We start from the raw sequence: 70,513 nt of genomic DNA, 5'->3' as shown, positions 1-70,513 counted from the left end.
TGGGCAGGCAGTGTTTAAGAGCAAGTATTCCCAGCCTGGCAGAGTTAATTATGTTCATCAGGAAGAGAGAAGAGAACGGAACAAGGCGCTCTGGTTATCTACTGGTCTTTAATCAAATTGAGAAACAAGGAAATCCATCACCCAGAAGCTAAGGGAGTTGGAGAGCTTGGCTTCCGCTGGCTGCGGAGTCCTGTAATGGGTTGGGCGCTGTCCAAGGTGCTGACATCTTCACTTAATGCTCTGAATTGCTGGGAGGAGCTGGGAGGAACACACTTTGACAGAGGGCTGGCTTGTAGGAGGTGGCCCAGATTAGAGCGAGTAAGGGTCTGGACATATTGGAAAGAGGTTTGAATTCCTACTCTGCCTGCCAAACCTTCCTCTTTCCATTCATTTAGGAAAATTATCCCTTCTTATGGCCAGAGTCCTGAGCTGGGATTGAAGGAATAGAAAAAGAGGAGAGAACTCTACACCCTTTGCTTTCAAGGAGACAGCACCCAATATGAGGATAGAAGCTTAGTCCTTGGCCTTGGGGACCTCCCCATTTTAAAGGGAGATATGGCATCTGCTTTTATAAAATCTTCAGTGAAGATGAACTTGCTTTTGAGAATGTATTCATCTGGTAGAGGAACATCATTCTACCTTTAACTCTACTTCAAGTGTGGTACAAAGGAGTCATGGCTCATGTCTACGTGGAGCCATCAGTCTGATGGGGAAGACATGGTCTTTCTCTAGAAAACCCTCAGTCTAGTTGAAGAAGACATACTCTTGATTTAGGGGGAAACCTCAATTATGATCAAGGAGACAGGAAGGACAGATATAACTTAACATGTGCAAAATAGCCAAACAAAGAGCTCATATCTTCACACATGTAATTGCAGTTATTGGTGCTAGATATTTAGGATCAATCAGGACATCTTCCTGGTAGAGGTGAAACTGAGTTGAGCTTAAAGAAAAGGAAGGGACTTGGGTCCTTAGATCTTAGGCCCCCTGGAAATCATGACCATACCTTGTCATTCCCTTATATCCCCTTTATAATAAGCACAAGCTGGGCATAGAGAAGGTTCTTCTTTAATGAACAATTACCAGCAGATAGAGAGACAGCAGAGTGGGAATGGAGTAGGGATCAGGGGGGAGGGTTGGTTGGAAGGGAGAGCCTGAGGCTGGTGGGGGCATGGGAGTGGAGTGGTGAGAGGGACAGAAGGAGTAGCCATGGGCATGTGCAGGTCACTGAAGCACAGCATTTAGAGCAACTCCCTCATGTTTCTGGAGTCGGTGAGAGGCACTTTATTGAATCTTAGATTGTTAAAGCTAGAGACTATTAAATTACAAAATCATAGACTGTTCAGCCTCTAGAGCCACACAATCATGGAAAGTTGGAGTATTAAAATCATAGCATCTTAACAGCAGAATCACAGTGTGTTGAAATTATAGAACTGTAGAATCTTAGAGCCAAAACGCCAAAAATTCATATTAGAGAATCTAAAAATCCAAGACATCTCAGTGACAAAGGGGAAAAGAAACACTTTTATGGACTTCCTCTGTATCACTTATGGTGCTGGGAGTATTCTAGTATGCTATCCCATCTGATTCCTATTACAAGTTTTAAGCCATTCAGTCCCACCACCTATTCAGTGCAGCCCTTCTGGCAAAGGTTTATCAAGCACAGGCTTCCACAAGCTTTACAGGGGAGTAACTACCTCACCTCTGTGCATAACTCTACCCCCTGCTGAATAACAGCTGGAGAGTTCTAACTTATGTAAGTTATACTCTGTCTCCTTGTTCTGTCCTGACATTGGTCCAGTTCATGTCCTTTGAGCTACACAGAATAAGTTTAATTTCCCATTCACATGACAGCCTTTCAGATGACTAAAGGCATTCCTTATTTCTTTCTTCTTTAGGATAAGCTGGTTTGTTCATCATGTAGCTAGAAATGGGACAGCAAATCATAGAATATTTGAGCTGGAAAGGCTCTTAAGGTCATGTTGTCCAGAGACTGCCTGGCAAGGCAGTACAGCGTTATGGTCAGAAGTCTGGGCTTTAGAGAGAGACAAACTTGTATCCAGAGATACAGCACTAACTTACTATGTAACCTTTGGCAAATTACCTAATATTTCTGTACCCCTCAGCTTCTTTATCCATAAAACAAAGAGAATAATAACATTGACATAGCAGAGTTGATGTGAGGGTTGAATGAGATAATGCAAGGGAAGCTCTTAGCAGAGTGTTTGGCACACAGTAAGCAGTCATTAAATATTAGCTATAATTATTAGAGGCCCAAAAGGGCAGGGACTTGCTCAAGATCACAGAGCAACCCAGAGGCAGAGCTGGAGTTAGACCAAGGACTCCTAACTCCCAGGCCAGGGCTCTTTCTTGTTCCACATTTCCACTCTACCTTCCTCAGGAAAGGGGAATAACCCCAGAGGGAACTGGAATACTTTGCTCACTGAATGAGTTAGAATGCAAGTAAGGGAAAACCTGGTTTAGAGTGACTTAAGCCTTTTATTTCTTTAAGAAGGGGGCCAGAGGAAGGTTAGTCTGGTGATTCTACATGTTTCTGATGACCCAGACTGTTCCCATCCTAAGCCTTGAGGGAGACCCCCCTCATGATTTCGAAATGGCTGATGTGACACTGAGCACCACATCTTCCCACACAGGAAGAAAGGGCATGGGAGCAAAAAGGGTCTCCTCCTCTCATGCCTCTCTTATCCAGGAGGGGAGCTTTCCAAGCAGACCATCCCCTTATATGTCATTAACCAAAATGAGGTCACATGTCCACTCTGAGACCACTCACTAGCAAAGGAGAAAGCATTTCCATGAACGGCTTGGATCATCCCTGTTGCTGGGCATCTTGCTACTGAAATAAGGAAGAGGGGATTGGCTGTGGGAAGGCAACCAATTGTGCCTGCCATACTTACCCTCTGCTTTCTCTCTAGATTGGCCTCCTGCTATTTCTCCATCATCTGCCAGGAAGTCTTCCCTGATTCATACCCCTTTGTCCAGCACACCCTCTTCTATCATGTAATTGAGCAGTGCTCAATTCAAGTCAGTCTACTTTGACAAGGTCTCTCATCTTTTTGTGTCCAAATCTTATCTTCTCAATCTATCAGCACTGGAAAACTAATACCAGCTACTACTGCATAAGTACCTAATTTGTGCCAGGTACTGCCCTAGCCACTTGTGTAGCCAGCTTCCAAATGGCTCCAATGATCCATATCTGGTATTCACACCCTTTTGTATTCCCCTCCCATGTCTTACCAAGAAGGTTAGTCTGTATGGTCAATAGAATACATCAAAGGTTATGGTATGTCATTTCACTTCATCTGGGTAACACACATTCCCTTTCTTGAGTCATTTTATTCTAGGAGAAGTTAGCTACCTTGTCCGGAGCAGCCTTATGGACAGACTTGCATAGAAAGAAACCAAAACTTTTGTCCATGGTTTGAGAATAAGCTTGGAAAAGGGTCCTTCTGCCCTGGTCGAGCCTTCTGATGACTGCAGCCCTGACTGACACTCAACTGCAACCTTCTGAGAGATCCTGAGCCAGGATCTCCTAGTCAATCCACTTCTGGGCTCTAGGTCCCCATAAACTGTGTGAGATAATAAAAAAAATTATTGTTTTAAGCTGCTAAGTTTTGGGGTAATTTGTTACTCAGCAATAATTGACTACTTACTCTGGTGCCACATTATCACATTAAATCCTCATGACAACTTGGAAAGGTGGAGTTTGTTTCTTCCATTTTTCAGATGAGAAAACTGAGGCTGAGATGAGTGTAGTGGATTCCCACACCTAGAGAGTGGCTGGGCTGGGGTTTGCCCCATGTCTATCAGATTCCAAAGCAGAGGGGAGCTGGTTCTGTTTTTCAGCTATGGTGTCTCCAGTTCCAGGGTGAAGGTTGAGGAATTGAGGAAAGGAAGGGGTGGTCTCTTTGTCTGAGGTGTTTTCTCTCCCATTTTCTATGTCAGTCACACTACTGTAGCAGCTATGACATCTATTATTTATAAATGATTCAGTGACAAGTTTATTAGGAAAAGCACCAGAGTTTCCAGTGACCTTAGACAAGGTCTTGCACTTTTTTAGTCCTCAGTTTCCTTTTTTTTAAAATCATTGTTCAAATACAGTTTTCTCCTTTTTACTCCCAATCCAGTCCCCCCTCCCACCCCTCCCCACTTCCCTCTCATTACCACCCTCCCCTTAGTTTATGACCATGTGTCCTTTAAGTTTGTTCCTGTGAACCCTTCCCACTGTCCCCTTAAATTCCCTGTGCTCTCTTCTGTGGGCACTATCAGCCTGGCCTCTATTTCAGTGTCTTTGGTTATATTCTGCTTGTTTCTTTGTTTTGTTATTTAGGTTCCTGTTAAAGGTGAGATCATATGGTATTTGTCTTTCACTGCCTGGCTTGTTTTGCTTAGCATAGTGTTTTCCAGCCCCATCCACGCTGTTGCAAAGGGTAGGAGCTCCTTCTTTCTTTCTGCTGCATAGAATTCCATTGTGTAAATGTACCATAGTTTTTTGATCCATTCATTTACTGATGGGCATCTTGGTTGCTTCCAGTATCTAGCTATTGTAAATTGTGCTGCTCTGAACATTGGGATGCATAGGTTCTTTTGAATTGGTGTTTTAGTATTCTTAGGATAGAGTCCCAGCAGTGGAATTGCAGGGTCAAAAGGCAGATCCATTTTTAATTTTCTGAGGAAGTTCCATACTGCTTTCCATAGTGGTTGCACCAGTCTGCAGTCCCACCAGCAGTGCACTAGGGATCCCTTTTCTCCACAACCTCTCCAACACTTGTTGTTTGTTGCTTTGTTTATGATGGCCATTCTGTCTGGTGTGAAGTGGTATCTCATTGTGGTTTTAATTTGCATCTCTCTGATAGCTAGCGATATTGAACATCGTTTCATGTGTCTTTGGATTTTCTGTATGTCCTCCTTGGAGAAGTGTCTGTTCAAGTCCTTTGCCCACTTTTTAATTGGATTCCTTGTCTTCTTAGAGTGCAATCTTGTAAGTTCTTTATATATTTTGGAGATTAAACCCTTGTCTGAGGTATCATTGGCAAATATGTTTTCCCATACAGTTGGTTCTCTTTTAATTTTGATACTGTTTTCTTTAGCTGTGCAGAAGCTTTTAATTTTGATGAGGTCCCATTTGTTTATTCTTTCCTTTATGTCCCTTGCTCTAGGGGACACGTCAGTAAAAAAGTTTATTCGTGAAATATCTGAGATTTTCCTACCTACGTTCTCCTCTAGGACTTTAATGGTGTCACGTTTTATATTTAAGTCTTTTATCCACCTTGAATTTATTTTTGTATATGGTTTAAGTTGGTGCTCAAGTTTCATTTTTTTGCACGTGGCTGTCTAGTTCTCCCAACACCATTTGTTGAAGAGGCTATTTTTACTCCATTTTATATTGCTGCCTCCTTTGTCAAATATTAATTGACTGTAGAGACTTGGGCTTATTTCTGGGCTCTCTGTTCTGTTCCATTGGTCTATGTGCCTGTTTTTATGCCAGTACCAGGCTGTTTTGATTACAGTGGCCTTGTAGTATAGTTTAGTGTTGGGTATTGTGATCCCTCCTACTTTACTCTTCTTTCTCAAAATTGCAGCAGCTATTTGGGGTCGTTTATAGTTCCATATAAATGTTTGAAGTGTTTGTTCTATGTCTGTGAAATATGCCATTGGTACTTTAATAGGAATTGCATTGAATGTGTAAATTGCTTTGGGTAGTATGGACATTTTGATGATATTAATTCTTCCAATCCATGAACACGGTATATGTTTCCATTTGTTTGTGTCTTCCTTGATTTCTTTCTTCAGTGTTGTGTAGTTTTCTGAATACAGGTCTTTTACCTCTTTAGTTAGGTTTATTCCTAGATATTTTATTTTTCTTTTTGCTATTTCAAGTGGGATTTTTTCCTTGATCTCTGTTTCTGCTGTTTCATTGTTGGTGTACAGAAATGCCTTTGATTTCTGGATATTGACTTTGTATCCCACTGTTTTGCCAAATTCATTTATTAGGTCAAGCAGTTTTTTGGTAGGATCTATAGGATTTTCTATGTATACTATCATGTCATCTGCAAACAGTGACAGTTTTGTTTCCTCCTTTCTGATTTGTATGCCTTTTATTTTTTTTTTTTCGTCTGATTTCTGTGGCTAAAACTTCTAGTATTATATTGAATAGAAGTGGTGAAAGTGGACAGCCTTGTCTTGTTCCTGATCTTAGTGGAAAAGATTTTAATTTTTGCCCATTGAGTATGATGTTGGCTGTAGGTCTCTCATATATGGCCTTTATTATGTTGAGGAATGCTCCCTCTATTCCCACTTTGCCGAGTGTTTTTATCATGAATGGGTGCTGTACCTTATCAAATGCTTTTTCTGCATCAATTGATATGATCATGTGGTTTTTGTCTTTGCTTTTGTTTATGTGATGTATTACATTTACTGACTTGCGAATATCGAACCATCCTTGCATCCCTGGAATGAATCCCACTTGGTCATGATGTAGGCCTCAGTTTCTTGATGTACTACATGGGCATAATAACCCCTGTTCCACATTCCTCACCAGGAAGCCATGAGCACCAAGTACAAAGGGACTTTGTAAAATGTCAAGTGTTGTAATCCCAGAAAGGTTTGCCTTGAGTAAAGAGCACCCCTCCCCCATCACCCCCACAGTCCACAGAGAGGTAGCCTTGCACAGCCACCTTTGAGCAAGTGGCCAGGGCTCCCTCTTCTCTCCCACCTGAGCCCAGGCTCAGAGGATTGAGAAGACTGAGAGAAATTGAGGGCTCCAACCCACTTCTTCAACCTCATCCCTCACCATGACCTCCCTCTCAAGCCACACCACTGCCCTACTGAGCTAGTGGAAATTCCCCAAGCCTGCCAGGAGCTTTCTGCATGCTGAGCCTTTATCTGTGCGGTTTCTTCTCCCCGGACACCATTCCCGACGTGTCCACCTGGTGTGCCACTACTCATCTTTCAAGACTCAGATGTTCCCACTTCCAGGATACTGCTCTTGACCTGGTTCAAAGTGTCCTGCTCCTCCTCTGGATTAGTGGACCAGGCTCCTGCCTGAGCGCTTGGCCTCCAGCTTCTCTTTTCCACTTGAAGACCTATGGTGCAGCCTTTCTAAAACACAAATCTTGTCATTGTCACTCCCTGCTTAAAATAACCAGCCAGTGAACGACCCATCAATCAATGCTTTAAGAGCTCTTCCTTGCTCTCAGGAAGACATCCAAAGCCTTCAGCTGGAGCTCAAGGCTTGCTCCCTGCTGGTATCTCCAAACTCAGCTCTCTTCTCTCCTGATAGCCCAGCACAGGTGGTACGCCCCAGCCACAGTGCTCTTGTTCCATAGCTCAGACCCACTCACTCTCTCATGCCTTCCTATCTGCTGGTCCTATTTTCATATCCATTCCCATCTTCCCCACCTGGTGACTTCCTGCCTAAGCTTGAAGGCCAACTCTGATTTAACCTCTTCTGGGAAGCCTTCCCTGGTGGCCCCAGGAAGAGTATGTGGCTTCTGCCTCCCTCTCCTATATGACTGCTCAAGCTTTTGTAACTGTTTGTCAGCTTGCCTGCGCATACTGGGAGTTCCGTTATCTGACACATGGTCGTGTCCCCTGCAGGGTCAGCACAGGTGCTTGGAGCAGCCATATAGGACTTTTGGTTGAATGAATGAATGAATGAATGAATGGTGAATGAATTCATCTTTGAGCCAACATTCCATGGCCAGCCTCAGACTGCTGTTTCCTAGGGGAAGCCCATTTTATAGCAAAAGAGGAAGCAGAAGGAAGGGACTGCTCTGGATGGGAGAAAGAAAACCATTAAAAATGTGAATCTGGTTGAGAAAAGCTGTCCCAGGAAGACCGGGATGGCTGAGCCCTGGTGGACAATGGAAGACAGATTAGGGGATAAGGAGAGCTGCAGCCAGGGCAAGGCAAAGGGAGTGTGTCCTCCTCGGTGGTACCTCCTCCCTCTGTCTTCACCACTTTCCCTATCCCCATGTTCTATGCACACCTGACATTCTCTCAGGGATCTGGGACAGAGAAAGGAACTTCAAGTGTTGATCATCAGGCGCACTGCCTGTGAGTGAGTCTGTGGCATGATTTGGCCTTCACAGCTTGTGGGAGTCAGGAAATAGGAGTGACCAACCCCACTTTCCAGGTGAAGGAACTGAGATGCCAACACCATGAGCAAGTGACAGATTCAAGATTTGAATTAAAATCTAACCGGCCCTGAAACTCTCTTCTTTTCCCTCCACTCTACTAGAGTCTGGAGTCAGGCTTCAGATGGTTCCCAACCTCTGAAATCAGAAGCACAATTGTGTGTGTGTGTGTGTCCATTTTTTATGTAGAGTCCTTATCTTTTATCCCCTAAGGTGATTTTCACCCACCCCCTGCCTATACCATGGTACCTCCCTGGAGGTGGTGGCCTTTGAGCTGGGTATAGAAGGTTGGGGTGCAGTGGGGTGGGATGAAGAAGGCCACTGGGTAGAGAAGAGCACGTGTAGGGCATGTTAGGGGAAGGAATTCAACAGCTCTGAAGAATGCCGAGGGTACCATGGTTCTTGTTCCTCATCTATTTGTGCCCCAGTCATGGCTCCTGGCTCCCAGCTCCTAAGAGGCATCTACCTGCCCTGCAACTTGCCAGCATGAGTCTACAGGCCAGAGGCACTCCAGACCAAGCATCCAGATATTTGTTCCGGTCACAGTCCTGTCTTCTGCTGGATCTTATCACCATGCGTGGAATCTAGTAGGGAGATGTCACAGCTTCTCTTTCCAGCGTCTGAGTACAGGGTGGGAAGACAGCACACAGGCACAATTGCCTGTGGCTCCACATTGGCCAGAGGCCAACATCAGGGAAGAGGACTGCTTCCTGGGCCCTTCCACCCCTTCCGCCCTTCCCTGCTCCACTCCTGGCTCACAGCTCCGTGTCTCTACTGCCCTGGGGTCTCCCTGCCCTGACCAGCCTGAGAGGTTTTAAGCACAAGGACCTAATCTTCTCCTTCAAATCTCAGCTCAACCAGGAGGTGGAATCAGCATGAAGCCGACTGAGCATCCGGGCCTCTGTATGTGGTTCTGTTGTCCTGTTCCTGGGAAACTCGCAAAGGTAAGATCTTTAACCACATGCTGGTTCTTGTCACTCCAACTTCCCTCGTGTCCCAACTTCCCTTTATGTGAGGGGGTTGGAGGGGCCCTCGGCACATCTGGGGTCTGGCTAAGGGGGATGAGTTGAGTTGGGGGTCAGTTTAATTTGGGTTAATTCAGACATGTTTATGTGGTTCTCAGTCACTTCTGCATGGAGATCAGTCCTGCTAGCCACCTCTATGTTCAGAATGGCTTTTAGGAATTTTCCTATCCACTGTCCAACTCACTCAGAATTGTGACTTTAAGGTGTCCTATCCAGTGGTCATCTCATGACATGAATGTGTTTTATGTCAGCTGGCCCTGGAAGCATATGGACAATGGAGGAGAAACAAGAGAAACAGGCTTGAAATGTACAGAAACAGAAGCCAGTCTGTGGGAAATCCTTCCAACTGTCAGGGGGAAATGTACTCTAGAGGTGCACACAGCAGTTGGTATAAACTGGTATTTTTCTAAATTGTGTGACATAGTTGTTCTGACTTCTTTTCTCATCCTAGGTAAACAGTCACTTCCTTACCTCATTCTGTGTTCTTTTTCTTAGAGGGCTCTCCAAATTGTATAAGCTTCAGTTCCCAGAAAATCTGGACCTAACCCTGGTGATGCCTTTATTTCCCATGTGATCCTGGGCAAGTTACTTAGCCTATCTGAACCATTTCCTCTTTGGTGAAACCTAAATGAGTTTGGGCAGGTGAGGACTCAGAAAGCCTCACGCCCTTGTTCCAGTTCTGAAACCATCGCTGGAGGAAGTAGCCCAGCCTCATGAAGATGAGGCCAGAACACACGGGTAGGGGAGGATGTAATACACGAGAAATAATGGTGAGCAGCGAATCCAGTAAACCTTAAATCCAAATAATTGGAAATAATGTGGTTGTTGCAAATTCTAATGCAGTCTGTAAGAAAGGATTTTTGTAATAGGAGAGACATTATTGCAAGAACAAATTTAATAACAAGCTGTATCTATAATTCCAGATTATTTCTGCCAAACCTGGGAAACAGGGAAGGAGAAGGAATATAAACATACAAAGTCCTTCATCTTGATGAGGATTTGAAATTCTTGGCGTTGATAAATACAGGCTCAGATATTTGTTAAACATGGAAAGTATCAAAAATAGTGGAATGAAGCAGGAATTAGAATGTCTGCACGTCCCTCCTCTTTCACATGAGGCAGACTCAAGGCCTGCTGCTGGGCATGCACAGGGGTCCCAGCCGCTTGTGCCCCCTGTGCTCTCAGCTCCCTCCTGGCTGTTAGCACATGGCTGGACACAGGGCTTGGGGAGTGGCTGCTGATGGCTCCGTGCCTCCTGCCTCCTGCCTCTGGAGCAGCAGGTCCCAGCCAGGTCAGAGAGCTGAGGGCAACAGACTGGCTGGGGGCAGATCAGGGAGGTGACCAGGCCCGGCCAGAAAGTCAGATGAGGCCTGACATGAACAGGCCCACCCTGCTCAGACCCAAACATTCCATAAACCGACACATTCCACAGAGCTGGGCGTGACTGCTCCCAGCATTACAGGCCAGGCAGGCCAAAGAGCAGGTCCTTATACCAACCCGGGCATCACAGAGAAGCAGATGTTACCCCCAAAACTTGGGTATCACAGAACGAGATGTTACCTACATAGCCCCAGGTGACCCAGATTGAAGCACCCAGGAGGAAACGGTGAAATTAGGATTCTAGTTACGAAAGTCACAGTGACTTATGTGGGGGTCATGGTCAAATGTGTGAAGTCTTGGCAATGCATAGAGTACCAGTGAGTGTGTGCAGGGTGCGTTTGGTCTTTAAAGTCAGAAAACGCCCATGTGAGGGGCCTGGGTGCCTCCCTCCACCAGAGTCCCTCACCCAGACTGTGGCTCCCTGAGGGCAAGGTTTGGGACTTCCTGAGTCCAGAAAGCAAGTGTCCCCACTGAGCTGAGACCTCGTGGGGCCCTCACACCAGATTTCCTACAGGCCCTGCCCCACCCAGATGTCCTGAGTGTGATGCCACCTCCATCCCCAGTGGATCTCCCCTCGGAGCTCAGGTCTCTGCCTCCAGGGGGCGCCAAATGGACACTTCTTGACAAAGGCTGTTCAGCCCCAGTTCAGGCTGACTGGGGCTGGGGAGGAGACGCTAGTGCTTTGTGACTGCACAGATGGCCACAGCTGAAGGGGCCCAAAAGCTGGTTAAGTCCATGTCCACCTGGCAGAGGTGGTGGCTGAGGCTCAGAGAGGATGCTCCAGGCAAGTGGCAGAGCAGGGCTGGGATCTGGTATGCAGGGCAACCTAGCTTACTGGTGTCCACTTTGCTACCCTAAAGCCCCAGGAGGAAAGATACGCATTCCCTCTGCACAGGAAGGCCTGGTTTCAGGTCAGGAGGGGAGACCCTCTTGCTTCAGAAGTGGTCAACACAGCAAAGCCCCAAGTAACTCCTTGGTGCAGATGAGCAAACAGAGACCCAGAGAGGGTCAGCCACTTGCCTGAAGTCACACAGCAAGTTAGTGGAGGAGTCAGAATTGAAAAACAAGGCTCCTGACAATTGATCTCAAGGCTAAGGGCCCAGAGGAGGTACTTGCTGTGGCTGCCTCTCTTGGCCAGGGCGGGACCCTGGGACAGCTCACACTCTGAATTCTTCGAGCTTCTTCTCTGGTCCCGACAGGAACAATTGCTGCGGTGGGTCAGGGTGTGCCACCACCTTGGCCCCCTCTTCTTTGTCCTGCTGCCTTAGGATGGCCAAAATCAAGGCAAAACAAACCAGGGAGCCCGTCTTGAAGAAGAACTGGAGTCCAATAAACCTGGGAAAGAGCAAGGGACACTTGGGCTCAAGACCTGCCCAGCTAGGGCTTGGATGTCTTCGGGCTGGGGGCAGAATGGGGTCAGCAATCACCCCCCATGTCAGGTCAGAGACACTGAGGCCCTGAGAGGAGGAGAGGCCTCCAGCCCAGGGCAGCGGACTCTACGTCACGATAGCCTGGGTTGGGGAGGTGAGGGAGCCCCTGGAGTTGGGCCAAGGTGGCCCTTCCCTGGAAGAGGGGGTACACTGTGCAGGAGGAGCCCTGGGTGAGCAGCAGGAGCCTGGGCACCCTCCCTGTCCCATGCCTGGCAGCCTTGTGGCCGGGGCCAGCCCTGCCTCTCTCCAGGTCCCCTGAGGGCTCAGGGGGCCTACGACTGCAGCGTTGGATTGCATGCCCTCTGCCAAAGGAAAAAGAGGGTTCATTCTCCCCTGTTTGTCCCACTCAGGGATTTTCAACCAGTGTGCTGCAAGAATTTTCAAAACAGTTGGGGACACTGACTTTTTTTTCCTTAGATTGTCAGCTAAAAAAGTGACCATAGCCATCACAATAGCCATCTGATGTGAATGAATCACAGCTATAACTTTTTTTTTGTCAGGTTGGCAAAAAATCTATTTTTGGTGTGCTGCAAAATTTTAGTAATTTGTTTATGTACCATGAGATGAAGAAGGTTGAAAATCGCTGGTCTGACTCACCAAGTTTCCCATCTAACTGCCCCTGGCCTCTAGGATGTCCCTGGACAGTCCTGGCCCACAGGGACCATGCCCCACCCAGAGCTGCATGCGACCAGCTCCATGCTTCCAGCCTCGCTAGCAAGCACCCCAAACCTCTCAATCCATCCCAGGGCCAGCAGCCTCCCTGCCTGCAGGCTTCTGTGGGCTTCCCACTGTATAGGTGGGAAGACGGAGCCCCGAAAAGGCAGGTCTCACAAAGAGGGAGAAAGAGCTGGTCCTGGACCCCAGGCCTCCAGTGCTGCAGATGGGGCCTTCTTCCCACCCCACCCCAATTTCCTGTCTCTCTCGCTGCCGGGCTGCTCCCCTGGTTCTTCCCACATGCGGCCGTGATGATGCAGTTCCTGCACGGACTGCCGTCAGACAGCTTGGGTTCGAGGCCCAGCTTCTCCGGTCATTAGCTGTGTCTTTGGGCCACGTTAACTCCTAATCTTCCATCAGCTCAGCACTGGATACAGTGCTTGTCACCAGCAGAACTTCCTCCCCCAGCTGGTGTCCTGCCCGGGACCCCTCCAGTACTTCCAGCACTCTTCCCACAGCCCCCTGGCAGCCCCTGCCCCAGGTCTCACCGGTTCCGGAGCAGGTCATGGTCATAGTAGCGGCAGACGGCCCGACGGCCGCAGCTCCGGACCCAGTGCAGGCAGGTGGTGTCGATGGCGCTGCCATGGATCACAGGGCTGGGCATCCAGGCTGGAGGAGGACAGGCTCAGGACACAGAGGGTCTGGCATTCCCGCACCCCACCCCCTCACTACCTGGCATACACAACCCCTAGGGGGGCTCCGGGCCACTGGAGAATTCTTGGCCCATGTCTTTGGCCCTCAAGCCCAACTCTCATCTTGCTGCCTCCCTGGGGGCTGTCTAGCTGCTCACACACCCATCTCCAGTACCTGGGCCCGACCTGCCTCCCTATGGCCCTGTGAACCCCAAGGTCAGGACCTGGGTCCCACTCATCCCAGTGCCCCCAGGCCCGGCGCATAGTGGGGTCTGGACCGGTGGTCCCAAGAGGGCTCCTTACCCAAAACTCTCAGGAGCATGAACTGGATTCCCACGGCCAAAGTCTTGTCTTCTTTCTTCACTCCCCTAATAAGCAGGAACATGGGTGACACGAGAATCCAGAGGGCTCCAGCCCTCACAGGACTCCCACCATCCCCTTCTCTCTCAGCACCCACCAGCCTTCCCCTGGCCTCAAGCTCCTTGAGCAGGATGGGGCCAGGCCTCAGGCTCCACACTCCATTTCCGATCAACCTGCAGAGCCGGGTCCCCACGTACCGGGCACAGCCACTGACGGTCAGGGCCGTGTGCTGATCTCCCTGTGCTGGTCACAGATGCCTCCCCTCCCTCCCCACGCCCCGGCTCCACCAGCGTCCCCCCTTCCCCCTACACTTGACAGAGCCTGGAGCTGGACACCAGACAGGCCTCATCCACTGTGATGCCACAGCTCCGGGGGCCCTGACAACCACTGGCTCCTCTCCTAGGTGAGACCGGCTGCTGGCATTAGTGGAGCACTGACTACGGGCTCAGTCATTCTCTGCTGCAGCCCCCCTGGCCCCCATGAAGTAGGTGTATCATCAGCCCCATTTTACCAATTAGGAGGCTGACAGATTTTTGGACTGGTGAAGTGACTTGGCCGAGATCCCACAACTGATGGCCGTCAGGAGCTAGAGTTCGTGCAGCATATTGCCTGCCCTCGCTCCTCTTAAGCAGGCTGCCTGCGGGGCACCTGCTGACCCTACTTCCTCTCTGCGGCCAGACTACTGTATGGGTCTACTTGTCTTCTAGTGTTTGTAAGGGACTCCTTCCCCATTCTAATTTTCTAGAAACCATGAAATAAACCAATCCAAGCATAATGAAAAATTGGAATTATCCCTTCTATGAGGTCCCCTTATTCAGCCCCCACCCTGAGAGCTGCTGACTTTGGCCTCAGATGACAATTTGTCAGTCCCAGCAGGCACCCTCAGGACAATAGCCAGAAAGATCTTGGCTACTGCTCAGCCAAGAGGCAGTGCTCAGCATGGCTGGGTCCACAGTGGGCACTTAATAAGTGCTTGTTGGCTACAAGTGGCATTCACGTCGTGAACAATACCGATAGGATTTGGTTTTCTGAACGAACCTCTCCCGGCCTGCCCAGACCGATAGGGTGGGGGCTGGGAGTCACGTGACCCTGTGTCAGGGAGGCAAGGGCAGGGCCTTAGGTGTGGCTCCCCTCCCCTGGGACCAGTAAGGGTCTGGGCTCTGGGCCCCAGCACCAGTATGCTCCCCTTGCTACCCAACACTTGCTACGTGACCTGGGGTTAGCTCCTGAATTGCTCTGAGCTTCAGTTTTCGTATCTGTAAAGTGGGAAAAAACTTCATCTCCACAGCTTGTCATGAGGACGAGGCAGGACAGTGGGAGTCTGGGCTGTTGTGGGAGCCCACCCGCAACCCTCCTTCTTCAAAGCCCTCCCTCAGGATTCCTTGCCCTGCCTGCAGTTAAGGACCTCTTGGTGTCCACCAGCTCTGGTCCACCCCTGCACTCACCTTAGGATGAGCATGAAGGAGGGCGTGTGGGTGATGCAGGCCAGGGCTGCACTCAGGCTGACCAGGAGCATGAAGGGCAGCACCAGGTGGCTGCAGGCTGAGTCGCAGGAGCCTGCGGACACAGTGCCGTGCCCCACCATGCAGCTGCAGTTGGTGTAGAGAACCTGGGGTGGAAGAGGGGAAAAGAGCCCTCAGGAACCTCCAGGGGCAAGCAGCTAGCCAAGGGCCCAATGTGCCAGGAGGCTGGTGAGAGACCCAAGGGCACCAGCCGGCTGAGTCAGAGCTGACAGGGGTATTTCTGACCCCTGGCTGAGCCAGGGTGGCTGAGCAGCCAGGCAGGTGCCCAGACTCAGGCCGTCTGCACCCAAATGGGTTGGGCCTGTGCTGTGGCTGTGGGGAGAGGGGGAAGTGGCAAGGAGGGAAGGGGGGGTGCCTAGAGGAGCACCACCCCCAACACTGCACACATACACACTCACACCTTTACACACACGGTCACACACACCTTCACACATACACAGTCACACACATATACACGTACACATTTGTACATACACCACACACATACACGGTCAACAGTCACAAAAACATATTTACATATATATGCGCATGCATTTACATGTACATGCTCACAGATACCACACTGATGCACTCACACATACACATTTACACATGCATGCTCACATAGACACTGTATACACATATACATTGACATACACATTCATACACCATAGGCACACATACACACACCGTACAGAGTGAGCAAAGGTGTGTTTACAGTTGTTGGTATGGAGTATGATTATTGATAAATAAAAATACAAGAACAGACTGTTTTGTATACTCACAACTCTAAACCTACCTTTGCCCTACCCAGTGTATACATACACACACACAAACACACCAGACACACTACACACTCGCACGCAAACACACCCACACACAACACATACACCACACACACACACACACACACACACACAAACTCATTCTTTTACCGGGTGATGTCAGATGTTCCAAATTCCTGACCATGTGTGCAAGGAATCAAAACAAGAAAGAGTTTTGGAAAAGGAACTCAGATTTTTTCAGCTGTGTTCCCCACTTCCCACTTCACCGAGGCCTTGCAGTATGTCGGGCTCCACAGTGGACCCTCAAGGAGAGACGAAGCCCAGGAGGCAGAGATGCAGCCCGCACTGCGGGAGACCTGGTTCGGCAGGTGAGGGCCAAGGAAGGCTTTACTGGAGGGGGCTGTTGGACTTGTGTCTCAAGGAAGGACAGTTTGCCCAGAGGAAGAGTAGGATGAGCACAGGGAGAGACAGGTGCAAAATCACTGAGGAATGAGGAATGAAAGACCCATCGACTCTCCCCTTCTGCCCAGAGGCGGAGTGCAGGAGCTCGCAGCAGAGGGCAGCGGGGCAGGGCTCAAGGGCGCGCTGGGGTGACATCGTGAGAGAGGAGCCTGGACTGCTGTCACCAGAGACACAGCAGACCAGGTGCCCTGCCAATTATCCTGCTGGCAAGGACCTAACATCCTGGACGAGGTACTGGATGTATGGCCCTGAGTGCACCCGCAAGCTGGCAAGCAGTAAAAAACGCTGAGCACTCAGGCCGGAGCGCAGGAGGATGAGCAGACTCCTGAAAGCAGCTTCGGCCCCAGAATCTGGTGCAATGGAAGGCAGCCTTCTGAAGTTTGGGGGCTTTGGGGCCAGAAGATGAGTCCAGACTCTCCCTCCTGCCAGGGTGAGAAATCTAATAGGAGGCTCCCAGAAAACTGGGGCCCCTTGAAGGACTGAAGTATGAATGAAAGCTGACTTCTTTCCAAACTGCCAGGAAATGCCCCAGGCTGGCTGAGAGTATATTTGATTGCATTCCCACCCTCCAGGTGGCCTGGGAAACCTCTAGCCAAAGATTCTCAGAGAAGTGGTCTAGACTGACAGTGCCCTCAGGTGCCCGACAAAAGCAAATCCAAACCAGGAAACCTCGCTTTCCCTTTTTCTTTTTAAAGATTTTATTTATTTTTAGAGCGAGGGGAAGGGAGGGAGAAAGAGAGGGAGAGAAACAGCAGTGTGTGATTGCCTCTTGTGCACCCTCTACTGGGGACCTGGCCCACAAGCCAGGCATGTGCCCTGCCAGGAATAGAACCAGTGACCCTTTGATTTGCAGGCTGGCCCTCAATCCACTGACCCACGCCAGCCAGGGCAGGTTTTTCTTTTGTTCCCCATATATCAGTTTCCTGATCAGTGTGCCCCAGGGACCCTCGGGCTTCAGCTAGGAGTCAGGTGTGCAGGGATTGATCCCAGTGTGGCCTGGCTGGCTTGGCCGGGGGCAGCTGGAACCCTCCAGGCCTCTCACCTTCAGCCCTGGCAGCCTCAGATACTTCCCAAAGTGAAAAGGTTTGGGGAGCCCTGAGGTGGATCACTGGGAGCCTCAGGAAGGTTCTAAGCATGGGAGAGAAAGGACGAGATAGTACAAAAGCTGCTCTGGCAGCTACAAGGGGAGCGGCATGGAGAAAGGGGTGCTGGTTTGAGGCAGAGAGCAAGGACACCTAGGATTCAGCCTCAGGTGGGTGGGTAGGACTCCCGCTCTTCCCACCGCTCTGCAGAGCTCCTGTGCATGACGAGGCTGCGGCTCCACATGTGCAACCTCCCGAGCACGCAGCATTTGGACTTTCACCTACAGGCTGAGCAGCTCACTGGGCTGCAGATATAGCAGAGGAACAGGAAGGTGGAGAACGAGCCAGGACAAAGTTGCTGGAAGGGAAGCGCCCTGCCTGTTCCTTGTCTGAGAGGCTGGGATGGACACAAAAGCTAGGCCTTTCTCTGAAGGATTTTCCCAGGTCTGATTCTATGGCAGAAAGTTCTTCCTGGGAATGATTTCAATCTCTCCATCTGCCTCTGCTTCAGCCCTACCCCCCTGAGCCCTAGATCCCGCCAGCCACCCACCTTTGCCCATCTTTCCCCTGGTCACTTACTCATCCACAAAAGGTTACTTAGCACAGCTGCACTGGACATGGGCCCACTCACCCCTGGGCCCAGGAGCTCACCGTCGGCCAAGCAGACAAGCTCACCAAGAGACACTTCCAGGCCAGAGTGAGAGTTCCTGAGTGCTGAGCAGGGCTCAGATGCACCCTCCTCCAAGTACTATACCAAAAACACAGCCTCTGAGGATGCTCTGGAAAGGGGGCGGGGCTGGGAGGTCAGAGCCCTGGGTTCTAGTCCCAGCTCTGGCACTAAGGCTCTGGGCAATGCCTGGTCCTTCCCGGGGCCTCTGTTTCCCATCTGTCTAATGGCATAAACACAGGAGTGGCCATTCCTGAAGGCTTAAAACTCCCCAGGCACTAAGTGTTTTTCATGCATTATGTCACGTGGCTCCTTACCATTTAAAGAAGTCATCTGGGGAAAGCGTTTAGCACAGTGCCTAGCAGGTAGTAGGCACTCACTGCCATCACCTCCACTTTACAGACCAGGAAACAGAGACACAGTCTAATTTGCCGAAGGTAACCGAGTGGGTTAGAAGAGGAGTGGGGATTTGGGATTTGAGCCGTGGCCTGGCCTCCGCGCTAAAGAGCCCATATGAACGGGAGTACACTGTCCCCTGGAGGATTCTGCCTCAGACACTGGGGCCTGGAGGCTTCTGGAATGGTCTCAGGGAGGTCAAACCAGGTCAGGACAGTGAGTGATAGGAGGCTCCGAAGGCTGGATCACAATTATTCCAAATGTAAACAGTTTACACAGCCCGGGTGCTGCCTGGCTGACTTCTGAAGCACGGGCAGCCAGGTGCTTGGCTCTGCAGCAGCCAGTGGGGACCAGGCCTCTCCCTGCAGGAGCTGCAGGCTGGGATGCAGATGCCAAGTAGGACACAGCAGCAGGTGGGGGACTCTGGAGAGAGGGAGGTGTTGTCATAACAACAGGCCTGACACTGCAACCCCCACACACAGGCTTTACAACCTGGGGGCCGGATGCTGTCTCCGTGTGTCATTCGGTGGGACTGAGGAGAAAGGGGAGGAGGAGCCCGCCAGTCTCGGTGGCCTCTCTAATGTTCACACAGAACGCAGGACTGCTGGCGACACTGTCCCCTTTCCCACCCTGAGAGCTCCTGGAGAGCAGGGCCCCTGCCTCTGGGTCCCGGGCCCAGAGGATGGCTGACTGAATGGGCTCCCTGCGCAGCCTCCCCTCTGGCCTCCCCATCTCCCAGCCTGCACTCTGCTCACCTTCCTCCACACCCCGGTCTCCGTGTGATCAAACCCAGGTCTGACGCTGTCACCCCCCTGCTTAAAAGTCACCCAAGTCTCTCCATGCTCTCTGCATAAAGTTCCCCCTCGTGGTCTCACACTGGAGGCCCTTCCTGATCTGGGCCTTGCTTTTCCTCCACGGACCCTTGCTTCGGCTCCAGCAAGTTCTTTGCAGTTTCATGAAACACTATATTTGCATGTATGTGTGTATGTGCCATGTAACTCTCTGCTTCTGCTCCTCCTCCTGCCTGGAGAGCCCTTCCCTAGTCTGCCTACTCACCCTTGAAGCCTCTGGACCCTCCCAGGTGGGCTGTGTCTCCTTCCATCCTCATCTGTATTTGTGGGGACCACTTCTCCTGCCCAGCAGCATCCCTGAGTTCTTTCTCTCTGCATCTCTCCTGCATAGACAGCTGGGGCCAGACCTGTTCACCTCTGTGTTCTGGGCACTGGCACATGGCTGGGCCCAAGCTGGCAATAAAAGCTTATTGAGAGAATAACATTCTACATCTGCCAGCAGAAGGAAACAGACAGAGAGCCAGAAAGTGCAAATGTTCAGAGTGGGAGAGTGTGACAGGCACGCAGTGACAGGGAAGGGCAGAGCCCATGAGAGGCAGAGGGAGCATCCGGAGGCCTGACCTACCTGGCTTTTGTTCGGAGCCTCCTGGACCACCTGGCGGGTGCAGCCTGCATGGCAGGGTGTGAGGAACTCCACGCGGGTGCCGGTGTGGCAGACGGGGTTAAAGTCGTCTGTTGGGCAGGAGCAGGGCTCCATGCAGCCTGGAAAGAGCTCCAGCTCCGGCTGGGCACTGCAGGGAGAGAAGGCCAGAAGGGTTGGCCTGGCTCTGCCTCCCTCGGGCCACGAGCCGGACGCACCTCACCCCCAGCCTGGCTCCCCACCAGAATGAGCAGCGGCCAGCAATTCCCACCCCGTACAGGTTTTTCACTGTCCATGCTGCTCCCTGACACGGAGGTCATGAGCTCCTTGCAGTGGAGGTGCGAAAGCAGGAAGATGGGCTGGAAGCTCCAGGGGACCTCCCTCCCTATGGGAGAGATGGGGAGCAGAGCCTGGACCAGAGGTCTCTGAGACCCCTTCCAGCCCCATGAGCCTATGGCTGTTTGCACTGCTTCTGTGGCCATCTCTGCTCTTCAGTGCCCCTTCTTCAAGGAGCATAAGATAAATCCCGCCCAGAAACTAGTCTCAAGTGAAAAGTGCCTTTTTTCTCAACATAGATGGATTACTTCTTTTTCTTGGGAAATTAGAGCTATGTGTGTGGGAGTCAGGATACCTGACTAGCTGGGGGATCTCTGACCCGCTCCTGACTCTCTCTGGGCCTCAGTTTCTCTGTCACCTCGGCAGAGGGTCCCCCACCCCATCATCCTCCTTCAGTCTTGTGACCTCTCGCTCACTGTCACTACCCTGTCACTGTGTCTAGGGCACGTTTTTGTCCCACCTGCCTTCCTTCTGAGATCCTGCCCCTCAAATCCCGGGAGAGCCCCCATCTCAGTCAGCCAGGACCACATAGGGCAGGAGATCAGAGGAGAGACTGAGTCCCAGTGGCAGGTCACCCTGGGAGGGGCAGAGGTGCCCTGGGACTCAGAATTCAGCCTGGCTTCACAGCCTGAAGGGAGAAAATCTGCAGAGGAGCCAATGGCCCAGCTGCAGAGGGGCCAGCTGGAGGTGCTGCGGGCCTGGGGTGGGTGTGTGCGGGGCCCAGGCGGAGGGGCTGGCCTGGCCAGCTCCATGAAATCTCAGTTCCTTGGAGAGGAGAGTCAGCAGGGGCTGAGGAGGCAGCCAGGACAACAGCTGAAACAGCCCATAGCCAGAATCTGGGGTGGGGGCGGGGAGATGGAACAAAGGCCAGCCTGCTCCCTCCCGGAGGTGGGGTCTCCATCTGAGCCAGCAGGCCTTGCCTCCTTTCTCCTGCCCCGGGGGAGGGGGAACAGACTGGCACTGTCTGAGTGGAGCGCCCATCAGGAGGTGGCACCGGGGACCTCTGCCCAGGGTGTAGCCCTTCTCAGAGCCCCGCTGCCTGCAGCTGGAAGGCTGTGCGGATGAGACCTGGGGCTCGTCCTCGGCCCCTTGCTGCTGCTGGGAGAGCCCTGGCTCCAGGCAGCCCTGGCTGCGTGACTTCACCTTTCTGAGCCACACTGTCCTTATCTGTGGCATGGGGATGATGGCAGGACCCTCTCTCAGAGATCCCGTGAGGGTCCAATGAGGAATATGAGAAGAGCTGGGTGGGGCATTGGGCGAGGGGCAGACCTCTGCTCTCGGCAGCCATGGGTACTGTTAGTGGGACCAGAGCCTGAGAACTTCTGCTCAGTTTGTTCCACTGGTCCTGAAATGTGTCTTCAATGAAACGGGACCCAAAGTTCAGTGAGTGAATTGCAAGAATACAGATGTCAACACGAGTGAAATGAGATGTCAGGGTCAAGGTGAGAGGGAGAAGAAAAGAGAAATATGGCATGTGGTGTATAGGCTGATTTTTTTTGGAAAATGGTGGTAACATAGCCATTTACTTTTTATTCCAAAAACCATTTCAAGGCCCTGGCCTCATCCTCAGACCTAGGGCCCGGCAGAGGCCTCCTGCTGCACCAAGAACAGGGCCCTGCACACAGAAGGCCCCACCCTGGCCGGCAGCGATGCCTCCCTGGGGGAAAAGGAGAAGGAAAAGAAGGGGGAAAGGAGAAGCGGAGAGGTCCATGAGGTGGGACCTGGGACAAAGAGGGCCAGGGCTGAGCACTTCTGGAACCTGAGCCAAGCCCCCACCCCGACCCCTGTCCCACGGAAGGAGCCCCAGGTGCAGAAAGCTGGCACCTAAGACACCCACAGAGAGGCAGGAATGCAGAAGTTGGGGAGTTCTTGCTGAGTGCTGGGCCAGCCTAAGCCTGGAGCAGTTCCCAGGAAAAATGAAATCATTCTGGAGAAGAGGCCTCGACGTAGCTTCTCACATCCTTTCCAAGATGCTCCCAAGGGGAGAAGGTATGTGTGGGGGTGGAGGCAGGCACTACCCCGCATAGGTGGAAAAGTAATTCTGGAACTTTAGGGCTAGGGAACAACAGAATTTAGCACCCAGGCCCTACAAACCAAAAATCTCCGAGGTCTCCAGGCCAATCCCTTCCCAGAGAACAAGTCCTCCCTGCAGTGTCCCTGATAAGGGTCCCCCGGTCCCTGCTAGCCCCCCAGGGATGGAGAGCCTGCTCCCTCCTTCCTTAGGCTGAGCTGGGCTTGGCCCCTCGATGCGCCCCACCCGCACTGGCACTCAGGGCTTGCTCACTCTGGAGGTGCTGTGCCTGCAGGTGGCTGTGCCCTGACCGAGCCTCCATCTTTCCCCAAGCTGGAGCTGTCCTGCAAGCAAAGTACCTTCCACCCCTGCCCCTTCCCCCACTGCCTGACATCTTCACTGGAGAGACAAGTCCCAGTGTCTACTGGAGACAGTGCTATGGGGGAGGTGAGACTTGAGGTACCCCGCTGGCCTGGCCTTGTCTGGGCTGCCCCCCTTCCCTGTCCCACCCTCTTCCATGCTTTTGCTCACATGTGCCCTCTCTCTCTCTCTCTCATACTCACCCAGGCTGATGGTTGATGCCCGCGATGTGGTGAGTAGGGCAGCCCATGAAGAAGAGAGGCAGGCTGAAAAGTAGGCAGGACAGCGCCCCCAGCAGGCAAAGGACACTGCAGTGCACAGGGCCCAGGTGGAGGCGCTTGACCAGGATGCCCCCCACTATGATGCCCACGATGGCCGAGGGGAAGGAGAAGCAGCCAATGAGCACGTTGGCGTAGGATGCTGTGACGGAAAACTGGCGCTCCAGGAACTTGGGCAGGAAGGTGGCCATGCCCGCCGCCATGGACGACAAGCACACCTGGGACAGGACCACCAGCAGGAAGATGGGGTGGCGCAGGGTTCGCAGCAGCACGCCGGGAAAGACTGTGGGGCGAACGGGGAGGAGGTCAGAGTGGGCGCTGGTCATTTCTGTTCCCTCAAGCCCCGTTCAGTTGAAACTGTCCCTTTCCTTCCACCCCATCCCATTCCATGTGATTCTGTCACATTCAGTTCTATCCGATTACATCTGACTCCTTTCCATCGAATTCTATTTTATTTTTGAAATTCTGTTTCATTCTATTCCATCGACTTAGATTGCATTTTATTCAAGTGTGTTTCTTTCCTTTCTATTCTGTTCAGAATTCTATTCCACATCCTTCTGTTCCATCCCACCCTGTCTGATTCTGTTTGGTTCCTGCCATCCCATTTCGCTTCATGTCTTCTGTCCTACTTACTCATCTCCTCTTCTTTCTTTTCACCCAGCCGTTCCCACCCTGTTCTGCTACAGCTCTTTCCAAGCAACCCAGGCCTTTGTCTTCTGTTCTGTGTCCCCAACAGGGGGCCACACCCCCTCCCCTGCTCTCCCCATCCTTAGTTTATGTTTCTCCACAGCACTTCACCTAACATACTACACACTTGACTCATTTGGCCACTTTTTGGCCATGCCACCACAATGCCACCGTCACTGAGAGCAGGGATTTTTGTCTATTGCGTCACTTGCTGGATTTCCAGAGCTGGGGGCACAGCAAGCACTCAACCAAAGTTTATAGAATGAATGAGCGAACCAATGCATGGACACACAGGTGAATGTGTGATCAAATACCCAAATGTTGGGGTGTCATCTAGACCTCAAGGTCAGGTGAAAGCTGAGCAGGCTGGCTGCCGGGCGGCTTCCTGCAGGTGGGCAGGGGTGGGGTCTGAGCACTGGGAAGACCTGGGGAGACTGGGCAGAAAGGAAAAGGAATTCCTAACAGGGGCACAGCAGGGGCAACCGCATGGAGACAAGGACAGAAGTGGTGACCTCCCCAGGCACTTCCTGGCTCCTAGCCCAGAAGTTCAGCATGCTAAACGGAAGGGCACACAACACTGGGTAAGTCCCGAGCTCTGGGCTGCAGGGCCTTCATCGGCAGGGGCAGCCAAGGTGACAGCCGGGAGTGCTTCTGTTCTGACATGTGTGACGCTCTCCACCACCACCAACAGAGAAAGATGAGAGGCGGAAGTTACACAGAAGGTGTGTGGGACAGAGGCGGACAGTCCTGTCTAAGAAGAGACATCAGAGAAGCCAGCTGCTTGCCGGGCTGGGCTGGTCGGGAAAGATGGCCACGGGACTGCACTGGGCCGAGTCCCCTTCTGTCCCTGCAGTGGCAGGGCCAGGGCCTCTGTCTTGGGAGATCTGTGCCTGTCCTCAGAGCACAGCCAGAGCCAAGCCAGCGATTCCTTAGCTCCTGGGTGGGGCCTGGAGCTGTTTTCTTGGGACAAACAGCCCAGGCAGGGTAGGTGGGAGCTGGGGCTGTGGAATTCCCCCTTCTTCATGTCCAAGGCCTGCCTCCTGTCCCTAGTCTCTCGTCACATACACGGAGCATTCGGCCAGGATTTGAAGCAGGGACTGTGACACTAGGCTTTCACCCCAAGTCGCTTCCTCAGTCTCCCTCCCTCCGTCCCTCCCTCCACGAGCTGCCCTGTCCAAGATCGACCCGGGCCTGGCCCAAGCTGCACCAGTGCCCTCACTGTACAGGTGGCAGGGACTCACCCAAGTTCACCTGCAGAGGCCAGGGCAAGGCCAGAAGTTTCCGGGGGTTTCCTGACTCCTAGTGTAAGGGCCATTCACCCTTCTATACCCCAACCCCACATTCCTGGGCCTCTGACTGCCTGACTCCATCTTTTAGTTGCTTCCATCCTGTTTTCCTGTGCTATTCCCCTGCAGTACAGCCTGCACCCATTCTCTGTCTCCAGGCCTGCAGCCTGTAGCCTGTCCCTAGAACAGGTGGGAAGCTCTTAGAGGGCAGAGCTGAGCCTTTCACTTAGACAGAGATACCTGAAGGGCAACTTCAGGGTACACCTCTAACTCAGCGGTGTGTCTTCTCCACTAGACGGGGGCTTCCCTTAGCTTAGCACAACGTCTCCTCCCGCAGACAAGCCAGGGCCTCTCAACTCGATGCCTCCCCCATCAGACAGGGGCCTCCTCCAGCACAGAGGCCAGGTCTCCTCCATTGGACCAGGCAGGTTCTCCTTCCACTCAGGGACTGTGTATCTTCCATTGGACAGAGACCTCCCCCAGCATAGACACTGGTCTCTCCCCTCAACCAGGGCCTCTCCCAGCTCAGGGGCTACGTCTGCCCTATCAGACAGGGGCCTTCCTTCGCTCAGGGACTGTCTTCCTCCAAGAGTTTCCAGGCGGTCAAGGCCAAGCCTCGGGATCAGACTGGTCCCTCTGGAGCTCAGCAGAAAGCCCAGCAGCCAGGTTGGCTGACCGGCCACAGGGTTTGTGGCCAGCACTGACTCGGTTTTCTCTAGGCTCATGTAGAAATTGAAACTACCAGAGACTAGTTGGCCCAGGACACCAACTCCAGGATTCAGTTTCAGCAACTGGTTCCAGCTTCCCTCCGGGCAGGAGACAAAGCAATGATTAATAAGCTCTTCCACGGAGCCGCATGCCAGCGCCCTCCAGCAGTGAAGGGCGGTCAAGGAGTCCGAGCCCCTGCCTCTACGCTTAGCTCTGGGGGGTCCACCCCCACTTTCCCTGGGGCTGCTGGACAACTGGGAGCTAAGTTACTGGAATCCCAACATCATATCTTAGGAAACACTTCCCAAGAATTGGGCTGAATTAACTTCCTGTTGCAAAAGCCCTCCCTGAGGACACGCAGTAAACCCTGTGGTTCTCATCCTCTTAAACCGAAGGCAGTGCAATCAACTGTCCCAGGCACATCAGAATAGTAGCAGGAGGGCAGGCATGATCATTGAAATAATAATTATACCTTCTATAAGTACAGTTTTTAAAAATAATATACAAAGGTGTTTCCATTCACCACCCCATTTGACTTTCCAATGGTCCTTGAGAGAGGCAGAGCAAGGATGAGAGGCTCCATCTTTCAGGTGAGGAAACTCAGGTAGGAGATGAAAGAAACTTCCGTAAGTTTACACGCGTGTCAGGGTGGGGAGTGGGCCGCTAACCCAGGCCTCTGACTAGTCGCGCAGGGCTATACAGGAGCCTCGCTCACAGCGGGCAGTCGGTGGTCATGGGGTCAGAGTCTTTGGGAAAGGGACGGCCTGCTCACAACATGGACCCTGGTCACCGGTCAGCTGAGTTCAGAGTCTCGGGATCAGAGTGATCATTGAGTGTACCCCACACAGCACAGGCGGGGAAACCGAGACCCAGAGAGGAGCAGTCACTCAGGTCCAAAGTCCAAGTTTCTGCTCTTTAGCCCAGAGCTCCTCCGCATATCACGGCCCAGGAATTGAATGAATGTTTACTGAGAGTCTTCTGTTTGCAGGCTCAGCGGGAGCTAAGAGAAGGGTCACAGATGAGCCAGAATAGGCCTGGCCTTCAGGAGCTCCCTGCCTGAAGGAAGGAGTGGACAAGCACGCAGCACAAATCTGAGCTGACCTAGCAGCCCTAAGCATTCAGAGAGTTGAGACAGGGAGAACCAGGCTAGGTGGGCAAAGGAGAGAAGTGGCACTCCATTTTGACCTAGAGGGACAAGGAAGATTTTTTTAAATCCTCACCTGAGGATATGTGTGTTGATTTTAGAGAGAGGAGGTGAGGGAGAGAGAGAGAAATGTCCATCGGTTGCCTCCCGGATGCACCCCGACCAGGGATCAAACCCTCAACCTAGGTATGTGCCCTGACCAGGAGTAGAACCCTCAATCTTTTGGTGTACGAGATGATGCTCCAACCAGCTGAGCCACCTGGCCAGGGTAACAAGGGAGATTTTGATGGATGGCGATAAGAAATGATGTTCCAGGCAGAGGGGATCATATGATCAAAAGCTCACAAGGAGTCTATGGTGTTCATGAAGGACCTATAGGGACGGGAGACGAATAAGGAAAGCAGGAATGGGCTAAACCCTGCACGATCTCAGATGCCCCTCTACCTCCGCTTCTCCATAGCTCGGCCTACGCTCACCTACCTTTGATGAACTGGATCACGGTCAGGTCTGATGCAATGTGGGCTAGGCCATCCTGCTTCTTTGGAGACTCCTCAGGGCTCTGCTCAGAGGAGGAGTCTTCACCCTGAGGAGACACACCATGGGCAGTCAGCTGGATGAAACACTCTGCGCACAGATGCTTGTGGGCAGGGAAGGGAGCTCTGGGAGCGGAGAGGGTGGGGGCCTGTCCCCTCCGCAGGGGCAGTCGGGGCCAGCAGTGCCCCATTTGTTCTTGGCCTAAAGGTATTTAAGAAATAGGCTTCCTTTTGTAAGAAAACAGATTTTATTGCCCAGCAATTAAAAGTATTCAAACACATAATTTCTACATAATTTATTGCAAGGTGATCAATGTTAAATAAAATATTAATTTTCATCATGTGTTTCAGTTCATGTCTTCTTCACCAATTCTTTATTTTTCCTTCCAAAATGTCGCATGCCACACCTCTGAGGCAACGAAGAATTTTTGAACCCCACAGCTAAGAATGTGAACACCCACTCCCCTGCGGTCACCCATGTGCCTGCTACATGCAGTGGTGAGCCCAGTGGTTTAGTCATTCTCTGATGAGTTTCTGGAAACATTCATCATGATAGTGGTTTTGAAAGAAGGGCTAAAATTCCAGTGGCTCCCTTCTGTCATCACCACCGTCAGCATCACAGTAATCACCAGCATCACCAAACATTACCACCACAATTGCCACCATCATCGTCATTCCCATCGCCTTCAAATCACCCCATTCACACCACCAATTTCATCATGATAAATGACCAACATTGTCCTTACTATTATCATTGTCTCTGTCATCGTCACCCACCACCAGCACAATCATTATCATTGTCACTGTCACCTGACATAATGAAATTATGAGTATAAGAATCACCGACATCGTCATCTCTGCCCTGACACCATCATTACCCCCGCCGCTGCCCTTACACCATCAGCATCACCAACCTCTGCTCGAGGTTAATGCCACACTGCTCTCATGGGTTACTTTCACTCATGGCTATCATCACTTGCAAAGTCACCATAAGCAACAGCCCCCAGTGAGCTGTGCCCTCCTAGAGGTTGGGATGGTTGGAGCCCACAGCGTGTCTGTCCTGTCCTGTCCACTAAGAGAGGAGGAGGACGGGCTTGGTGGAGGCAAGAGGCAGCGGCCCCTGTCCTCCTGCTGGGTGAGTCAGGCCACACCCAGGGCTGCTCTGCGCTACCACCTCACCACGCAGAAACTCACGGATGCCCTGGGGCATGACCTTCCAGGTGTGCATGGATGGCCGCCATGCGAACGTGCCGGAGAGGTCTTTTATCCTGCAAAGTAAAAGACTTTGGGGACACAATCACCGTCTCCAGACTGTCAGAAAGAAAGGAGGAAATGATGGCAATGATTAGTGGTTCCTAAGCACCTATCGCAAGCCCAGTGCATTACCTCATTGAAACGTCACTGCAACCATCTGGAAGAGATACTATTATAATCCCTATTTTCCAGGGATAAAATTGAGTCCCAGAGAAAGGAGGTAACTTGCATGGTCATGCAACTTGCAAGGGGTCTGGCTGTGATTCGAAGTCAGTTTGACTCCAGAGCCTCTGTGCACTTGGCTGGTTCACCCTGAGGGCAGGGGGAAACTGGGGACACTGAGGCCTAGTTATTCTACCTGCCTCCCTCTAATACATTTTCACGCAGGTGTTATTGTGCGCATTTCTTAGATGAGGAAACTAAGTCTTGGAGAAGTCTCCACTGGCACAGGGTCATTTGAACATGAAGTGATTGAGTGGGTCTGATTTGACTGCCTTTCTCTGTGTACCTAAGACCAGAATTAGGAGCAGTAGGTTCTACGGAGGGAGACTACAGCCCAATGCACAGAGCACTCTGAGGAGGCTGTTCTGAGGGGGAGGGCGTTCCCCATCACTGAGAGCAAGCAAGCAGAGGCTGACTTCTCCCTGGTCATGGGGGAGGACAGGGTGGGCTGGAAAACGTATGTGGGAGCCCTCTCATTCTGCCTCTTGTGGAAAAAAAAGTGTGTGTGGGGGGTGCTTCTGTAATAACACTGACGGGCCCAGTGAAGGAAAGTCACCTCACAGGGTGACCTGATCACAAATTCCTAACTGGGCAGGTCAAGAGGTTGGTCCTGCCCAGACCTGTAACTTTTTTAGTAAAAGGTTACCTTTGCCTTAAGCCAGCCCTGTCTATTGTTCTTGTGTGTCTGGGTTAACATGCCTTAGCAATGCCAGAATAGTCCTTTTTCAGACAGCTCGGAGACATCCTCAAGGCAACAGGCAATCTTGTTAACTATTCTGTACCTCGCTTTCCCCGCCTTCCTGTGGTCTTCCTTACCTTGCTCCCTAATTCCCAATGTATTTCTAAAACTGCAGAACTGTCACTCTCCAGGGTGCTGAGGTCTCGCTTCCCGGCAATTATCATCAGGTCGGCTCCAGTAAACCTTGTCATTCTTTACAGGTTTCGCTGTTTCTCATGGTGACACTCCTCTCTTCGCAGGGAGCCTCTGTCCCCACAGGCCTCACCTGGTCTGTGACTTTCTCTTTCCTTTCTCACCATTTTCATTTTTAAGGGAATCTCTGGAGGCAAATACTGGACTTTCCCCTGTATCAGAACCTCCTGCCGCCCCCACCCCATGGTACACGGTTCTGAGCTCCTGCTGCCTGGCTCCCTGCTGCTGGTTGGCTCCAGGCTCCCGCCTTGCCCACCAGGGAAATTCATTCAAACGTCAATTCCTGTGTGTTTTTCCCTCTTGGGTGTTTCCCTTTCTTCTCTCTTTTTTTATTTCAGCAGGTAGCAAGGGTTCTGGGTTTCCTGGCTTCAGGGGAAGTTTGTGGCAATGATACAGAGAGATCTGACCAGATCACTGGGGAGAAGTAGGAAGGGGCTGTAGGAGGAGGTTGCCTGAGGCGATGGTAAATGGCCCAGGACAGACCTGGCTGAGAAGCTGAATGCCTCCAGAATGCATGGAATTATGGGATTTGGAATAAAAGAAGGGCTCTTGGTGGGGTGCAAGCTCTTTCTGGCTCTCTGGCTCCCTCCCTCCACGATGCCTGGATGATGGTGCTGCAGCTGCCTGCATGTCCCAACTCACAGTATTCTGGATGGGAAGGAACTCTGGGCACAGCCTCGGATCGGGCTGGCCTGGCAGAGGGTGGCAGGTTCATTCTTTCGGTGTTGTAGAGGGGACAGGGTCTGAGGCAGAAACCTGCCGTTCTTCCAAAATTGTGTAGCTTTTGTGTATTATGTTGCTTAAGTTTGTAAACTAACCCTATAGAAATAAGATAATTAACAGGGGGAATGCTAGAAGAACTCAGGTGTTAAAGGGTTTAGCCTTAATCAATATGCTTAAGTGACTAATGCCTGTGGAAAGCTGTTATTCCAAACTTGTGCAGCTGTTGAATAAAGACTCCTTTCCTTTATCACCAAACCTTTGCCTCTGGGATTTTGCCTAGAGGGTGGGCAGCAGGACCCAGATTGCTGTTTGGTAACAGCAAGAAGGAAAGCATTCCTGGGCTGCCAGATTTTCCTTCCCTGCATTTGTTCCCAAAGGTTGAGTCCACTGAGACACTTTGCTGGGTGTTGTGGGGGGCGGTGCACAGAGAGAGGGCGGCCTCTGAGATGGGGGTGCAAAGGGGTGGGGACCGGGCAGTCTGTGGGTTCCGTGAATAGCCACCTAGCCTTGGAGACTGCCAAAGGAAGCAGTCTACCTTGAGGGGCAGGCTACGGGCTGGCCTGGGAAGGCTGGGCTCCCTTGTCCTCAGCTACGCCAAACTCCCATGTGCCAAGCACGCTGTGGGGGACCACATATGCCGGGACAGATTTATACTGATGCCTTTTGGGTTGGGGTGGGTTCTCTCTGGTGCTTGGGCATCCTGTAAGACCTCAGGACCTTTGCTTCATCCTGGGGCAGGGGCTCTGAGAAAGGCCGAGGTTGAATTTCTTGTTGATCTGTCAGGAGGGGCATTCACAGTGGAAGTTAAGTGGATTTGCAGAGACAATTAAGAACTGTTTACCTTTCACACACTTGAGTCTGAGCCAAACCTTGTTCATTGTCTCTCCCCTGCTAGCCTCTGAGAACTACAAGAGCAGACACCACGTTTACCTTGTTTTCTGTCAAAACTCTGGTGCTAGCCCAGGGCCTGGGGCAAACTAGGCAGATATCTGATATTTATCTATGGAAAGAAGAAATGCAAGAGCTGGCTCCAACGGGCAGTGGGTGCAGCTCATGCCAGGCTCTTGGAAGAAACATGAGAACATCAATGGGATATTCTTTCATGCTGCAAGCAAGCTCTCAGACTGCTGCTGGCTCAGGGGCGGGCAGAGGGCCCACGCTGAGCACCCCGGGGGGCCTAGAAGAAGGGAGAGTCCAGGCGTGCCAGGCCACTGGCTCTGCATGCCTGCGCCTGCTCTATCCTCACGGGGACCTGCAAAGGAAGTACACTTAAACCCTCCACACACAAGCAAACAAGCGGCATGGTTAGGTGACTTACTTGACATCACACAACTAGAAAATGGCAGAACTGAGATCGGAGCGCAAGCGTGCCTGAGTAGGAAACTCACGCTTTATCCGCTGAGCCTTGTGAGTCAGTGGCCCCACTGCAGGCCTTACAGAGTCAGGAGGCACCTTTGTGGTGTGATGTGAAGGGGCCTGAAATCCCACCGTTCTGTGTTGTTTCTCCTGGGGAGGTCCTGAGGGTCTATTATTCGTTTGTATCTTAGAGCTGTGCTGTCTGAGCCAGCAGCCGCCAGCCACACGAGGCCACTGAGCAGTGGAAATATGGCTGGGCCCAACTGGGATGTGCCATAAATAGAAAATACACACTGAATATCACAGACTTAGTGTGAAAAAACAAAGAATGGGTGATATCTCATTTTTAATGTGGACGAGAGGGGGCTCTAACCAAGTAACCTCATAGGGCAATCTTATCATAAATTGCTGACTGGGCAGGTCAGGATATATCTTCTGTTTTTATTGAAAAAGATTTTATTTATTTATCTTGAGAGAGAGAGGAAGGAAAGGAGAGAAACGTTGATCAGTGGAGGACCCCAACGAGAGACCTGGCCTGCAGCCCAGGAATGTGTGCTGACCGGGAAGCGAACTGGCGATCCTTCAGCTCACGGGCCAGGGTGCGATCCACAGAGTCACACCAGCCAGGGCGATAACTTCTTTAGTAAAAGTTTGCCTTTGCCTTAAGCAAACCCTGTCCACTGCTTCGGTTCATCTAGGTTAACAGACCTTTGAAAAGCCTTTTTTTTTCAGACCCCTGGGAAGTGTAACCACCCTTAAGGGAGCACATAATCTTGGTAACTATCCTGTAGTCAGATCCCCGCCTTGCTTCTCCCACCTCGTTCAGGCTTCCTTACTTTCCCTCCTGAATTCCAAATGCAGAACAGAAGCTGCAAAACTCTCCTTCTCTAGAGCATTTGAGACCTCGATCCTCGGCATTGCCATTGGTGTGGCTCAAATAAACAGGTAAAAATTATCTACACGTTTGGAAGTTTCCTATTTGACATTAATGTTTTTATACTTACAATATACAAAAATGAGGACATTTTAGATACAGTGGGTTAAAGAAAATATATTATCTAAATCAATGTCTTTTAGCTTTGAGTGTGGCTCCTAGAACATGTAGATTGAGCACGGGTGCCCACACAGCCTTTTGGACATGCTGCCTGGGGAGACCGAGAACCTCCTTGTCCTGCCTCAGTCCCAGACAAGCCAGGAGGGGGCAGTGTGGGAGGGCCACCCCAGCCTGGTGGCAGGGTCCCGGGTACCTGAGGGAAAGGGGTGCTGGGAGTGAGGTGCTGCCCCAGGAAAGAAAGTAGGAAGAGCTGTGCCAGACTGGTAACTTCCCAGCCTTTCTTATCTCGCAGGGGCGGGCTTTCCCTGAGACAAGCAGAATCCTGTGAGTTCCACCAAGAGGCTCCTTGTCCTCAAGTAAACAGTTAAAAAAAAAAAACCAAACATGATGTCTTCTGCGGCAGATGGCTGGCCAGCCCTGCAGGTACTATACTGCACTTTCACTTCCACAGGGTCAACTAATTCCCTCAACAATCTGGGGCAGGGGTTGTTACTACGCCTATTTCACAGGAGAAGAAACCGAGCCCCCAAAAGGGGCGTGTCACCCAGGGAGTACCTGGCAGAACAGGCACTTGGACCCAGGCCCTCCAGCAGCCCCGCCCCTCCTGCCTCACGCTGTGAAAAGGAACCTGGGACTGGAGATGGAAGGGGAGGGACAGTCTTTCAGGGGCCGGGGTTCAGGGAGACATCTAGGGAGAAGTGAGGCTTGCGGTCTGGACAGACAGGAGGGGAGAGGTTATCTGAAGCAGGGGCCCAGTGAGACAGGCCAGTGAGCCAGGACAGGCGGAATAAGGAAACTGGGACAGACAGTTAAATGGCCAAACAGTTTGCAGCCATGCAGTACATTGCAAAATCCTACATTCCCTAACCAAGAACACTTAAGAGTGAGTAATTTACACTTCTCCTCCCAACTAGAGGGTAAAATAGCTTCAATCACCTTACTCAGAGACACAGATAACAAAAACCCAGTCAGTGCCGTATGTGCCTCCACAGCCCAGGACGGATGAGGTCAGGAGGATAGACTTCATCTCGGGACACCTCCGGTCTGGACTATTCTATTCTATCAAGACCCTCCCCGAGATCTCCCCTAAACTCCCAGCCTTTAAAACCCTCAAGACACAGCGCCCAGTGAGTGAGCACGTTCCCTCTGGGGAGCACAGGCGTGCCTTCCCCTCCCCCCTTCTCCCCACCAGGCATGTCACCTTTGCCTTTCTCTTCCCTCAACTCCAAGGGCCCTTCTTTGGCTTCTGTGACTTGTTTCCTGAGCCTCTGAGGCCAGGCTGGCTCACTTCTACCACCTCTGTAACTTTCTAAATAAACCTTTGCTTATCATTTGAGTTCTGGGCTCTGAATTCTTTACCAAACTCAAGAACCAAGGTCCAGTTTCGCCACCAGCACCTCCAGTAACAAGAGCACAGTAAAAGTGTGCCGGAGGCCGTCGGTAAACCCATCTGACTACGGCCAAGAGTATCTGGGGCATGACTGAGTGGTGTGGAGGGCCAGGCTAGGGGACTCGGGCTTTATCCCACGGGCACCATGAGCACTGATCATCCCTCGCTCCCGTGCCTGTGCTCTCCACAATTTCTGCCCTGTCAGCCCCAGATCTGTTTTGAGAACTCCTGACTAAGAGTGGGCCCCAGAAACAGGAAATGCGCTTTCACTCAGAGCAGGGCTTGGAGGACGACCCATCTGGCTGTGGTTTTCCCAGGTCAGCAGGCCAGGATGAGGGAGCTGGTTAGAATTTCCCCTCTTGGGCCGATATGCTGACTGTTGCACGCCTGCAGGACATGGGACACGGTGTGGTCTGGCACACAGAAGGCCCCACTGTTTGTGAGGCCACCAGGGATCTGGGCGTCATCCTCGGGAAAAGTAGATTCCTAGAAGGCTCTGACCTGGGGCTGTGTCCCCTGGCCCAAGGATCCGGGGCTGACCCTGGCGAGTGACGTGGAACCCTCTGTCAGCCCTCAGCTTCCATTCATTACATGTGGCACCAAGGATGCGGCTATCCACCGAACTTCCTGTCTCTTACAGGTGGGAGGCGGAGTGCCTGGATATGCGAACTTCTGCGAGGAGCACGACATGCTTCCAGCTTTCTTATAATGAGATTCGTGCACCTGGCCCTCCCTCTCTGTTCCTGTGGCTGCCAGGAAGCTCAAAACCAAATAAGAGGTTCAATTATACCAACTGAATGTATCTTTATGGTCCACGCTTCAGTGTTTCTGCCTCGCATTCTGATAAACTTTGCTGTTATTTCTCTTTCCTGCTCCTCGGTCTTGACTGAGTGGTGGGGCACAGCTCCGGCCATGCTCTGTCTGGGTCTGATTCCCAGCTTCAACCTTCACTAGGTGTGCGATCAGGGTATTCAAGCCCCCTGTAGCCCAGCCCCCCACAGGTACCGTGGAGGTAGTAACCAAACCTACTCTACAGGTGGGCTATGAAGTTGAAGTGAGAAGACCCATAAAGCACTTGGAGCAGCGCATGCACAGAGTGGGCGATGTATGCCAGCCTGATTCCCCACTAGTGTACCAGGACTGTGCACACGTTTGGTGCGAGCGGCCTGAAACCTTCTGTGGAATATAGAGAAGGTGGAATACAGAAAAGCACATAAAAATAAAATCAGAAATAAAAAGTAAATTTCCCACTATGTTTCCTCTGAAGAGTTGGCCCAGTCAGAGGAAGGCACTAGGACAAGCACTCCCAGTGACGGAACCTGCGCATCAGGAGTCACACCACCTGCCTCACCAACTGGCCTCCTTTCATTTGCATGAAACACTCAAAATGTAGATTTTATGGTTGTGCCCAGTTTATGGACAGCAGATTTAGTAAGTGGCGGAGCCGGGGCCCACAGCTGGCCAGTGTGGCGCAGACACCACGCATCTGACCCCTGCCGCGGTGGGCCTCCCCCAGCTGATGCTGGGCCTCTGGCAGCAAGCTGGCTCTCCCATGAGCCCGTGGGCCAGATCAGCACCCACCAGCTCTCTTCCTTAGCCTCAGCCTCCTCCTTCATCAAATGGGGGCATTGAAATAGACCAATGTTTTTAAAACTGGGTTTTAGTAGCAGAACCTTTTGGTAATAAAAATCTCACTCGAAAGACTGGAATAAAAACACCTAAAAGTAGAACTTGTCTGACTGAAGTGCACATGCGTGTCTAGGGAGATAGAAAGTGCTCAGCTTTGCTGGGGGCCACCTCCACTCAGTCTCCTCATGGTGACAGGCTTGGGTGCCATGGGGAGAGGTTTGAAAACCACTTGGGGTTCTGTAGGGAGCATGTCACCCAAAGGGCCCAATAGTCCCTCAGGAAGCTCTCCCCCAGGCTGGAGAGGGGAAGCCTCTCCCTAGCCCTCTGGGGCCAAGACCTGGCCTTGTGCATACCGGTGCAGGGGAGGTGCTGCTGGCCACACTCTGGGAACGGCCTCCACCACTCTGGGCGTCAGCCCCTTCATCTGTAAGAGAGAGTGGGCTGAACTGAATCATCCCACAAGACCTTTCATCTTAGAGAGTTGAGATGGGGTGAGGGTGGAGTCACAGGCTGGAGAAGGACCCAAAGGATTCTCAGGCCAGGGGAAAGGGGTCCGGAGGGAGTGATACTGGGTACAAGGAAGACCCAAGTCACCTCAGACCTCTCAGGGCCTGTGGAGGGAGCGCAAAGTCCCAGGAACAGGGCGTCCTGGCTGGGCAGACCTCAGTAGACGCATCACAGGTCTCGGGTGTCAAGGGCCATTGTCGCTGCCCACCCTGCTGCTGTTCTTGACCACTCTCCCGAAGAAGCATGTTGAGGTTAATGACTGGGATACAGTGGCTTTCACAAACTCCTTGGTCAAAATTCTAGTCATTTAGAAATGTGAATTTTGGGAATCACACATCATTTGAGTCATAAAATCTTAGAATAATAGAACATAAGTACTTGAGAATCTCCAACTACTAGAAACACAGAACTTTAAAACCTGCCTGGTGTGACTCGGTTGGTTAGAGTGTCATTCCAAAAAGTGATTCCTGGTCAAGGCACACACCTGGGTTGCAGGTTTGGTCCCCAGTGGGGGGCACATTCGAGAAGCAACCGATTGCTATCTCTCTCTCACATTGATGTTTCTCACCCTCTCTTTCTCCCTTCCCCCTCTCTAAAATAGGTAAATAAGTAAACAAATACCTTTTTAAAAATAAAAATAAAATAAAACCATATAATTATAGAATCCCAGATTCTAGGAGATACTCCAGAATAACAGTGGTGCCTAGAGGCTGGGCGGGATCTGGGGATCTCAACAGGAAGGCCTCCCCAGCCCCTGCCCCAGCCCCGAGGGCAGGCTCTCAGAAAGATTCTGAGGGTGTGGGGGGCACAAGACGGGGGCTGGCTGGATGGGGCCCTACCACCACAAGGACAGGTGGGGTCAGACAGCCTCCTAGGGAGCCCCTAAGAGATCATCTTTACTCCACACGTTCTGCAGAACCACCTGCCAGGAGTCCTGGGGCTTGACAGGACCTTAGAGATGGGCTGCTTGTAGATAGGGAGACTGAGGCCTGGAGAGAGGGACAATCTGCCTCGGTTCACTCCTAGAAAGGTGTCTGGCTGGCCACCAGAGCTCTGCAGTAACAGATACAGGGACAGAGCCAAAGGCAGGAAGGCAGAGCTCCTGTCCCCTCCCATCCCCCATCTCACAGTCTTCTCTGTGGGAACTGTTCATGCTCCCCTTCCCCCAGGCAGAGAACACGAGCTGTCACTCCATCAAGCCCTGCTGTCTGCCCCCGACCTTCCTTCACTACCTGAGGGCTCTCTGGGGCGGAGGCTGTGGGATGCATCCCTCTGTCCTGCTGTGAAAGTGCTCTAGAGATGGGGAGCCATTCTGAGGGGACATTATTGAACTGCCCAGTCTCCTGCCCATTGTACAGACAGGGAGACTGAGACCTCGAACCTCATCTGGGACACACAGTCCTTGTATTATATACCACCATCTCCCTGATTCCATTAGAAACTGCACTTCCATCTAGGAGGGCATTTAGGGAACCCCAGAGCCTGGGAGGGCATGCCCAAAGGGATTTCAGAAGTAGTCCATTTTTCACTTTGTCCCCCCGCCTGTTCCCACTCCCTGCAGAAGATAACACATCTCGTGTCTGGGGACCTGGACTTTCTGACAGCCGAGTGCACCCAGTTGGGCCCTTCCCCTGGTCCATCCACCTCGCCGTCAGCGGCCTGAGCAGGCCAGGCCAGGCCGAGTAACTGTAAGCAGACAGTCAGGGCGGCCTCAGGAGGCAGGGGAACAATTCCTCCCACATCAATATTTATTGCCTACGAGCTGCTGGAAGATCATCGTGTTCTCAGCCTTTGCTTCTTTTTTAAGAACCTCTCACCCCCTTCCCTCTCCACTCCCCAACCCTGATGTGCTGGCAAAATGAATGCAGACAGCCAGACAAGTTCACAGCCTGGGAACCAGGCATCGCAGGGACACAGCTCTTAAAATCTGAATCTCTGCATCACAGCAGCTTCAATTCAAGGAGCTACGCATTCTCAGAATCCAAGGTGTTCAGAATATGCTCCAGGAATCTAACCTCAGCATCTTACAGGACAGAACAGAATAGGGAAGTGACTTGCTCAAGGTCACGTGACTGGCATGTGGCTGTGCTCAGCACAGACAAATCTGTTTCCCCTATTCCACCCGAGGCCCACGTGGCTGTTCTTTCTCTTCAGATTTAGGTCTCAACTTGGAGATTATCCATAAACAGCAGCCCAGGTTTTCCCTGTCATCTATGATCACCCCCAGCTTCTAAGAACATGTCCCTGAGTTCTAGGAATTCTAGCTTTCAAAATTTTGCCCTGAGCTAGGCAGAACCGGGAAGGACCATCTGTGGTTCCAAGCTTTCTTCTTCCCTGGAAAACTGGTTCCTCTCCAGCTCCTGCCTCCCCCGACTCTGATTCAGCAGCAGCCTAGCCCTTCACTGTCTCTGGGATGTCCCTTAGCACGACAGCCCCCAGGTGTGTGGAGTCCCCCTCCTGGGTGGCTCCTGGACTCACTCCCATGCCCCAGCTCACTGCTGGTGCACTGGTTCCTCCCTGGACCAATGGCATGCTCCCACCTCCGTCTCCCCGCCTCCAGCTGCTCCCTGCCCACTTCCTTGTCTGTTACAGACCAGTCTCTGCCTCCCATCCGGTGCTAGAGCTACAGGACTCCCTGCTGCTTTTAAAGCTGATAGGCAAGGCTTGTCCTATTTTGGCCCCTGCTGGCTGTTCCAACCTCCTTTTCCTTTGGTCCCCCCTCAACACACCCTGTGCTCCAGCAGGAGGATGAGGTGGTGAGGCTCCTCAAGTAGCCTGGTCTGGGCTCAGTCACACTTGGGCCCAAGTCCCAGCCTCTCTAGGCACAGGCAGTTTCACCCTTTGCCCCCAGGCCCTAACTTTCCTGCTCTAAGAAGGAGACTGTATGGTATATTACAGCAAACGTTTAAATGCACCAGCAGCCACATTAAGTAGAATTATTTTTGCTGCAAAATATTCAACATGATTTTTATAAGTGTCTCTTGGAAATTAGAACTAATTTAATCTATGCTTGTGATTTTTCAAAAGTGACTTTCCTGTGAAATAATTATATATTGTGTATTGTACATATGCAAGCCCCTACCCCAGTTCCTGACAGAGAGTGCCTAAAACTCCTGTAAATGGGCATGCTAGAACTGTTCATTCTAACATTTAGTCTCCGACCCTGGTTCCTGATACAGGGCTCCTAAGATCTCTGGAACTTCCCGAATGACAGGAGTCTCTTTTGTTTTAGATAGGAGATTTGGGTGGGCTCCTGGATAAGGGCTGGTCACCAGAAAGACCAAGTTATGATTGGAAGCTTGAAACTTTCAGCCCCTTTCTGTCATACTTCAGAGAGGGCACAGTGGCTGGGAGTGGAGCCCATGCCTACTCGATGAAGCCTCCCAATGATACGCGGCTTGGAGCTCCCAGGTCCGCTCAGGGAGCGCAGCCACGTGCCGGTGAGCAAAGCTCCTGCGCTCAGGGTCCCCCAGACCTTGCCTGTGTATCTCTTCACCTGGCTTGCATCGGTATCCTTTCTCATGTCCTTTATCATGTGATAAACTGGAGAATGTAGGTAAGTGTTCCCTGAGTTCTGTGAGCTGTCCTAGCAAGTCCCTGAATCCAAGGAGGGCATTGTGGGCGGCTCCTCTCTGCAGCCAAGTTGCACAGAAGTTGTGGGTAACCGGGGACCTACTCCTTGTGATTGGCAGTCCTGTGGGACTGAGCCCTTCACGTGTGGGATGCGATGCTATCTCCAGGTAGATAGTGTCAGGGTGGAGTTACATCACAGGATACCCAGAGGATGTCACAAAAAATGTGGTCACCAAAGTCTTGTGTGTGTGAGTAGGGAGAGGCCCAGGAGTGCTATGTCTTTACACCCCCATGCTTGGGGAAAGAAAAAATTTAACACAAACTTTCAGAGTACAATAGAATGTGCATGGCTATTTAAAAATGGATGAGATTGACATTACTAGTGTCATTGAGCATTTATAAAATTTCTATTTTGTCATTTTATTTTGTATTTTGGAGCCAACTTATTGTTTTCCAGGCCTTATGTTTCTGTGGGTCCCTGGGAAATTTGAAGGCTCTTGGCCCAGAGTCATCCCCCCTGTTCAGTGACTCCCACGGGCCCGCCCTCTCTCACCAGCTGTGATGCTGGGCATGTCCCTGCACCTGCTGGGTCTCAGTGTCCTCCTCTGGAGAAAGACCACCCATCCCACAAACCAAGCAGAGGGATTCAGGGAGATTCCCCTGGAGCAACCTCACCCACTGACCTATTTTTAGTTCTCGGTGAGTCTCTGTCCTGACTGGGCTGTGCCAGTTTTAAGGGCAGAGACCACGTACTGAGCTCCAGGGTCCAGGCTGATGCCTGGTGCAGGGAGGCACTCCATACATGTTTGTCCCCTCGCTGTCTCTAAGTTTGTCATTTCTATTGCCAAGTCCTTTGCCCAGGCTGTTTCCACACCAGGAATACCCCTCCCTCCCTTTCCAGCCTTCCACACATCCTCTACAATCCAGCTCAATCACTCTTCTTGGGAGAAATCTTCCCAGACCTATACACCCTCCTCCCCGTTCTCAACACCGCTGTAGAGTGTTTGGAATTTACAAAGAAAACTGTAAGTGACAAGCAGAGAGCCGGTAGTGTAGTGGTTAGAACTAGGGCCACAGGTGCAGGCCAGCTGGGGTTCTCATCCTATTGCTGCCCTTGCTGTCCTTGTGACCTGGGGCAGGTCACTTCCATCTCTGGCCCTTGAACTCCTCAGCTGTGGGAGGGCCAGGAAATACTCCCTGTGCAGGGCTGTTGGGCGGATGCAGGGGAGCTTCACATTCCCCAGGGGCTTTTGTAAGCTGTGAAGTGCAGTGCCCAGGAGGGATGAAGTTTAATATTACGAAGGAGGACAAGTTGGCGGGGGCTGGAGCCTGGACAAAGGTGGGGACATAAAGGGAGCTTACCCATTTTTTAAATTGGGTTGCCCATCTTCTTAGAGTGGAGTCATGTGAGTTCTTTATGTATTTTGGAGATTAAACCCTTGTCTGAGGTATCATTGGCAAATATGTTTTCCCATACAGTTGTTTCTCTTTTTATTTTAATACTGCTTTCTTTAGCTGTGCAGAAGCTTTTTATTTTGATGAGGTCCCATTTGTTTATTCTTTTCTTTATGTCCCTTGCTCTAGGGGACATGTCAGTAAAAAAGTTTCTGCATGAAATATCTGAGATTCTCCTGCCTATGTTCTCCTCTAAGACTTTAATGGTGTCACAACTTAAGTTTAAATCCTTTATACACCCTAAATTTATTTTTATGTATGGTTTAAGCTGGTGCTTGAGTTTCATTTTTTTTGCACATAGCTGTCCAGCTCTCCCAGCACCATTTGTTGAAGAGGCTATTTTTACTCCATTTTATGTTGCTGCCCCTTTGTTGAATATTAATTGACCATAGAGACTTGGGTTTCTGGGCTCTCTGTTCTGTTCCATTGGTCTACGTGCCTGTTTTTATGCCAGTACCAGGCTGTTTGGATTACAGTAGCCTTGTAATACAGTTTGGTATCAGGTATTGTGATCCCTCCTACTTTGCTCTTCCTTCTCAAAATTGCAGCAGCTATTTGGGGTCATTTATGGTTCTGTATCAATTTTTGAAGTGTTTGTTCTATGTCTGTGAAATATGCCATTGGTATTTTAATAGGTATTGCATTGAATGTGTAAATTGCTTTGGGTAGTATGAACATTTTAATGGGCAAAGGACTTGAACACACACTTCTCCAAGGAGGACATGCAGAGGGCCCAGAGACCCATGAAAAGATAGTCAATATCGCTAGCTATCAGAGTGATGCAAATTAAAACCACAATGAGATACCACCTCACACCAGTCAGAATGGCCATCATAAACAAAGCAACAAACAACAAGTGTTGGAGAGGTTGTAGAGAAAAGGGGACCCTAGTGCACTGTTGGGGGGATTGCAGACTGGTACAACCACTATGGAAACAGTATGAAATTTTCTCAGAAAACTAAGAATGGATCTGCCTTTTGACCCAGCAATTACACAGCTAGGATTATATCCTAAGAACCCTGAAACACCAATCCAAAAGAACCTATGCACCCCAATATTCATAGCAGCACAATTTACAATAGCCAAGTGTTGGAAGCAACCAAGATGCCCATCAGTAAATGAATGGATCAAAAAACTATGGTACATTTACACAATGGAATTCTATGCAGCAGAAAGAAAGAAGGAGCTCCTACCCTTTGCAACAGCATGGATGGAACTGGAAAGCATTATGCTAAGCAAAATAAGCCAGGCGGTGAAAGACAAATACCGTATGATCTCACCTTTAACAGGAACCTAGTCAACAAAACAAGCCAACAAGCAAAATATAACCAAAGACACTGAAATTGAGAACAGGCTGACAGTGACCAGAGGGTAGAGGGGAGGGAATTTCAGGGGAATTTCAGGGGAAAAGGGGAAGGGTTTATAGGAACAAGTATAAAGGACACATAGACAAAAACAAGAGGGGTAGAAATGGGAGGGAAGTGGGGAGGCCTGGGGGGTTGGGCTGGGATGGGGATAAAAGGCAGAAAACTGTACTTGAACAACAATAAAAATATAAATAAATAAATAAATAAATAAATAAATAACAAAGGGAACTTACTTGGCTGACAACTGCAAAGACCCTTCGCCGGAAGAGAAGCTCATGTTTCTCCTTGGGCATCTCCCTGGGGAAGAAGAAGTAGGGGGTGGCAGCCAGGGCCACCACGCCAGCGGAGATGAGGAAGCCCAGCCACCAGGCACCCACCCATCGGGGGTCCTTCGAGGTCAGATTGATACCACCTAGAAGAGAAGACCATTAAATTCAGGATGGCTGGTCATTTCTTGGCCACCACCCTAGGACAGACCTCTGAGACATAAGGTAGGCTGGATGGGGTGTCAGGAGATCTGAATTATAATCTTGGCTCTGCCATTTATGTCCCGCATGACCTTGGGCAAGTCCCTGACCATGTGCGAGCCTCGGCTTTCTCAGCTACTGAGGGAATGTGTGTAGTGATCAAGGTCATAGACTTTGGAAATGGACTGCTGGCTCTGAATTCCATTACTAACAGAACTCTGGGCAAGTCATTTAACCTCCTTGTGCCTCAGTTTCTTCCTCTGTAGAACACAGATATCTGCAGTGCCTCCATCGGAGGGTTGCTGTGAGAATCACAGAAATGAATACACACAGGAGCACAGAGTGGTGCTGGCGCACTGTGTGTCCTATACAGGTGTGGGCTCCTCTTCATTTTACCCCCACTATGGTGATTGTTATTATTAAGCTGAAAGTTAGGACTACTCTTGTGGTTCTCAGGCCTGCAGGATGATTAAAATCACCAGAGGCGTTTATAAAAAATACCTGGTCTTAGCCAAGACCAGCTTAGAATGCCCACGTGGTGGGGTGGGAAGGTGACCAAGGAATCTGTACTTTTAGCAAGCCCTCCAGATGATTTTGATCTCCCATAAGGCGTAATTAGAACCAGATTATTCCAGATGTATCTCCTGTGTGGAGCGCCCCATTGCCCATCAAACCTCTAGACCCCAAGGCTTCTTGGGTACCTCCCCCTCCGATCGCCACAGTATCTGCGAACACTGTATGGCAATGGGGATGCGTGCCGACCCCAGCCCCACGAGTCAGACTGGTTCCCAGGTAGCTGACCCTGAGCTCCTCCTTGGCAGAGGCCAGTGTGCACAGTTGGCACCCAGCAAACGTACCTACATGCTGGGGCTGGAGGAGGCCTCAGCGCAGATACCTCCTCCACTTATTATTCCCCCTGCTTCCGTGCCAGGCTGGGGAGAGTTCACACCTGCACCTCCCCAGCTCCTCTGCTTCTCACATACAGGTCTGTGCCTGCTGTGGACCCAATCCATCCACCCACCCACGAAAGCCCCCAGAGAGACAGAAGGACTAGGTTCACAAGAATGTCCCATCTGTCTGTGCAGGTGCCACCTGTGTAGGATGACGCCAACAGAGTCAGAAAACACACCCTCTCACCCTGAGCTGGGGTGTGTCTTGGAAACTAGGGAAGCCTTGGTTCTCAAGGGAGAGAGGAGTTACTTTGGTTCCTAGGCCCAGCTTTCAAGAAGAAGGGAGGTGGCAGTGGTGTGGGGCTGTTCCAGTGGCTCTTGTTCAGAGCTGCCCAGACCTGTCCTGGCTGGAAGTTCTGGTGAGCAAAACAGGAATAAGAAGCAGAATCTGCATGTCCTCCTATCCATACCTGCATCACCTGAGATTTCTAGGGCTTTCTGGAAAATCTCCAGGTGAGGGATAGGACTTCTGAGCAGCAGAAGGCTTAGTTAGAGGCTCAGCACTGCTTGGTGTGGCAAGCAGGCAGCTGAGAAGCCACAGTGACCCATTCCAAAAGCAATCCTCTCCCACTGCCCGCAGGGCACCAAAGTGCCAGGAGCCCCCAAACTCCTCCCTCTTGGCTGCCTTCATGCCAAGCTTCGATCCCACTCCTTGGTCCACTCCAACCACTACCTGGATCAAGAGACCACTGTTCCCCAAACGGTGCCCTTGGCACAGGTTCCCAAACTCTGAGGTGGTCAGAACTGGAAGCGTTTTTCAAGGCCACCCAGTGAATTCCCACCAGAGAGAGGCCCGCGGGAACTGAGCCCTGCTCTGAAAGCTGTCTCTGGCACGCCGATGTCCTGTCTGCTTCACCTGGTTCTTTTCCCCTAAAGATGGGAGCTCCCTGCAGGCTAAGAGAGCATGTGCCCCTGTCTGCCCACAGCGGATCTGAGCATGGGGCTGGGGGCCAGGGTGACTCTGGGATGGAACGAGGCGAAGACATAATAACAATGACAACGACCACGGCCCCTCCTCTGATAGAGCGTTATACCTTGTTTCCATCATCGCACTGGGTTCTGGTTGCGCCTTTGGGAGATAGACAAGACAAAAATCACCTCAAAGATGGGGAAAAAAGAGAGGTTAAGAGGCATGTCCAAGATCAGTGGGATTGTGGGATTTGAACCTGGACCCCCTGACTCAGTGTCTCCTATAAGAACAGCGGTCAGTTAGCTAGTATCTGTGTGTCCCTGGGGCTCACCTTCTGGCATTCGGTTAATGTCCACATAAAGGCTCAGCATGAGGCCACCCAGCCCATAGGCCAAGCCTGGCCCCATCATCGTCGCAGCAAACAGTATCCCTGCAACACAAAACCTAGGTTAAACCGCTCCGACCCCAGCTCCCCTCAGCGGGTCAGTGCCTGCCCACTGTGCAAGAGCAGCCTGGCTCCCCAGGTTGTGCCCAGAAAACTTTCTAGGGTTTCTCTGGACCTTTACTGGCCACATGGGAGAGAGCCCAGCCACCCCACCTCCCCCTCGCCCGAGGCCTCTTGTATCCTGCCTGAGCCTGGCCCACCCTCTGAGCCCAATAAGCAGGCCCCTTCCTCACCGAGGTAAAGGGGCGAGTTGTTGCTGTGGGCAAAGTCATCGATATAGGAGATGCCGAAGGGCTGGATGGGCACGCTGCCCACCCCGAGCAGGGTCTGCGCCGTGAACATGATTGCCACCAAAGCCAGGTGCTTGGCCTCCGTGTAGCCTGAACAGCTGCTGCCATTGGAGGGGGCCGGGACCAAGGATTCGGGCTGGCACAGGGAGGCCTTGAAGTCCCGGGGCATGTCCACTGAGAGGTGATGAAAAGTATTAGGACAAGAGTTAAGATTTTTATATAGCACTTTCTGGATGCAAGGTAAGTGCTTGTGTATTTAAATCATTTGACCCCCTTTCCCCTACCACAAACCTCAGGGAGGGGTGCTCTCATTACTCTTATTTCCCAGATGAGTGGGCTGATGCTCAGGAGGCAACTAGCAAGGGTAGGGTTGGGACTGGAACCCAGGCGGCCTGGCTCTGAGTCCACGCTCTTAAACCACCCCGTGCACCCTTTCTGAGCAGAGCGGGTTTGCACCCTTGGGTGGGGTGGGGTCATCAAAGGTGACTGAATTTGAACTGGGTTGAGAAGAACAAACAAGCTTTTCCAGAAAAAGAAGGTGGGAAGGACTATTCCAGGAAGCAGTCGCCATACATTGCAAACCCAGAGGCTTAAGAAGCTCAGCACCACTGGGCCCAGAGTGTGAGGGGCAAGTCCAGGGTGGAAGGCAGGGCCGGGCAGGGGAGGGGTGCTGGGGCTGAACTGGTGTTCTTGGCCTTCCTGCTGGGGTAGGCTCAGTTTGGGACCCAGACACAAAGTTCAGTAAAGGGGCATTTCTTAATTTAGTACAGCACATGTGTTCCTTGCAGCTCACCAGTATTTGGTGAGCAAACTTAAGGAGACCCTCACGTTATTATTATCCCAAGTGTGGGTCTAGAAGTGGCCTTCCCTCTGTGGCCTGCCCAGCTGGAAGCAGCTGGGACTCGGAGAGAAAGCTGGGTGAACCAAGGTTAAAAACCTGGACCTTCAACCGAGCCTGCCTGGGTCAGAGACTGTGACACTTTTTAGCCTTCTGGGCCTCCGTTTCCTGCCTCTCAAGAGAGTCCCCCCAGAATGGAAGTGCCACAGAAACACAGAATCCAGAGACAAAATGATTCAGTCATTCAGAGCATACGTTCTAGAGCCAGACAACCAGGGTGCGTCACAGCTCTGCCATTCGTGTGTCTTGGGGGAGTTCCTGCCTCTCTGAGCCTCAGTGTCCTCACTTGTAAAATAGGATAATGATAGCACCTGTGCATGGGGTCATGAACATGAAGAGCAGTGAGAGGCAGGTGGGTGGGTGGGTAAAGGGTGGACGGGAGAAGGAAGGAAGGAAGCGAATGCTCAGGCTGCCCAGGACACTCTGTAAGGGGCAGGCATCCGCCTGATGAGTGGGCCCTCGACAAAAACCCCACTGGGCTGAACAGGGACTTCACTATTCCTGTCTAAAATTCTTCCATTTTTAAATTTGTTCATTCACTCATTCATTCTTAGTTTCATCAGCGTCTCGGCTTCCTGTGAAGACTAAATGCATTAATACAAGAAAAGTACTTAGAACAGTGTCTAGTGCATAGTAAGTGGTGGGTGATACTGTTCTTATTCCACAGACATCTCCCAAGGACCTACTACTGCCAGGTCCCAAATAGTCTGTGGTGTCAATTCACCTCCACCTCACAAAAAGCAGTGACATGCAAGCAAGCCCTCACCAAGATTGGCTCAGAGAGCCTCACCTCAGGACTCTACCCCTCCCCCCGCTCCCCAGAACCACATGAGAGATCCACTAGCACGGTAGAGCTGAGGGAGGTGGTGGGCGTGGGCTGGGGAGGACGAGCAGGCATCCTGGGAAGCTATGCCCATCCTGCGAGAGGAAGGCCTGGGGATGGCCCCAGTGCACAGATGCTGCTCCTCAGGCTCACCTCCCGCCCAGGCCCTCCTGCTCTTACCGGGGCTGGCGCTGTCGTAGCGGTACGGCTCCGAGATGAAGTGTGGAAGGGCCATGAGCAGGCCTGCCAGGGCCACCAGGATAGCCCCACAGCCGATCAGTCGGGGCCGGTGTACCCTGCTGCCAAAATAGCTCACAAACACAATCAGAGCTGTGTTCCCCACCTGCAAAAGATAAGGAGACCCGTTAAAGTGGAGCAGAACCCAGAGCTAGGGGCTGAGCCGTCCTTGCCTTTATTGCCAGCCTCAGTGTTCCCAACTGCACAGTGGACTGGCTGGCTAAGTAAGAATCAGATTGTGGGTCCTCCTAGGGAAGGCAGAGATGAGAGCAGAGGGGACAAGTTTGGAAGCTCAATTTCATTCTGGAACATGGATTGGATCCCATATTAGAATATGAAGGGGGGCCATCAAGGAAAAGGGTTTCGAGTTTCTGGGATGTCATGAATGAGAGAAACAAATAAAACTTAAAGCCAGATGACTAAGTCTGGGAATTTTGAGCCTCAGAATCAAAATCCTAGGATGGGGCACAGGAGGGGCTTCAAGAGCTCGCAGATAAGAAGCAGGCTCTCCCGTCAGAAGCTGGGGCGAGAATCCCACTCCGCTTACTGGCTGGCGGCCATGGGTGAGGTCCTCACCCTCTGAGCCCCAGGCTCCTCGCCGGTGGAGTGGTGGAGTTGGTAGGAGGACTGACCCTGAGGGCCAGAGACAGAGAATGACTTGACCAAGGTCCCAGAACTCAATAATGACGCTCTCTTCCTGGAGGTGAGGTCTAAGGGACATCTGGGAACTCTGTGTAGCTGGCAAAATTTGGGTTGGAGGAATGTGACACATCACCCCCAGGGGAAAGGATTTCACAGAAATCTCTGGGGTGGGGAAGAGAGAGAGTGATCTCTGGACCGGGCCTTCTGAAACATCTGGTGGGGAGGGGCTGGGCACAGCTGGACTCGAGCTCCAGATCCACCCAAAGCTGTTTACTTCTCTCTGGCTACAGACCCCACAGACAGAGGCTGCGGATCCTTGGACAACTCTGAGGACCAGACTTCCTGCCATGGCATCACTCCCTCCCCACCCACCCCACGGTTCCAGAGTTTTGCCTTTGACTTAGTTTAATGCCCTCTCCCTACAGTTAAGTGACTTCCTCTGATTCCGTCCAGGGACAGGCAATAAAGAAAAAGGAACCAAAGGGTAGGGGGCTGGATATGGGGACACTGGCTAGCTCTAAAATACCCCACGTCCCCCACTAAAGTGCCCCCCAAGGACAGGGTTGCCAGTACTGTAACTTCACAGGGAGGGGGAGGTCTTCTCATTAGGCTTTGTCCTAACTGGTGGTTCATCCCTTTATTGGCCAGGACAATGCAGAAGGAGCCAGCTAAGGAGGTTTTGGGAGGCAGCTGTGACAGGGTTGCCTGCGGGCACTGGGAATGAAGGGTTTAGGTCAGGGCAGTGAGAGAGGAGGAAGGGGGTCTGTGGGGGTGCGCGTCTAGTCCAGGTTTACCCCTGTGGCAGGCAGGACCAGTACCTCATTGAAGGCGGCCAGCAGCCCCGAGGTCTGGCTGGAGAGGCCAAAGCGTTTCTCCACCGTTGAGATGGAGCTCTTCAGGTAGCCGGAGATCATGAGCTGGGCCAGCTGCAGCAGACTGTGGCACAGGACGAAGAACTGCCGGGAGGAGGGGCCGAGGCGATGGCAGTGGGCAGAGGGACCCCGTCAGAGAGGTGGGGAGACAGAGGTGGAGTTGGGGAAAGGGGGAGCGTAGGGCCGTGAGAGGAGCAAAGAGCAGAGATAAGGAAATTGGAGACAGACACACAGGAGGAGAGAGAGTAAGGAAGAGTCAAGAACAAGAGAAGAGAGAGAGAGAGAGTTATTGGAGGAGCCATAGCTTCCCATATGAAGAGCAAAGCTTTCCTGGGTGCTCTCAGGGGCTCTGGGGTTTACCTGAGACCCATATGACTGAGAGTAGGGCCTCCATAGGCCTAGAATAGTGGAGCCCCTCTGACCCTCAGAACGCCCTCCTGGGGCTGGACCGAACCACCTCCCTGTCTGCCTCCCGCCCCTTTCTCCAGGAAGCTGTCCCACATCCTTCTCCACCTCACCCCACCCCCACCCCCCTTCCCCTCGAGCTCCCCTGAGAGAACCTGTACGCACCAAATCCGAGAACCGCCCACTCCACCCTACCCAGCCCCGCCTCAAACATTCCCTCCTGCTTCCAAAACACACACACACACACACACAAAAGGCAGAAAATAATTCTGCCGTAGGAAAGAAAAACTAGTGTTCAAGAATTAAAGAATAGGGTTTTTATGCCAGAGCTTAATAACATTCACTCTGTTCTTCAGAGTCTCATTCCCTCATGCACAACAGGGACCATGTCCCTGCCCTGCAGGGTTATGGTGAGAACCAAATAGGACCACAGGGGAGCAGCACTCGGCACAGGGCCAGGCACCCTGTGGGGGCCAGTGGACGCTAGGACGTTAAGGGCTATCCCCGCCGGAGCCAGAACACCCCTGTATCGACACAGGTTCAGGGGCCCTGGGGCCCTTCCCTTTCCCTCTACGGAAATGAGAGGTAGGAGGCTCGTCCTGTGCTGCCACAGAGCAGCCCCTTTTTCACTCTGAAAGGAGAGAACATGTACTATACATTTTCCACATGCCCAAAATCAAGCTAAATGCTTTCACAGATCATCCCTCTGATCCTCACAGTCACCCATTCTACTGATGAGGAAACTGAGGCTCGGGAAGGCAACAACTTGCTTGGCGTTACACAGCCTGTCAGTGGCAGTGCTTGCTCTGCTGGGCTTGGACGGCCCTGTGCTGCCAGGCCCCGGGAGGCACCTTGATGTTGTGGAACACGCTCGGCTTCGAGTCCTGAGATTCTCGGCTGGCCGAGTCTCCAGGTGTGTCTTCTGTGCCCATCGTGGCCTTGGTGTCCTTGTCTGTCATCTGAGGTTCCTCCCCCACTGGCCCTGTGGAACAGACAGTCAGGGGGTGAGAGGGGAGATGGAATCTGGAGAATGGCCCTGACCCGGGTAGCCCAAGGTACTTCAGGGATCGGTGAGGATCGGAGAGTCAAAGCACCTTCAGACTTCCTGAGCCCCAGGAGCTGAAAGGGTCCTTCCTAAGAGGGTGTGTACTCCTTGTGCCCACGCTGGCCAGGCCCTGACTGGGACCACCTGTTTCACACTGTCATTCCATTCCTTGCATAGCTTCTAGGGAGAAGCTGCGGACCCGTCACACAACCTCGAGCAGTGGCCCTAGTCTCAGCCGCCTTAGGCCTACAGCGGTGAGACACTGGTGCCCCTGGAGGCCGAGTCTGGTCTGGGTCTGGCTGGATTAGTCTAGGGTCAGATGTCTGGGGCCTCTAGGATCAGAGGTGCGGGGTCAGGGCGTGGTCCACAGTCAGGGCATAAAGACTTCTCCTGGGGCAGTTTGGGACAGCCCCTAATGCCCCCAAAGGGCAGCAGGCTGCACGTAATCACAGAGCTAACCAGCCCAATCCCCAAACCACGCATCAAACCACGTTGTCGGTCGGTGCAGAGAGGGCCCTCCTGAGAGGTCACTGTGTGTAACCCCCTCCCGGGACCAAGGCAGCAGAGCCGTGACTGAACTGGATGCTTGGCTCCATGACACACGTCAGTTTTCTCCCGTGGGAGCCGTGGCAGTCACGTCGGCATCACACTGATGGCTGCGAGAGGAAAGCAGAGCCCCTTCAGAGGCACCTCCTAGGGTCTCCAGGCGTACAGTCTCAGCGAGGAGCCAGAAGTTTGGGAAGCTTCACCCCGCTGCTCAGAGGGAAGCCACCTATACCTTCTGGCAGCCCTGGCCTCCTTGGCCTTCCTCCCCTCCTGGGGCCTCACTTCCTTCGGAAGCCTCCTCCATTGTTTCATGTGCCTCTCATCTCAGCAGGAGTTTCCTCTCATTCAGCGAGCTCCTTCGGGAGCCTGAAACTGACCTGAGGACACCTCCGACCAGAGAGGGGCTGGGGGCTCTCCACGCCCAGACCTGGAGGGGCCCAGACCTGGAGGGCAACCCCAGGGGCGTGGACGCAGAAGTGGGGCTGCTGCAAGCAGAGGTTTGGGGCTCCTCGCACTAGATGCTGGGAGGCTGCCGAATTTTTTTAATTGACATATAATTCACACACCATAAAATCCACTCTTGTAAAGTACAAGTCGGTGGGTTTTAGAATAGTCAGAAAGTTATACACGGCCACCAAGAATTCCACAGCGTTTTCGTCACCCCAATGAGAAATCCCACACCCCCCAGCAGCCACTCCCCACACCTCCCTCCCCAGTCCCTGGAGCGAAGCGGTTTCTCCTGTGGTTTTGATCTCTATGCCCCCAAGGGCTGATGATGTTGAGCAATTTTTCACGTGTTTGTCGGCCATTTGTCGGCCATCTTCTCTGGAAAAATGTCTGTTCAAACACCTAGAGGAGCTTGACTGAGGAAGTGACCATGTGTGGCTGGGGAGGAGTCCCTTTTAGGGCCATATACACTCAGAGGAAACAGGAGATGGTGAAAGAAAGTGACACTTGCCAGGGAGGAGATGAGGGACTGGCTTCGTGAACGGGCTTGGGGGAAAACCCTGCAGAGCTCACTGAAGGGCTTTCACACACACCGACCCAGGGGATATTGGCGGCACCACTTCTAAGCCCCAGATCCTCTCACCGGCAGAGACGGTGAGACACTCCAGCACAGACGCTGCGCTACACTCTGCCTGCTCGGGAAGGTTCTCCACAGCTCCATGCTTTGGAGGACGCCACCGAAGCACAGACGTAACTAGCTCTGCTGGTTGACATCAACGCAGGGACTCAAGCTCAGGTCTCAGCCTCAACACCCCTCGATGCTCCTTGTGCAGGTTTGATTAGGGAGAGAAGCACAGTGCTCTAGCCCAACCAAACCTGGCCACCTGGAGCACAGCAGTGCCCACAAGCCAAAGGGCCAGGCCAGTCAGAAAATGGGGCTGGACCTGAGGCTGGGAGGGCAGAGGTCACTGACCTGGAGCCCCAGCTCTGAAAGAAACCCAAGGATGGACGAGGGAGAGAGACAGGCCAGTGAACCAGCTCAGAACCTTCCACCTCCCTGTGGTCCATTCCATAGCTGTAAGCTCTGAGCAGAAGAGGGAAGCACTGGCCCTAATGCCCCGGGTTCTGAGAGCAACCATCTGTCACTGCATTGAGTGGTCAGCTGGCCACTGAATGCGGCTGGTCAGACAGCTTTCCAGTTCCCTTTGAACCCTTCTTGGGGGCAGAGGCCTCTGCTGAGGGATTGGCCGCAAACACGCCAACTCCCTGGTAGAAAATGAGACTCCCCTCTGAACGAGGGTCCTGAGTCCAGGGCTGTGTGTGCTCTTCCTATGACATCCTTGAGGCCCTTCCTGTCCTGTGGAGACTGTCAGGGGCCAGCCTTGACAGGAGGGGAGCAGCTGTGGCAGTGAACCTGGGCCCTGCTGGGGTGGCTTATAGGAATGAAGGGAGAAGCAGGGAGCCAGATCCCAAGAAAAAATATCCCAGCCCATTTCTCTCCAGGAAGGCAAACAAGTTTTTTGTCCCCAAGTAGGCCAGGTGGTTCCAAGAGCTGGAGCCCCAGAGCTGGCAGGCAGGGGGTCTGTAGCCCGTCGGCCGGTGCATGCTGGCCACTCACACAGGCACTGTCATGTCCATCAGCCGGCAAGTCCCAGTCTGGCTGGCCTTTCAGGAGACGTGTCTCTGCTCTACCTCTTTGCTCTTTGCTGCTCAGCGAGCTGGTCAGACAGTCACCCTGAGACCTGGTTTACCGGTTAGTTAGAATCATCTTTCTTCACACCAGCTGAGTCTGGGGTGACGAGGGCCAAGGTTTCAGAGTGCTGTCAGAGAGGGAGAGGCACCTTTCCCAGCTGCTCTTTGCTGGAAAGGCTTGGAGACCTGCTTCCCCCACCCCTCCCAGCTGCCAACAGCAACTCTCAGGGGGATGGCAGCTCCCCAAGTCCTCAGACCTGGGTCTGAACCCCAGCCCCACCACCACCAGCTTGCTGTATGAACCTGGACAAGACCCTTCATTTCTCTGAGCCTGTTTCCTCATCTGTAAGGTGAGGACGCAGCATCTACCCCAAGGAGAGAAGGCATCCATGGTGCCTGGCGCAGGCCTGGCACAACGCGAGCCTCACTGAGGACCACTGCCCTCCCATCTCCTGGTAAACTTCAAGTGCCTCGGACATGCACACCTGACTCCTCCAACTCAACACCATCTCTGGATTATCGCTCTCTCTCTCTCATCCAAGTCCTGGTCACCCAGAACACTCCAGGACCTGGACCTCTTCCCTCCATGCTCATTCACTGTCCTGGGAGGTAACTGTCCAGGTTTGAATTCTGCCGCAATCCTGCTTCGGGGCCTTGGACAAGTGGCCCCCTGGCCTCTTCATCCTCGATGCAGGGATGATTATCTCCACTTTCCAGTGCAGACAGCATCCACTGGGAACCAGGCCCTTCTGCCCCACATTCAGTAGGGACTCAAAGCCGGAAACCACTCCTTAGGGTCCCATTAACTTGACTTTGATATTGCAGTTTTTGTTAACACGTTTCCTTCTTACTCTTCCCTGATTGGCCAGACCATGCAAATGGCTTGATTGTTCATTACAGGAACTTCCTGAAAGACGGATCAACTTTTCCAGGGAAGCCATTAACAGAGTGTACCTGCAAATTCTTGGAATCTCTCTTCCCAAATTCTTACCACCCTGTTTCCACCCACAAATCCTGTACTGTTGGATCATGATTCCCACCCACTCCCAGTTGGGCTCCCCTCAACCCCTCCCCCACTGCACTGAAGGCCCACCTTAGTGCAAACTTCCAATTCTCAGCAAGCACTGACCTTTCATCTCACCCTGGGATTTGGCCAAAGTGGCTTTGTCCCTCCTCGTGGTAAACAATAGTCCTGTTAATGGGTTGTGTCGGTAACGTGCATAGCAGGTGTTCTGCCAAATTTGTTGTCCTCTCAATCACGCAGTGAGCCTTTCTGTCAGCTCTCTGTCCTTACACAAACACCCTGCCTGCCTCCATACTTGCTATATGACAACAAGGGCCACTGTCATTTCTAGAACATGAGAACTGGAAAAAGTTCAACTGAGCCCTGAGAAGGTTCTGGCTTCCCTCCCCCTTTAGAGGAAGTGGCCTGGATGGAGGAGCTTATTCTAAGGGAGACCATAGTCGAGCAACACTGCATCGGGATGGGCTGGGCCGGACTGGGCACACGCACCCACCCTCCTAGCAATCCTTTCAGGTGGCTGCTATGGCTCCATAATACAGATGAGGAAACTGAGGCACAGAGAGGGGAGAGGATTTCAGGGTCCCAGGGTTGGTAAATGGAAAAACCTGGACTGGATCCCAGATCTGTCTGACTTCTGGTACCCAGCAGCAACCGCAAGATGGTGGCTGTAAAGATGGCCTTAGAATAAATGCAAAAATAATCTCCATGTAGCCATTTCTTACTCTGGCCTGGTGTCCCTCCTGTGAAATGTCAAAGGTGGTTGCATGGGAACACTTTGCCATTCTACTGATGGGGGACTCGAGAGCTGGAAAGTTTTAGTTTAAGGTAATAGTTAATAAGCCTAGTAGTTAATGCATATTAACTCCAGGAGATCACAAGTAATTGACTTTTGTGTTCCAGAAGAGACCGTAAGCAGTCAAGGTGGTATCCGAGCCACTGTGTTCCAGGGAGAGACAGTCTACCACCCAGGACACAGATAAAGAAAATTATCCAGGACACAGGATATAGGACACAGATAAAAAAATGACCAGTCAGAGGATGAAAGGACGTTAGGGAAATTGCTGGACTATGGCTTTTATCTGATTAACCTCTTTCCTGAATTTCAAATCCTTTACCTACACTTTTTTCCCCTTGAATTCCAAACCCCATACCTGCACTTTTCTTCTCCTTATAAAAAGGGTCAGTTTAAAATGGAATTTAAGATGGCCTGTTAGGGTACAAACCATCATCTTCTCAGATCTCCGGCCATCTGAATAAAGCCCCCATAGAGATTCAATACCTGTCTCTGCTTATTGGGTCTGGTAGGTGACAGGCAGCATGAATGCCAGCTTTTCCAGTTTCACTACTAGCTGGTTTATATTTTTTAAGATTTTATTTGCTTATTTTTTTGCCTCTCTCATACCCCCAACTGGGGACTTGGCCCACAACCCAGGTATGGGTATGTCCTGACTGGGAATTGAACGAGGGACCTTTTGGTTCATAGGCCGGGTTCTCAGCCTATGAGAACCTTTTGGTTCTCAGTCCACTGAGCCACACCAGCCAGGGCATATCAGCTGATTCTTTAGCTGATCCGTCAGTCAGTCAGAGCACTGGTCAGTCGATTCCCCCTTTTGATGGCCTCAGAGAACATGGTCAAGACAAGGCTGCAGAGAGAAGTGTGGTGAGAAGGTGTGGCCCCCAGTCCAGGGCACCTGAGTAGGGTGAGAGTCCACGACTCATAACCGAAGCCCAGACTTGCACTTTCAAGAGGGATGTACTGAGAAATGGGGAAGTTCTCACATCCTGAGGATGAAGGAGAAGGTCTTGGATCAAGCAGGGACAAGGCAATAAAACTTTCTCTCTGGAATGTGCCAGCCTGCCACTTTGTAGAGAGAGCAAGACCAAGGACCACTTAGACCAAGGATCACGTAGACCTGGTGTGGCCTTGGGCCAACAGTGAGACCTCTCTGAGCCTCTAAAATAGAATAACAGCCTTGCCTCTCAGGCCTGTGTGATGGTCACACAGGATAATGCCCTCTGTCAACTCCAAGATGGCTCATAAATGCCAGTTTTGTCAGCTTTTGCCTCAGACTCACTGGGGAGTCTATTTCCAGGTCTGGCCACCAGGCCTCAGAATAGCTTATTTTCCTTCCTGTGGGGGACTCAGCTCCAGCATTACTCTCTCACCTCCTTCTGATCCCTGAAGTGACACCAACTGCTCTGGATGCTTCTCTCTGCTCCTCTGCTGTCTCTTCTCCTCCCTCCCAACCCCATCCCCACAAGCTGCATTCCAAGACTTTTTTTTTCTTTCCCTAATAATTTTCCTGTGCAAGAAAAGAAAAAGTCTCTCTGCTACACTTGCCACCACACACACTTGCCAGAATCATCAAAGGAACAATAAGGCAGAGATCACAACTGGGAGACCCTGGCCCATGTGCAGCTGTGTGCACTGTGCACCATGAGGTAAGTGGTGCCCTCTGGAGTTGCGCAATGCATAGCAGTTCTGTCTGGGGGCACATCTGACTCCTAGAAATTGCTTGAAGGCTTGCCCAATGCTTGACTTGTTGAGTGTTTTTAAGTTAATTGCCAGAATTTAAAAATCAAAAAATTTCACACAAAACACCAGATTTGGGTTGTTTTTTTTTGCTTAGAAGATTAGCAAACCTGGCAACAGTGGGCCCACATTCCCATATGGCAACACTCAGCTGGTCCAAGCTGCTGGGACTGCACGTGGCCATTTGCCCTTTTGGAGCCTCTTTGCGGGAGCCCACCTGGCCTGCTTCACGGGCCCTCTTCACCTCCCTGGAAGATTCCCTGTCTATGACCCCACAGCAGCACTGGGCCTGGAGAGTGTATTGGACAGGAAGACAGGGCAGGGTTAATCTTTTACAGAGTGAAGGAACAGAGCCAGGTAGGACCATGACTTGCCCAGGGTCACCATGGCAGTGACAGAGTTGGTCTCTGCTGGTTTAAGAGTGAGAATGAAAATCTTTTCCACACACACTGAAAGTTTCCCAAAGCAGGCTGCTGGGGACTCAGAGGCAAGCAGCTCCAGTCCCTGCCCTTGGGGAGCTCCCAGTGTGTGACACACTAACACAGAATCACAATGACATGTGCTCACTGATGTGATGCAAGGAGTTCCAAGACTATGGAAATACAGTGTAGAGGCTCTAGCTTAGATTGGAAGGTTTTGGAGGCCTTCCTGGAGGAAGAAACATCAGAGAGAGGAGCAGAAGTATGAAAGTGCAAAGTCACCTGAGGAAACAAGTAGTCTGGCAAGACTGGGGTCAAGGTGGGGAGGTGGGGCTGGAGTGGCTGGAGGGACCAGGGAGAAGGGCTGGGCTTTGTTTTGAACCCAGTGATGAAGTCTGATTGGGCCTCGCGGGAAGACCTTGGTGGGTGCCTGTGGATGGAGAGTGGAGAAGCTAGGCTGCAAGCAGGAAACAAGGAGAAGACAGCAATGGGGTCTAGGGGAGCAAGTGGCAATAAGACTGGGCCAGGGAGCGTCACATGGAGAGTGATGAATGGATGCACCTCAGTGGGGAGGGTGGGGTGGACAGGGCTTGGTGGAAAAGCAGCTGCAGGGAGTGCAAGAGGGTACAGACTCCTGGAGGCAGCAAGAGGCACAGCTTTCCATCTGGGAGAGCCAGCACTGAGGGCCAGAATTGTAGGGTGGTGGTGAGCACAGCCTTAGATGTGGTGAGTTTGGAGTGGCACAGGGGCACCCAGAGGGAGATCCCTATGGGGACATGGGCTCCAGGAGCGCCCACGAAAGAATACAGCCTTGAGCCAGACCTCTGGAAGTCTGGGAGGCATGTGTGGAAAAAAGGGAATAGAAGCCACAGGTGAGCAAACCTGCCCAGTGAGCCAGAGGAGCCCCCACCTTGTATCCCAGCTGAGGAGAGCAGAGCAAAAGGAGGAATCATCCTGAAACCCCATTTAAGTGCCAAAGGCGGGGTGTGCAGTGTCACAAAGGAGCCAAAATATTTCTGGAAAATTCACCAGCCTCCAGCACTAACACACCCATAGCCCAAGCTTACAAAAAGAATGTTCCCAGAAGCAGATATTGCTTCATCAGGGATGAACTGACCAATATCACCATGGTGTCACATACCTCTCTCTGGAGGGACTAAGGTGGAAGGAGGCGGCCTCATCATGGCTAGCCCCTACCTGGAGTCCTTCCTACTGCCTGCATTGTCTGCTGGCCCTCCCGCCTCACTCCTGTGGCTCAGACCAGCTATCCCCCCATTCGTAAGACCTGCCTTCTAGGCCAGTTCTCTCAGCCCGTTTTTTGGGCTGCAGAGCTGGTCATTCCTTTGCATTATTTATGTCCCTAGTTTCTGATTAGACAGTGACCAACCCAAGGGGGCAGAGGCTGTCCTGACCCGTGCCTTGAAGGACCATGTCAGGTCCCTGCTGAGACCCTCTAGGTTGGAGACTTTGGATTCAAATGTTTATTTTGCCCCATTGTAGCTATGTGACCTTGAGCAGCTTATTTAGCCTCTCTATGCTTCAGTTTCCTTCTCTGGAAGTGAAAGAAACATCTCACATGAAAATGCCCTGCCAAAATAAAGGAAGAAGTGAAGACTATTCAAAGTGAACTAAAAATACAGAAAAAATAAAGAAAAAATGTACAGGGAACCAACAGCAAAAGGAAGGGAACTGGGACTCAAATCAACAATTTGTAACAGAAGGAAGAAATAAACATTCAACCAGAATGGAATGAAGAAACAAGAACTCAAAAAAACAAAACAAGGAGAGGCTTAGAAACTTCTGGGACAACTTTAAACATTCCAACATTTGAACCATAAGGTGCCAGAAGGAGAAGAACAAGATTGAAGCATAGAAAAGCAAGAAATTGAAAATTTATTTGAAAAAATAATGAAGGGGAACTTCCCTCATCTGGCAAAGGAAATAGACATGCAAGTTCAGGAAACTCAGAGAATCCCAAAGAAGTTGGACCCAAAGAGGAATGCGCCAAGACACAGCATAATTAAATTACCCAAAATTAAAGATGAGGAGAAAAGCTTAAAAACAGCAAGAGAAAAGGAGACAGTTACAAAGGAGTTCCCATAAGACTATCAGCAGATTCCTCAAAAGGAATCTTATAGGGAAAAAGGGGCTGGAAAGAAGTGTTCAAAGTCACGAAAGGCAAGGACCTACACCCAAGAGTACTCCATCCTGCAAAGCTATCATTTAGAATGGAAGGGCAAATAAAGTGCTTCCCAGATAAGGTCAAGTTAAAGGAGTTCATCATCACCAAGCACTTCTTATATGAAACAGTAAAGGGATTTATCTAAGAAAAAGAAGAACATCAAAACTATGAATAGTAAAATGTCAACAAACTAACAACTATCAACAACTGAACCTAAACGATAACAAAAACTAAGCAAACAACTAGAACAGGAACAGAATCATAGAAATGGAGAGTATGTGGAGGAGTATCAGCAGGGAGGGGGAGGGGAAGAATGGGGGAAAATGTACCGGGAATAAGCAGCATAAATGGTAGGTACAAAATTGACAGGGGGAGGTTAAGAATAGTATGGGAAATGGAGAAGCCAAAGAACTTATATGTACGACCCATGGACATGAACTAAGGTGGGGGAATGCTGGAGGGAGGCAGGGTACAGAGCAGAGGGAGATAAAGGGGAGGGGGAAAATGGACAACTGTAATAGCATAATCAATAAAATATACTTAAAAAGAAAATGCCCTTTCCAGTTACCCTGCAGTCCTCAACAATGGTCAGCCCCTCCTCCTTCCCACCCCATCTGCAAAGCCTGAGTACAGAAGTCTCAGCCTCAAGGAGGTCAAGACCACTGGGAGCCACTCTGTCTCATCTTCCCACCCTTAGTAAACACTATTCTCTGGACCCTGTAGCTGGTTATTTCCCGAGTTCATTCTGTTTTTGCCACCTCTCAGCATTTGCACGTGCTGTACTCAGTCTGGAGTGTCCTTCTTCCTGGCAAACAACTTCTCATCTTTCAAGGTCTGGCCCAGCTTAAAAAATATGATTGTTGAATCGAGGCAAACTGAACGAGGGGGAAAACAGTCTGGGGGTGGGAGCTGTAGGGGGAGACTAAGGTGGGGTGGGGGCTCTGTGGGGGCCCAGTGTGGCAGGCCTGGGCTTCTGGAGGGGGAAGAGTTAATGGCAGGAAGGGGAGTCTCCATGGATGGATCTTGGCTGTCATCTTTGGGAAATTCCTCCTCCCAGCAGGGCCCTTGTCGGGGGTCAGCTGCGGGGACAATGGCGTGCTTGAGGTCCAGCTGTTGCAGACCTCCCAGTTGTTACTTCTTGAGGGAGATCTGAGAAGGCGCCAAGCACTTTCTGGTGGTTTCCAAGCCAGGTCAGGGACCCTGTGCTGGGACTTTCTGTTCCCGGTTCTGGCCCCAGCTGCCCATCTAGACCTAAGATGACCCTAAAAATAGTGGTGAGGGCTTTGGGGGCAGGTGAGCCCTGAGTCCCCAGGGGATCCAGGCCAGTTTCCTTGGGCCAAAAACACACTCGGAGGGTGAGGCGCAGAGATACACGGGCCCAGGCCATGCTGCCTCCTCCCGCCACTAGTCCCAGCTCATCTCTCTCTGGGCTTACATTTAATCCCTCAGAGCCCTGCAGCCCACCTCCCTCCGTATCATGAGTCTCCAGCCCTCCACTAGAATAGGCTTTCAAAACAGGTCGGAGAGAGGGAAGGGCTGTCATTAGGGCAGGGGAGCACAGAGAGGAAGGACAGCAGCTCAGTACTTCCCCCACACCGCCTCCACCTCCGCCGGCCTGTGCAGAGAGCCGGGGCCTTAGGAATGAATCAAACCAGGCCCCGCCCCCAGGGGGCTCCCAGTCTGCTGACGTGGGTGGCGTTCTCCACAATTTCAAGCATAGTGCTGATGGGGGAACATTTTAGTTTTAAGTAATAATTAATCAGCTTAGTAGTGAATACATGTAAAAAGCTATTATTTCTGGAACTGAAGATATGGCCCACCCTGACTACAGGAGGCCGCAAACAATTCGACCTCTGTGCCCCAGAGGGGACAGCAAACAATACAGAAGGCATCTGGATTTATTTTCCTCCTTAAAAAAAAGGTTGGCTCAAAAGAAAAATGTAAGATGGTCTTTTAGGGAACATAACCCACCATCTTCTCAGATCACCAGCCATCTGAATAAAGTGCCCGTGAGCATTCAATCCCTGCCTCTGTGTATCGGTTCTGGTGGTGACGAGCAGCACAAGCAAGGACTTTTTCGATTTCAGTGCTTAGGGCTCTGAGCTGCAGATAGACAAGGCCCCCTAACCCTGATGGGATACCCAGCCCGGCCCCTAAGCAGGGGCCTCTGCTCTTCTGCTCCCTCCAGAGACAGTAGACTGAGCTTGTCTGCATAGGAAAGGACCAAGTGACTCCCTGGCCGACACTGTACTGATGGAGAAAGCGAGTCCCAGGAAGGGACGGAAGCGGACTGGGCATCGGATGTCTATCACCCAATGTGGGGCCTAATCGCAGCTGCCTGAAATCTGGCCCAGCAGGCAAGGCCCCGCCTGGGAGGAAATAGCACCCACCACACACATTGCCTGCTGCTCGGTCACTGGCACCCAGAGAACGGCTTGCTTTGTCTGGAGCCAGAGAAGAAGTGCCCTGCGTGGGTGGAGGCTCACCAGCGTGGGGTCTGTAGGAGGGCAGAGGAAACCCCAAGGGCATTGACACAGAGAGGAAAGGGCTCTGGCGTCAGGCACAGCTGGGTTCTGGCCCCCCCAGTCTGCTGCTTGCTTGCAGGGCGACCTTAGGTAAGTCACTTGCCCTCTCTGAGCATCTGTTTCCTCATCTATTAAAAAGGGTGAGAGTGTGTCACTGCATTCTCATAAAGCCAGTGATGCAGAGCTAAAATTTGAACCTAGGGTCGTGGGGTATTTCTTCCCTTGCTCCACCTATCCGCCCTGGATTGGCTCACATTTGAGCCCAGAAGAACTGGTAAGAGCAATTAAAATAACACCAGGAACAAAGAAGGATGAACCACAAAGACAGGGTCAAAGAGCAAATGGGAGAGGTTGCTGCTAGCTGGGAGAATCAGTCCGGAAGGCTTCCTGGAGCAGTTGGTGTGTGGAGGAACAGGAAAACAGGGCAAATTTCACCAGAATGGATGTGGGTGGGGCAGGGGGGCACTTCCAGGTGAAGGTAAAGCTGAGCAAAGGTGTAAGAGATGGGACAGTAGCTTCTCTTGATCACAAGTGGGACTGGCCTTAGGAGATCACTCCCTCCAGCCCCTCCCCCCATGCGGTGAGCTGGTGGTGGGGCTTGGCTGAGAGAGCCAGATCCGACCCTGACTCCTCTCTCTCTTATGTCTGCCCCTGGCTGGGTGGGCTGGCACTTCTCCCTCCGGCGGGCTGGACTGAGTCTCTTCTCAGGCTCCAGGTATGCATCCCCACACACCTCAGAGGGCTCTCAAACCAGAAAGAGAGCCTGGGGAAGCCTGGCCACAGCTCAGGTTGGGGCTCTGGAAGACAGGCCAGGTGTGGCTTCAGGTGGCAGCGTGGACAGACACTGGGGTAAGCCTCCTGCTGTATGTGTGTACATGGTGGTATGTGTGTGTGTGAGGGGTGCACAGCTAGAAAATATTCTAGAACTGAGACTTGCAGGGGTCAGAATAACAGTCAGGGTGGGGCAGGGCTGGGGCAGGCACAGTACAGCCTAAGTCTTTCATCTTTTCCCATACCCCTAGGATTGCCACCACCCCCCTCCCATCCCATAGCACGCAAAGGCTGATTGGGAAATTGGTTTGTCAGTGGCCCATCTTCAGAACAACCCACCCAGGTCTGACCTCATTGTCATCTCTCCTGTGAGGCCCCCCCCGAGGAAGAATCCATCCCCACCCTTTCTGCCATGTCACAGTCTCCAAGCCGTGGCTGCTGCATAGCTGAGTCTGCCTGCTGGGCTCACAAAAGCCCTACTCAGCCCTCAAAGCCCTAAATGCCCTGCTCTGGGGAGCAAGTCTGGCCTTGTCTGAATGGGAGTGAGTCTAACACAGGAGAGCACAGAGAGCTGGAGGAGGCCAGAGGTGTTTTCTGCAGGGTGTCCAGCCCAGGGACCACCCTGTCCGAAGACCCTTTATTTCTTCCACCTGCCTAAGAAATGCTCAGGTGGGTGCTCTGTTCAGAACCACCACCCTCTCCACATGGCACTTCAGCCGCTCTCCAGGCTTGGCTTCTCAAGGCTTCAACACATTTCCTCTCTGGCCTCCTCCCCAACCCATGGCCAACACACATATGTCTCTGTATCCTCTTCCGTGGTGATCTTTCTGACGCTCCCTCTGCAGATTTGTGTGTCTGTCCTGTACCTGAGATGAAGCTAGGAAAATTTCTGGGTAAGTGGAATAGGGAAAACGACACAAAAAAATTAAACAAGGCCCAACAGTTGGAGCAACTTACAGTCAACTGATAAATCAAAAGACCTTACCTCACCTAACCAAGGGCACTTGAGAGCAAATGGTTTATACTTCCCCTCCCTACCCTAATAGGTAGCTTTGCTTGTCATAAAACCACAGGTGTGGCTGGCCATAAACCACAGGTGCCTAGGAAGAGAGAAATGCTAGTGCAAATGGAGAGATGTCATGGAGCAAAGGGAAGAGCTTGGGAAGAGGCTGCAGGACTCCCCTTTCAGCTCCCCTTCTTCTTACTCCCAAAGAGAAACAGCATGTCTGCACTCCCCCTGGGAATCTTCCCTTCCCAGATTCCCACGTTACCCCGATATAAACTCAAGGGAAGGTGGATGTTAGGGCTTTTACTCTCCACCTTCTCAGATTGCTGGTGTCTGATATTAATAAACGCACAATTTGAACCCAATCCCTGCCTCTGCTGTTTGACTGAGCAGTGACAGGCAGGCAGTCCCGGACTCAGTTGCCCTTCGATTTCCATTCCTGGCCCTTGCCGCCGGGGCAGCTTCAGGACTCTCTGGGCAGGGGGCATCCCGGAGGCTGCCTGGACAGGGAAGCCCAGACCCCCCGCCAAGATATTCAGCAGCTGCCTGGCGATTTTGCCAAGGGAGATCTTTGGTCCCAGAACCCCAGCGCTTCCCATCACCTCACCTGTCAGTAAGAGACTGGATTTGTGCTCAGAAAGCCTGTCTGGTTTCCGGCCTTTGGCCTTCTGATGGTCTATGGACACAATCTTGATAAATCCACGTTGAATTGGGCTTTCCGTAACAGACATCTAGTATCTGCTTTCTCTGGGCAGTCAACGGACTCCAAACTGGGTAAGTCCCTGGTGTGCATGACCAGGAGCCCCGCCCTGTCTCTTGAGTTCTTTGGACTATCTGGGTTTCTGAGGGAGTCAATAGGCGCCACTAGGCAGTGTGGTAGGCATGGGTCAGTGACGAGAAAAATCCCAGTTCCCCAATGTGGGATTTGGCTGGACCTTTCTGACTTTGGTATATGGATTTTTGGGTATTGTTTGCTTTTCTTGTTGCATACTGCCTTTTTACTTGTCTGTTAGTTTTGTTTCTCTGTTCCTCCATAGGAGGAAGTCAGTTTCTATTTGAGAGCTCTCCTCCATGAAAGGTGGTGTGAGATAAGATTCTAAGCCTAGTCCCAGCCCCTCCTTTCAGATAAATACTCATTTATTTGAACTTTCTCTTCTGCTTCAGATTTCGTTTCTGTTTCTGTTTCAAAAGGGAGTGGCTTGGTCTCGATCCCATCAGAGTCCATTAGGTTGCATTTTAGCTGACTGTTCAACTTCCAGTGGGTCCCTTGAATGCCTTGGGGATTTGTTCTTTCTCCTTATTAAGAAGAAATTTTGGCCCTGGCTGGTGTGGCTCAGTGGACTGAGCACTGGCCCATGAACCAAAGGGTCATCGGTTGATTCCCAGTCAAGGCACATGCCTGGGTTGTGGGCCAGGTCCCCATTAGAGGTGCTCGAGAGGCAGCCACACATTGATGTTTCTCTCCCTCTCTTCTTCCCTTCCCTTCTCTCTAAAAATAAATAAGTAAAATATTTACTAAAAAAAGAAATTTGAACTAATTAGGCCTATTTAATATGCTTGAAGTACATGGGAAGCTTTGTCAAAAAGAGAAATAATAATATGTTCTATTTATATACACATATTTTTATTATTAAAGTAGGTGTTCTAGAGATATAAGAAATCTCCAAGATTCTACAAAGTTCTGATATACTTTCACATGTAATTCTAGTTGTTATCTGAAAATGCTATTGCAGGGAAAGCAAAGTCATTTGTTAATTGCATTATAATCAAATCTGTAACCGTGTCACTTTAACGGGTGTTTTGGTCATTTGGAGACAGCTATTGTTTTACTCTAATGCATTTGCAAAAATACATTATGTCTTTGGAAAGGTTCATGGAGAAGCAGAAGACTCTGACTTATTTTAAATTACGTATTTCTGAGAATAAATTTTCAGATCATACCTTTGAACTGAATAAAGATTACTAGAGCTCTGTGAAATAACTGGACTTATAGAAATACTTGCAAATAATCAGGATAAACAAAAATTAATTATGGGACATACCAAACTGAAGGCAATTGTGGCTTTTATAACTTTTTGTTAAAAATATTGCTAATTTGTAATCTTTTGTTTCTCAAACATAAGAATACATTTTTTTCTCAAAGCAATTTGGTAAATTATACTTTCATAAACAATACTGAGGCATTTATATTTTTCTCCCAACCTGATCCCTCTGGAATTTGGAAACCCTTAATGAGTGAGTATTATTATCTCCATGGCAATATGTTTGTTTGCATAAATCCAGTAGGAATCTGATTTCTTCATAATAGAGCATAAAAAGCCAGTTTCCAATTGTGGTTTTATTAGCTAAGTCTTTGTCTGGAATGTCATAATTAAAAGAGACATGCCTGGACTCTGGGTGTCTGCAGAAAGCTTTAAGGAATAGATTGACCTTGAAGCTAATAAAAGCCCCTTGGAGAAATGGGCTGGTACCTTGCTTATTCAGAAGGTTCACCACAGTCTTTCCAGGTAAGGAACGGAGGTCGTTTCCCTGAAAGATGTCAAGGAAAGAATCTCAAGATATTTTGGGGACCCTGAGAACTTGAAGAACTCACCCAAATCTGTGGGTATTTGTGGATAAAGTCTGATGGCAACTGTTGGCTTGGCTGCTTTGCCCTGAGGGGCAAATTAAAGTTCAATCTCAAAATTGCTTGTAACATTCCAGGAAAGCAGATTTAAGAAAGCCTATATGATCAATTGCTATTCTCGTTGTGTTTATGCAGATGATCAGGCCACATTGAAATTACACTTAATGCAGTCTCTTTAATGAAATATAAGGATAATTTAAGGGGAAACATTGTATTCAATAAAATCTATAATACACACTTATAAATATTAGATTTTAGTTAAAGTTTTATTCTTCACCTACAAACTGACTTGGATCCTGAATTTTTTTAGTTTTCTTTCAAACTAATTTTCATTTTTCTTTCATCCTTTGATTTGGAATTACTGAGAACTACTGATACAGTGTCAACCATACAGAATTTACCTGAGAACTTGATGATATCACCAGTCACATTTAAACTACAGATAAAGAGGACCTTTATCTGTGGATTGTCACTGCTTAACTTTGTTCCAGCAAAAGCCTTACATTTGGAAGTCTTCTCATTGCAGACTCAGAAACTAGTTCATGGTTTGCTGTGTTCATTAATCTTTGTGTTCTTTCTGTTTTCATAGAGTGTATATAATGACCTTCTTTAGAGGGTTGCTTGTTTACACAGTACAGCCCTCACTTTAGAAGTCCTATTCTGCATCGCCACCTCCTGAACTGAGACCCAGTAGTTTGACTGAATGGACTTGTTGTCAGCACTAGATGGTTGAATTGGATACAACAATTTCATATCAAGATGATGATGCTTCAGGGGTTCCAGCCTATCCCTACTTTAGAAGAATCAGCTCACAGCCTTTCTGGCCCAGTCTCAGGTCCCATTCCCTTGTCCCCCTTAGATCAGGCAGCAAGAAACTTCCATATCCTATGCAGGCAGGGACCATGACCCTTGTCAGCATGAAGCAGTTACTGATAATGAATCTCCTCCCTCACCCTGACTGGTGTGACTCACTGGGTTGATCAATGTCCTACAAACCAAAAGGTCTCCAGTTTGATTCCCAGTCAGGGTACATGCCCTGGGTTTTGGGCCAGGTGTCCAGCTGAGGGTATGTGGGAGGCAACCAATCAATGTTTCTGTCACACATCAATGTTTCTCTCCCTCTCTTTCTCTCTCCCTTTCCCTCTCTCTAAAAATAAATAAATAATCTAAAAAAAAGAGAGAGAATCTCTTCCCTAATCACCCCTAAAAAATTTTAGGGATAGAAGTCTCTGAGGAAGGAATACGACAGGGTAGTAAGAAGCTAGGAAAATTCCTGAGCAAGTAGAATAGGGAAACTGAGGTGAGAAAATTAAGCAAGGCCAAACTATTTGAGCAACTTACAGCCAGCTGGTGAATCTCAAGACCTTATCTCCCCTAACCAAGGACATGAGAGCAAACAGTTTATAGCTCTCCTCCCTAACCAGGGAATACATAGGTTTTCTGGCCATAAACCACAGGTGCCTGGGAAGAGAGAAATAGTAATGCAAGTGGAGAGATATCACAGAGCAAAGGGAAGAGCTTGAGAAGAGGCTCCAGGACACCCCTTTCACCCCCCCACCTTCCCTTACTCCCAAGAGAAACAGCACATCTGCACTACCTAGGAATTTCCCCCTCCTAAGTTCCTACCTTTTCCCTATATGAACTTGCTTTTGAAAGCTTAAGGGGAGGTAGATATTAGGGCTTTTACTTGCCACCTTCTCAGATTGCTGGTGTCTGATATTAATAAAAGCACAATTATAACCCAATCCCTGCCTTTTCTGTTTGGCTGAGCAGTGACAGGCAGCATGGGTGCTGGACTTGGTTGTGCTCTGGTTTCCTGTCTCTTTCCGGTTCTCTCTCTCACTGCATAGGCTCCTCTTTATCTCCCGTGGTCTTTTCTGCAGCCCTCCCTCCGGGGCTGGTCTCTGCATGCTTCCAGGTCCCTGCATGCTCTCGCAAATACCTGCTGATCTTTGTCTTCTCCCTCTGTCTCTGTCCTTCTGTCGCAGCCTTGGTCTGACTCTGTATATCTCTGGACTTGCTCCATCTCTGACTACAGTTCTCTCTACCTTTGTTTTTCTCTGGTGTGTTTGTTTCTACCTTCATCTGCTTCGGAGAGGAGCTCAGGAACGTGCTCAGGGGGGCTGCCTTTCCATTGCCCTGTTGGTCATTCTGTCTTGTCAGGGAGGTTTGGTTGAGTTCCCTGCCTCCAGCTGAGTAAACAGCATCCTTTCCTGCCCCTCCGGCAATTCATTTATTTTGACACACTCCAACTAGATTTAGCCTTGTGCGGGGCTCTGTGCACGGAATCACAAGCTCTCACCTCACCCCAGCACACCATATTGGCTCAACAACCACACACTCCACATTGAAAATGTGGCCCCCCGACTCCCTCCCAATGCCCCTTCCTTTGTTTGTACAGACTTACCTATCCTGGGTCCCATGACTGCTGCAGTGCAGAGTTCCAGCCCCTATTTCAATCCCAGGACCGGAGCTTTGGAGGAAAGAGGGAATGAGCCCTTATCAGGGATTCCCAGAGACAGCAGCCTCAAAAGCCACAGCAGGGATGCGCTAACGGGAGGACCAGGTACTGGGCCGATGTTTCTAGGACCGCAGTACCCAGCAGCTTGTCCACGTATGGGTTAGGAAGTCTTGCCCAAACTTGACCCCATTCTCCAAGTGCCTGTCTACCTCTACCACTTGTTTCTTCTGTCTTTCTCTGCCCTAGTTCCCTGTCTGTGCCCTGACTTACTAATTCAAAATCTCTGTCTCTGTCTCTGTCTCTCTCTCAATTCCTCTGATCCCTGGCTGGAGCAGCTCAGAGTCAGTTGTGTAGGAGGCTGGGTTTGTGTAGATCCAGCCCCACTGATGGGAGGAGGCTGCTAGCACTTCCTTTGGATACTCTACTCTGTTAGCAGAGAAGAGGTGGGGCCAAAGGGAGTGTCTCCAGGTCTTGGGGTCATTCAGTGTTGAGTCCTCTCTCTTCACTGTGCTCCCATTCTCTTTCTGAGCCCCCCGATCCACCAAGTTCTTTTCCCTCTCATTGAACTTCTGTTATTGTTCACGAGCCCCATAGAGAGCCCCTGTTCCCCCACTGTCCTCCTTCACTGAACCCCTGTCCTCCTCCAGCTCTGGCTCCCCCTCACTGAACCCCCATCTCCTCCCTGAGCTCCAAGGATTTAGAGCAAGGAGGGATTCTGTCCACTGGGAATCACAACGGCCAGCCCGCCTGGTAGGGACTCATGGTAGCCATTCCCTAAAGCATGGCCATCTAGATGGGGCAGAATCGGTGGGAGGAGGCGGGCAGAAGGGCAAATATGAAATCTCCAGAGTTTCCTGGACTGAAGCTGAGGATGGCAACCTTGGAGCCAGACAGACCTGGGTCCCATCTCAGCCCTGTCATTTGCTGGTTGAGCAGCCTTGGGCAAGTCCCTGCACCTCTCTGAGCGTCAGTTCCCTCCTCTATAAAGAAGGGACAATATTCCTCTCTTGCGGGACTGCCGTGAAAGTTTAGTGAGCAAGAAAGAAGCCAAGTCTGAGTGTCTGGAGCTCAGAGAAGGGAGCGGCTGAGGGAATTCAGAACAGGGCAGAAAGAGAGAAAGCAAACCTGGGTTGCCTATTCATGCTTACTCAGCACTTTCACACGTGCAGCCCCATCGGCTCTCCTATTGAGCTGTAGTCCAGGAGTTGATTCTCTCATGTTACAGATGAGACATTGAGTCTCCAGATCTGGGCAGAGGTCACCGAGCTAGTGCTTAAACCTGATCCAGTTCCAGCAATAGGGTGCTTGCATGAAACAAGAAGGTGGGTTTGGAGCCCAGCTGTTTGTGATGATTGAGAAACATCATCAGTGCCATTTGGCTCTTAGTGGCTGTATGAGGATGTCAGGAGGAAGTAGGAGTATTTGAAATAATCACAGATTAGCCAGGCACATAGTAGGCACTCAGTAGATA

At 51.2% G+C, this 70,513-nt stretch overlaps 1 protein-coding gene across 2 annotated transcripts; it reads right to left on the bottom strand.

Moving 5' to 3' along the window:
* Window positions 1–9,998: 9,998 nt before the first annotated feature.
* Window positions 9,999–69,403, bottom strand: SLCO2B1 (solute carrier organic anion transporter family member 2B1). 2 transcript variants are annotated; one of them, XM_045818183.1, is made up of 14 exons: window positions 68,989–69,403; window positions 50,617–50,747; window positions 49,307–49,444; window positions 47,790–47,952; window positions 45,832–46,062; window positions 45,485–45,583; window positions 43,060–43,238; window positions 27,313–27,415; window positions 22,933–23,290; window positions 20,008–20,173; window positions 15,143–15,306; window positions 13,641–13,705; window positions 13,194–13,314; window positions 9,999–11,896 (listed from the first exon to the last, which is right to left on the bottom strand). In XM_045818183.1, the coding sequence occupies exons 1-14, from the start codon at window positions 69,002–69,004 to the stop codon at window positions 11,719–11,721; spliced, it is 2,112 nt and encodes a 703-aa protein (XP_045674139.1). In that variant the 5' UTR covers window positions 69,005–69,403; the 3' UTR covers window positions 9,999–11,718. The 2 variants fall into 2 exon arrangements, with proteins under 2 accessions (XP_045674139.1, XP_045674138.1); XM_045818182.1 differs by lacking the exon at window positions 68,989–69,403 and adding an exon at window positions 64,563–64,701.
* Window positions 69,404–70,513: the final 1,110 nt, after the last annotated feature.

Source organism: Phyllostomus hastatus, unplaced genomic scaffold, assembly GCF_019186645.2.
Source record: "Phyllostomus hastatus isolate PE091 unplaced genomic scaffold, TTU_PhHast_1.1 phas_scaffold_317, whole genome shotgun sequence".
NCBI classification, from domain to species: Eukaryota; Metazoa; Chordata; class Mammalia; order Chiroptera; family Phyllostomidae; genus Phyllostomus; species Phyllostomus hastatus.
Note: the sequence above shows the minus strand (reverse complement) of the source record. Positions and strands in the feature narration are given on the sequence as shown.

What these genes read in the sequence shown, in the direction of transcription:
- SLCO2B1 (XM_045818182.1), bottom strand. Translation starts at nt 64,686, where the DNA reads ATGTCTGTTACGGAAAGCCCAATTCAACGTGGATTTATCAAGATTGTG. An exon ending in GGCATCAACCATCAGCCTGG is followed by an intron (nt 20,174 to 22,932) that starts GTGAGTATGAGA and finishes CTCTCCCTGCAG; the next exon opens with TGCCCAGCCGGAGCTGGAGC. An exon ending in CATGCTCCTGAGAGTTTTGG is followed by an intron (nt 13,315 to 13,640) that starts GTAAGGAGCCCT and finishes GTCCTCCTCCAG; the next exon opens with CCTGGATGCCCAGCCCTGTG.